The sequence below is a fragment of the Lupinus angustifolius genome, chromosome LG13 (genome assembly GCF_001865875.1).
Source record: "Lupinus angustifolius cultivar Tanjil chromosome LG13, LupAngTanjil_v1.0, whole genome shotgun sequence".
In the NCBI taxonomy this organism is placed as follows: domain Eukaryota; kingdom Viridiplantae; phylum Streptophyta; class Magnoliopsida; order Fabales; family Fabaceae; genus Lupinus; species Lupinus angustifolius.
Genome location: NC_032021.1, coordinates 14,414,599 through 14,486,687, shown reverse-complemented (window position 1 = coordinate 14,486,687; position 72,089 = coordinate 14,414,599). Strand labels below are relative to the sequence as shown.

Here is a 72,089-nt window from a genome sequence, read left to right as displayed (position 1 = left end):
TTTAACACATAATGCTTCAAACATGAATTTTATACTTTTGTTCATAAAAAATGTGCAACAATTTACCTAAGCAAATATCTTTCAATCAAAATGTGTTTTTGCACACAAGTTCAAAATTGGAACTTCAAAGGGGTAAGTGTTTTACTCAATTTTTTCAACCATTTGATTGTAATAATTTGAACTTGTTCTTTGTCTTACCTATTCTCTTAAATTGCATAATTAATTAAGGATCAGTAAGGTCTTGTTTTCGGTTGTAATGAGGCTTGGTTTGGACAATCATGATTTTTCTAGACACTGTGGTTAAGTTAAAGTCAAAAGAGAGCATTTTGTTTTTGAAATTTTTTCACAATGAAATATTTTTACTCTACTTTTTTCCATAATTCTCTTTTTCCGACGTCTTAGCTTTTGAACCTTGGGTTCTTTTTTGCTTTTCTTTGCATTTCTCAATCTCTTTTTGTTTTTCACTTTCTTTCACAACTTTTTTGTTGTTTTTATAAAGAGATTCAAAATTTCTTTTCTTTTTCTTTTCAGGAAGCCAAGTCCACCAATTTTACCCCCAACTTAATTCTTTCAAACATCCTTTAAAATTTTAATGCTCTCTTTAGAACATTTGTTTTCAAATTTGGTTTCATGGGATATTTTGAATTTTTTTTTTACTTTGTTTGCCTCAAAGGGTTTTTATCAAAGGATAATCCTAATTTTTTGTTAGACTTTTGGCCATTTGGTTCAACTAAAGAAATGACATGCCTTGATCACTTCTTATCAATCTTATGCAATTAAGAGAATTAAAGACTCAAACAAGTTTAATTAGACAAATCAAATGGTGATTTAACTTTAATCTTCACGTGTTTAAAGTTAAAATTTAACCATACCACTTCTTTCGAAGGGTTGGTATAAAGAATAAAGAATAAATCAATAAATAAATGTTAGTTGCGGAAATGCAAATGACAGAAAATAAATGTTAGTTGCGGAAAGTAAATGACAGAAAATAAATGTTAGTAGTTAGATCACTCATTATAACTGTGTATTTTTCATTTTCACAAAGATACAATTTATGAATTAAATTTCACTTTGATTCGAGGTTTCTTTCTTTGTCAACAAATAAAATTTATAAGTTAACACTTTACTATTTTACATTTGCATCTCTTTCAAGATTCAATTGTAGTATAGTATAAGGTTATGTCGAACCACAAGGAATTGCCTAATAGAACATTATTATAAACATGTTATATTACTAAAAACATCTTTGTGATTTGGTTTTGTTTATGAAATATTAAAAAGTAAGGGAGTGAGCCAAACACGTGAGGATCAAAGTTAAATCACCATTTTATTTGTCTAATTAAACTTGTTTGAGTCTTTAAATCTCTTAATTGTATAACATTGATAGGAAGTGATCAAGACATGTTATTTCTTTAGTTGAACCAAATGGCCAAAAAAGTCTAACCAAAAATTAGGATTAACCTTTTATAAGCCACTTTGAGCCAAACAAAGTAAATAAAATTTTCAAATTATCCCATGAAACAGAAATTGAAAACAATATTCAAAGAGAGCATTAAATTTTGAAAAGGGTGTTTGAAAGAATCAAGTTGGTGGATAAATTGGTGGACTTGACTTCTAAGCTTCTTAAAAAGAGAAAAGAATTTTTTTCTCAATCTCTTTACAAAAACAACAAAAAGTTCTAAAAGAAAGTGAAAAACAAAAAGAGATTGAGAAATGCAAAGAAAAGTAAAAAATAAGCCAAGGTTCAAAAAGCTAAGAAGTTGGGGAAAAAATTATGGGAAAAAGTAGAATGAAATGCTTTATTGAGAAAATTTTACAAAATGCTCTCTTTTTACTTAAACTTAAACTCATTATCTAGAAAAACCATGATTATCCAAACCAAACCTCATTACAACCGAAAAAAGACCTTAGTGATCCTTGATTGATTATGCAATTTAAGAGAATAGGTGAGACAAAGAACAAGTTCAAATTCTACAATCAAATGGTTGAAAAATTGAGTGAAACACTTACCCCTTGAAGTTCCAATTTTGAACTTGTGTGCAAAAACACTTTTTGTTTGAAAAATATTTGCTTAGGTAAATTGTTATACACTTTTGATGAACAAAAGCATACATTTTATGTTTGAATCATTATGTTTAAAATAATTCACAAATCATGAAAATCTCATTAAAAACATTTTTTGATCATGCTTAAGCAAAATTAAAATCATGTCAATCATATCTTAAAAAAATTAGCCAAGCTTTGAATTCGGTTGTGCTTTACCATTTGTTTGAGGACAAACAAAGTCTTAAGTTGGGGGGATTTGATAAGTGCAAAAAATGCCTAAAATTCATATACTTTTTATGGCACTTATCCTTGGAAAATTGAGAAAACCAACTTAATTCCACACTTTTTGGTTAAAATATCACAATCTTGTATATATACTTTGTGTATTTCTTTTGTATTATATTTTGTAGGATTTAGGTGGAACAGAGAAGAATTAATCAAATACAAACAAAGTGCTTAAAATAGGCCAAGATGACCCACCAATGATATGCTTAAGCTTGACGTGGCAAGCAATGACTCAACAAGACTTAGCCTATGTGAAAAAATATGGAGTCAACTTGAAGCTGCTCACTAAGCAACTTAGCTTGGACCAAGCCCACGCCTAGTTGACGTGGACCCAACCTAGAACGGTCAGAAAACAAGTCTGGCACAAGCCAACCAGCTCAAGAAGAAAGCTTAGCGGAACACCTGGACCGCCCAACGTGGAACCACACACTTGACCAGATCAGCAAGCACCAGGCCACATCACCTTCAGTATGGTCAAAGATACTCAAGCAGGCAGCTTAGCGGTGCCACATAAGTGCCTAACGGTTTGCACCTAGGAACTTGGTCAAGTTGACTTAGCCACCAAGCAACCGTGACATCATGCATGACCTAACTCCAAGTAGCCTCCATATGCTTTTCAGAGGTAGCTCACAATAGCTGGGTCAGTAGTTCACAACTAGCTTGGGTGAGTAAGCCCCAAGTAGTGACTAAGCTGCTTGGCCATGACCAAGCCCATGTTGAAAGGTTTGGTCAGCAGCGTGGCGGTCAAGAAGAGGATCTTAGCGGTTGGCAGAAACTCCTATAAATAAGAGGCACCTCAAAGGCAACATTCATACAATTCACATTCTCGCATACACTTCCATTCCTCATAAACCGAATTATTCTCTTCTTCTTGTAATTTTCTTGGAGAATTTCTACTCCAAAGTAGTTTAGGTAAGCTTATTTTGTAGTTTTTTTTTCTTAATTCAAGAAGAGAAAGGAGATGGCAAATGAGATACAAAAACATAATTTTGTAATCTCATTTCGGTCCAAAAAGCATCTCATCCTTGGATAGATGGCTCATGCTCCTACAAATTGACTTGGATTATGGTGTAATTTCTTCTCTTTGATTTATCATCTTTTGAATTCAATTCATTTCAAGTTATTACTTTTGGTTAAGTTTTGATTCTTTATGAAGTTCTTAATGCGGTTTTATCTTGATCACCTAAAACTTGATTTAATGATCCAAAATGCTTCTTCTTGAAGTGTTGACAAGTGAACTAAAAAGTATAACCTACACCTTAGTTCACTTGCCATATTAAGCATATGTTTTAAGCAACTTATGTTCAAGGCTAAATAAAGTTAATGCAGCTTGAAGTAGGGTGTGACAACCTACTCCGACGAGTGGTACTTAACTATTATTTAGTGTATTACATAAGGTTTGAGGATCATCTTATCATTCTAGAACACTAGATGAAGGATTTAGAAATGATGTGTGGAATTAACCAAAAGTATAACACATAACTTGTAATGTTTTCAAAAATCAATTAAGTATAGAAATAATTCTGTACTTCCAACCAATTTCCTCCTCAAGAATTTGTGCATATTAGTTGTTTGTTTATTTATTTACTTGTTAATATTTCATAAACAAAATCAAACAAAAAGATGCTTAAACATTATTAGTAATATAACATGTTTATAATAATATTTTGTTAGGCAATTCCTTGTGATTTGACATAACCCTATACTATACTACAATTGAATCTTGAAAGAGATGCAAATGTAAAATAGTAAAGTGTTAACTTATAAATTTTATTTGTTGACAAAGAATGAAACCTTCAATCAAAGTGCAATTTAATTCATAAATTGTATCTTTGTGAAAAGTAAAAATACACAGTTATAATGAGTGATCTAACTACTAACATTTATTTTCTGTCATTTACTTTCCACAACTAACATTTATTTTATGTCATTTACATTTCCACAACTAACATTTATTTATTGTTTTATTCTTTATTCTTTATACCAACTCATCAAAAGAAGTGGTACAATTAAATTATAACTTTATTGATTTATTTATTTGTTCTTTACCAACCTTCCATAAGGAAGTAGTTTGTTTAATAATGGAAAACGAAAATAAGTATCACTCATTGCCATTTGTTTTAAATTGCTAAATTCATACCATTATGTCGGCGTTGGAATTTATTCCAACAAAGCCGAAATGGTATGAAATTATTAACAATTCAATAAAGCTAAGTTTTTTATTAAGGGAACATTCTTGAAACCATTATACCGGCGTTGAAATTTATTCCAACAAAGACGAGATGGCAAGCAAAAAATCGACCTGACATTAAATAAATTAATCAGAAACTTGTTGCCTCAATAAATAGCAAGAATAACTCTATAAATAATGGGTTCAATTCCTAAAACACCATATTCTCCAACCTCTCACCATTTAAGCATGTTGCAACAAATCTTTCATGAAAATAATGCTACAAATTTCTTAATCCATAGTAACAAGAGAAGTTTCAATGGGTTTGTGGCAATGCTCACTAATCAACAAAAGGATAAAATTTCTCAAATGGAAGGTGTAGTCTCAGTTTTCCCAAGCAGAAATCTCCAATTACACACAACTCGATCATGGGACTTCCTTGGACTTTCTAAATCAGTTAAACGACATTGTGTGTTATAGAGAGTGATGTTATTGTTGGAGTTCTTGACACTGGTGTATGGCCAAAATCTGATAGTTTCAAAGATGAAGGTTTTCGCCCTATTCCAAAAAATTGGAAGGGTGCTTGTGTAGGTGGTAACAACTTTACTTGCAATAACAAAATCATTGGTGCAAGATATTATATAGAAGACTCTGCTAGAGACGCTGATGGGCATGGATCACATACAACATCAACAGTTGCTGGAAACTATGTTCATAAGGCAAGTGTTTTTGGACTTGCCCAAGGCACTGCAAGAGAGGGGTCCCTTTTGCAAGAATTGCTGCATATAAAGTATTTACTGCATTAGGATGTGATAGTTCTGCTAGCTTGTCTGCTTTTGATGATGCCATAGCTAATGGTGTAAGCATCATTTCAATTTCACTAGGACTTTACTCGCAACTAAACTTCGAAGAAGATCCTATCGCGATTGGTTCATTTCATGCAATGGCAGGAGGGATACTCACAGTGAATTCTGTAGGCAATGGTGGTCCTCTTCCAACATCTATTTCGAGTGTATCAATGTGGATGCTTAGTGTAGTTGCGAGTACCTTAGACCGAAAATTCATTGACAAGGTAGTTCTAGGGAATGGAAAAATACTAATAGATAAATCAATAAATTCTTTCAATTTAAACGGAAAAAAGTTTCTCATTGCTAAAAAAATAGTGGACTAGATTCAGAAAAATGTTCAGAAGATAATGCTAATATATGTCAATGTTTAGATAGCAGTGTGGTAGATCGAAAGATAGTTTTATGTGATGGAATTAGCTATGTTGATTATGATGGTGGGCACCCAATAGGGTCAATCATACGAGATTCTAATGAAGGTTTCCCGCCCTTTGTGATTCCATTACCTTCATTGTTGTTGTCTACAATTGACAAGAATCTTCTAAAAATCATACACCAAGTCATTAAAAATTCCAAAAGCTGAAATACTGAAGAGTAAGACAATTAAAGACCTCAATGCTCCTATGGTAGCTGATTTCTCTACACGTGGGCCAAATACAATTGTTCCAGAAATTATGAAACCAGGTATAAGTGCCTCGGGAGTAGATATCTTGGCTTCATTTTCACAAGTTGTTTCTCCATCAAATAATGAATGCGATAAAAGATCTTTGAAATATAACATAATATCAGGAACATCCATATCATGCCCTCATGTTGTTGGAATAGCTGCATATATGAAAACATTTCATTTGGGTTGGTCACCATCAGCCATCAAATCTGCTATTATGACTTCAGCAAAACCTATGAAGGTGTCTAATGATGAAGTTGGTGAATATGCTTATGGATCTGGCCATGTCAATCATGTTCATGTTGTTCATCCTGGACTTATCTATGACATTTCCTTGGATGATTATATACAAATGCTTTGCAACTTGGGTTATGATAACAAAAAGATCAAATTAATCTCTGGTAAGAACAACTCTAGCTCCAATGCTACTGATAGATCATTGGTGAGAGATCTCAATTATCCTGCTTTTGCTATTGATGTTAAGTCGAGGATACCTTTTACCATCAAATTTGAAAGAACAGTCACTAATGTTGGCCAACCAAAATCAAATTATAAGGCGTCAATTTTACCAAATCCAAAAATCAAAATTACAGTTGTATCTGAGACTCTTGCGTTCGAATCACTTTATGAGAAGTAGTCTTTTGCCGTTACTGTCACTAGTATTGATTTACCTACACACACTATAATTTCATCATTGGTATAGTCAAATGGCATCCAAAATGTGAGTAGCCCAATTATTGTAAATGTTTCTGATTAGATATTATAAAAATATATATAATAAATTTATAGGATTTACTATTAATTGTTTTTACATTGCATTATAAATTTTTCAAGAAAATAAAATATTAAAAAATTGAAAAATGAAAATTTTAGAATTTTTTATATATTTATCTTTTATTCAAAAAAAAAAAGTAAATTATCTATTGTTTCTGAGTTGTGTTTAGGTATGATGTAATTACATCAACTTAGTTAGTTAAGATGTTAACCCCATCAAGGAAATGTTTTATCATCGAACAGTACCTTTGACATGCCTTATCCAACCAACATGCCTTCACCCTCCATAGTCATAATCTGGAGTCTGGGCTAAGAGCCATCTACCAATTGGCTCTGTACCAATTGTTGGTATAGTGGAAGAAGATCCTATCGCGATTGGTTCATTTCATGCTATAGCAGGAGGGATACTCAAAGTGAATTATGCAGGCAATGGTGGTCCTCTTCCAGCATCTGTTTTGAGTGTATCGTCGTGGATGCTTAGTGTAGTTGCGAGTACCTTAGACCGAAAATTCATTGACAAGGTAGTTCTAGGGAATGGAAAAATACTAACAGGTAAATCAATAAATTCTTTCAATTTAAATGGAAAAAAGTTTCTCATTACTAAGAAAAATAATGGACCAGATTTAGAAAAATGTTCAAAAGATAATGCTAATATATGTCAATGTTTAGATAACAGTGTGGTAGAAGGAAAGATAGTTTTATATGATGGAATTAGCTATGTTGATTATGAAGGTGAGCACCCAATAGATTCCAACATACATACGAGATTCTAATAAAGGTTTCCCACCCTTTGTCACTCCATTACCTTCATTGTTTATTATGGGAAAAGGATTAAAAACTTGTTGTTATTCAAAGATAAAACCTTTGAACATATTAATTGCTACATTTGGATTTCCCTTTGTCAGCCAAAGTGGCAAGAATTTCTGAAAGGGGATATGGATTTATCATTGTGAATGATTGTTCCAAGATCTTGGGTATCTTTCTTAACAAATTAGGATGAGCCTTTGAGACATAAGAAACAATTTTGCTTCTCTAATCTGAAAAGTGTTCATGAGAGAAATTTAAAGATTAAGTTATTTAATTTCTTCCATATAGATAATGGAATGAGTCACATTCTTTTTGTACCAAGAGCTCATATATATGTTTTCAGATACAGTACAGAAGAATTTATTAATAATGAAGTGGAAGAAATTTTTTAGGATGACTAGTTAAGTTCCTCTGTTATTTGCATATATGAGAGATACTTTAATTTATTATATTTTTGACTTATTCATTATCATATTGGTAGCGGCCATAATAATTAGAATATTTTGATTAACTGAGGTATTTATTTGTATGAAAATTTTATGAAATACCAAAAGTCGGTGACGTTCTTATATAACAAAGAAATTTTTTTATTAAAGGTTTCTCTTGATGGAAAAAATAAAAAAAGGGGATCGTCGCAATATATAGCTGGTATTTTTTCAAGAAAATATAGATAAAAAATTATTAATTCCTTACAACTTATAATGGCTTGTGAGCATTGTTTTGTAAATATCATCTTAGATGTGATGTGTTTAACATTTGCTAACCATACTACACATATTTTGTAGGCATCAATGATCTTTGGTCGTCATTAATTGCATTGAAGAACAAAAATACTATTTGGATCTATTGATTCATGATTATGTAAACAAGTACTCCGAACATGAATGCAATATTATTCACTAGGTAAGGTAAGTGACCAGATTCAGATTATAATGTATTATAAACCTATTATATTATTGTGCCAAAGAAAATATAACTACATACTTTCTATTTTTTATGGGTCTGTAAATTTGTAGAACAAAAATTCAATCAAAGCTATTTTAAACATCACCAAATGTATTCATGTAATGGTAGTTGACAAAATTTAAATACTTGTAGCATATAATTAAAATTTTCAAAAATTCATGTTATTTTGTTTTTAATTGTAATGCTCCCACCTAAACAACTCAAATGATTATAATTATTATGTAATCTACTTTATGAAGGAGATTATTTAACAATGACAAAGAACACAATACTTAAGACTTTAAGTGAACTCATTGCGTGACATACGTTGATGATAAGATTGAGCTAACTTTGTCCTAAATATTGTAGACATAAATAGACTAATTAGTTTTGCCAGTATAGATAATTGTTGAAAATTTGGCATGCAAGTATATATTGTTGGAATGTATAAATAAATAGATAATGTATTTAATATTGTTGTAGTGATATATAATTAATATATTGATTTTGGATATATATGTGTCGTTGAATATGCTTAATACATATGTGTTGTAGAATTTGTTTGATATATGTGTGTTGTTATTGGGAATAAAGTCTCATATCGTCTACCTCGTTCTTTTAGACATGCTTAAATACGTGTTGGATTACTCCGGTCATTGTTTATAAGTTTTGAGAATGAACATTCACATGGTATCAAAACTAGAGTTCAACTTCTTTTCAGTTGTCACATGTCAAATATGTCATTTAATCATGGATCTAAATTAACTCTTCACCTTGACCAACAGGATTTTGTGGAGGTGATATATTAGGAATTACATTCCTCATCGTCTACCTCATTCTCCTATGCATGGTTTAATTGAATTTTGAGCTACTCCTCTCTTTTCTTATTGGTTTTGAGATAGAACCTTAATAGTTATTGAATGTGTTTGATATATTTGCATGTATTGTTTGATATAACAATTGACGCATTAATTGTATATTTATGAAAAATAGTGTTGGCTTTATCAAATAATGTATAAAGTGGAGATTTGACACAAAAAACAATGTTTGCTTCAAAGCGATGTTGATTCACTATTTTATACAACACCTACTAGTGAAAGCTTTGTTGAGTCTCCACTTTCTATGGTGTCTGCTAGAGCAGACGTTCCTGATTTGCAATATTCTATAACTCTTTCGAAGCATTGTTGAATCTAATCATACATTCTATTGTACTTACACAGACAAGGTCTTGAGAGTGTTGTTAAATGTCTTGAGAGTGTTGTTAAATTCACTTTTATGTGCTATTGTTTTGTAATTCTGACTATTGAGTGATCCTTTGAAGATTATATTTTAAATTAATCTATTTTTTATAAATTATATTGCACACTAATTAGACACATGTTAGCAACTAATATTAAGGTTAATTAAATCCTTAATCTCTAGTTTTGAACATTTCTTCGACTCAATTCACATTTAGCCATTTTATGGTCTCATTCATGTCTGCCTTTTGATGATGACATGTATTAGTAAGTTTTAATAACCTTTGAAAATAATGACTATGTTAATTAAAGTGTTTAAAGTAGGTTGATATTTTCATTTTTGCAACTGAGTGTAATAATATTCTAAATCAATTGATGGTTGATATTGATAGAGTGTTACAAGCAAACTAAGAAGAACACTATAGTATCTAGGGGTGTTCGAATTTAGACCAGTCCAAAAATAAAACAAAAAGCTGATTCAAATAGACTGAAATTGCAAAAAGTTGAATATATTTAGATTGTGTTGGATTAATTTTTTTAAAGACCATTTTTGTCTGGTTTTTGGGAAATTTGGAGAAGGGCAATAAATTAGTAATATTTGATTTTTTTTATGGGGGAAATACATAGAACATTCACAAATTTTATACTTTTTATAAGCAGACATTCTGATCTATTTTTCTTCCTACTAATTTATTAAACTGCATTTGTTGTCGAATTAGTCTAAGTATAAAGATAATGCTAAATTACTAATACATAAACAAAAAAATCAAATGACTACTATCAGACTCACAAGAGTAACAATAAACTTATCAGTTATCACTACAATGCATGTTAGTCAAAGGTGGATGTGCAAAAAAGACTGTCATTAAATTGTAAATTGATTTGAGAAAAAAGGATAGATTTAAATTTCAAAGTTAGAGGGGACAGAGTAATTTTGATATATTAAATAATAATGATGCCAGCCGAAATTAAAAAGAATGCATGGTTATTTTTTTCGTTATTTTTCTTCATTGTTAATAATATACTATTATCTATCATACATTCTATTGTACTTACACAGACAAGGTCTTGAGAGTGTTGTTAAATGTCTTGAGAGTGTTGTTAAATTCACTTTTATGTGCTATTGTTTTGTAATTCTGACTATTGAGTGATCCTTTGAAGATTATATTTTAAATTAATCTATTTTTTATAAATTATATTGCACACTAATTAGACACATGTTAGCAACTAATATTAAGGTTAATTAAATCCTTAATCTCTAGTTTTGAACATTTCTTCGACTCAATTCACATTTAGCCATTTTATGGTCTCATTCATGTCTGCCTTTTGATGATGACATGTATTAGTAAGTTTTAATAACCTTTGAAAATAATGACTATGTTAATTAAAGTGTTTAAAGTAGGTTGATATTTTCATTTTTGCAACTGAGTGTAATAATATTCTAAATCAATTGATGGTTGATATTGATAGAGTGTTACAAGCAAACTAAGAAGAACACTATAGTATCTAGGGGTGTTCGAATTTAGACCAGTCCAAAAATAAAACAAAAAGCTGATTCAAATAGACTGAAATTGCAAAAAGTTGAATATATTTAGATTGTGTTGGATTAATTTTTTTAAAGACCATTTTTGTCTGGTTTTTGGGAAATTTGGAGAAGGGCAATAAATTAGTAATATTTGATTTTTTTTATGGGGGAAATACATAGAACATTCACAAATTTTATACTTTTTATAAGCAGACATTCTGATCTATTTTTCTTCCTACTAATTTATTAAACTGCATTTGTTGTCGAATTAGTCTAAGTATAAAGATAATGCTAAATTACTAATACATAAACAAAAAAATCAAATGACTACTATCAGACTCACAAGAGTAACAATAAACTTATCAGTTATCACTACAATGCATGTTAGTCAAAGGTGGATGTGCAAAAAAGACTGTCATTAAATTGTAAATTGATTTGAGAAAAAAGGATAGATTTAAATTTCAAAGTTAGAGGGGACAGAGTAATTTTGATATATTAAATAATAATGATGCCAGCCGAAATTAAAAAGAATGCATGGTTATTTTTTTTCGTTATTTTTTTTCATTGTTAATAATATACTATTATCTATATATATAAACAATTTCAATAATAATTAAAGTTTAAATGATAATCAATAAGAAAAACCTTGGAAATGGCATAAAGTGTAAGGGGTTCTGTTGACTTTCCCCTTCTTTTTTGTTAGATGGTTTATGCATAATTTATAATCAGTCCAAAACAACTTATATGTAGTAACCTTAGAAAAGATATAAATATAATGAATGATTACACTGGCATCCATGACAACAATGACTTCAAGACTGGATTAAGATTTCAATGTAGTCTTATTTATAAAATTATCAACACCCTGATTCATTACTTTATAGCCAGTAACCTTTATATATTTCAGTTGATGCACATATTGATTTTCTTCAAACTTTATGCATATGCATGATTCAGAGTATAAGACTTCAATTAGAGCCAAACACCTCATTCCAGCGCTCAAGCTCTTCCCACTTGCTTTTATTTAAGCTTGGTCTGATGACAGCCATTGCCTTCTTGAAATCCTCGAACCTCAATCCTCGTAACTGATAAAACCGAAAATTGTTAACGATGAAGGAAGGTTTTTCATTTAAAAGAATGAATACTAATTCATAATGAAAGCTATAGCAACTTCTAACAAGCATGCCTGATTTGCTTGAACAGTAAGAATGCCAGCACCCAGTTCTCTAATTGGCATCATTGCAGCTTCTTCACACAAGGCTTGCAGATCACTTCCGGAGTATCCTACAAAAGAATTAAAAATAATGGTTTCATTTTAAAAAAAGGTAATTACTAAGATATCCAACATCCCAATTTCTATCTCATTACGACAAGTCAACAAGGAAGGAAGAGGGTAAGCCTCGACGCAACGATAAGGCTATTGCTCAGTGACCATGAGTTCACGGGTTCAAATCCTGGAAACAATCTCTACGTTTGCAAGGGTAAAGCTGTGTACATCTATCCTCTCCAGACCCCACTAGGTGAGACTTTGGGAGCCTAGTGGACCGAGCCACCCATTTTATTTTGACTAACAATGATCATTGGCTGCCACATACACACAAAGGCAATCTACACCAGGTGACTATTTTGCTTTGGGATGTGGGTGGGTGGAGGAATGTCATACCTTCTGTCTCTTTTACAAGCCTTTCTAGATCTCTGCCTGTTACATTAAAACACAGTTTAGTTCAAAGAGAGCAGCACAAGTGATAGCAAAATACAAACTTGACTACTTCAGCTTTACTTTATGATGGATGTATGAAGCGAAAGGCATACAAAAGCTAAAACAAACTCTCAAAGTTCAGAATTTCTCTCAAGTTTTTTTTGCATTTTTGGTTCTTGAGATTTCAAGTATTAGGCTGGGTTGAAAATTTTGAGCAAACTTGGCAATTAGATTTAAGACAGCACCAGAATAAATAAAGTTCCCAGCAATCATAGAAAAAAACTACCATAGGCGTAGAAGAAAAAATAACCATAAAACACATACATACTGAGCAGCAACATAAGATACACAAATTAAAGGGGAGAAATATTGGGAGAAACAGAATTAGATCGCATTGCTTACTAGGCAAGGAGAATGCTTGACCCTTGAGTTTGTGTTTCAGTAGAAGTTTCCGAACATTTTCACCTGGTAAAGGTATGTAAATTCTCTTTACCTAGTAAGCATTTCACAATAAAGCCAAGAACAGAGTTAGTAAAGAAGCAGCATGGTCGAAGCTCATAATAACTACTATCAATTGAATACATTTACACATATACTTCACTGGAGAACAAATGAAAAGTCTCTTTACAAAATGTACTTCAAATTGTTTTCTTATTTTTCAAGTCTTATTTAAGAGTTACAGGTTCTTTACATAACATTTTAGGAAGGGTTTAGAAGGAATGGAAAAGAGAACATAAGCCAGGAGGAGCAGGTACATGAATGCCACATCATAATTCAATTAGAAACTCTGAATAATGAAATTACTAGGAGCCTATGCAATTTGTTAAGGTATATAGAAGAGACTATTGATTACCAGAAGAGTGGTTTATGGTTTACATAGAACATGTTATAATCAATAAAGCTCTATATGGAACATAGAAGATTATGCATTGCGAAAGAATGGACACTGCTTAATATAACATTACCAAGCTTGCATGTGTCCATTTCTAAATCACTATCCAAAGCAGTATGAGAGAATCTCATTATTTATAAACTACTTAAGGTAAAACAAGCAAACTCTGAGTATTCTCCTATGACAAGGATATAATTAATAAAATAATAATAAAAAATCCATACTTCACACCAAGTAGCAAAGCTGATAAAACATTCACTACTCTCCACTAAAAATCACACCAGACATATGGAATTCTAGAATTATATTATAATATTCTCTACGCTTCTAGTGTAGCACACTGAAGATATTCTCACCAGCCTCCTGAGTACTGCATCATCCAATTCTTGCGGCTTATTAGTCGCACCTATATTCAGAAGAAAAAGGAAATTTAAATTTGTAAAATTGTCTAATAGATACACAAATAATTCATTTATGTATGCTCTACACCTCGAACGATATTGGATAGATGAAGTTATGTCTATGAAACATTCGAAATAATATATGATAAAGTTAGCAGTTCCAGATCTATAAAAGCAAAGATTCAGGCATACATCCCTCAATTACAAATGCTACGTTCTTAGGATGCCAGATTACATTGGCAACCAGGCAACAAAGGAATTAATATTGTTTTCAATCTCAACATACTACAAGCCATGAGAGATACAGTCACACAGCTGAATTTAAAAATGAGAGAGGGGAGAATGACTATTATGTAATGGTCCTATGATGTCTCAAAACATGCGAACAAAAAGGCATTTCTGGAACAGTTGCAAAGCCATCTATCAACTACTGTTATTGCAATATACAAGTTCAAAAACAAAATTACATTACATTTGCAAAGCAGCTCTCATAAAAGTCGAATTATAATGTTCACAATTAATTTTTAAGTTCCAACATTTCCTAGAATTATATTTTAGCCATTAACTGCTGTTTGCCAAAAAGTAATAAGGCCACAGCTGAAACTATTAGAAAAAGAAAACAAGAGCCTTCCTAATGGTAACAGGTTATTCTACCATTTCCAGCAGATTGGATCTGAAATCTAAATCATGCTAACTTTTAGAAAGAGAATGATCAAGTGTTATCAGATATAGCACTTACCAATTAAAATCACAATATCATCAGGATTGGAGGTCACCCCATCAAACTGAATAAGAAATTCAGATTTTAATCGTCTACTGGCATCATTCTCACTTGCCAACCTTGTTGACATTATACTATCAATCTGTCATCATTTAACAAAAAAACAATTATAGTTCAAAGTGCAGAAAAGTTTTAAGCAAGATGCACACAACTTTTTCAGTGCTATATGTGTTGACCAATTTAAATAGTTAGGAAGAAAAATAAAACTGTAAAACAGAGCAAAAATGCATAGCTTCACAGGTCTCTTTATGCTCTTAAACCATCTCCACGAGCTTGGTTTGACAAATTCAGCATTCTAGTAAAACAGTTTGGTATGGTTCAAAGTAACAATGACCACTCGGTTTTCTATAGCCATTCAGCTCCAGGATGTATTCACTTGATTATGTATGTGTAAAATATTATAATAACTGGTAGTGATCAATAGGGCATAATAGTTAAAGCAACATCTCTCACATCACTTTCAGACTAGAGACCTTGCTAAACTTTGCTCCTGCCCACTCAGGTGGAGCCCCTTTCAGATTCAGGGAGATACATGAGATTGGTTGGGAAATTAAACTACCTCATAGTCATCCACCAAGATATTTCGCTTGCAGTCAGTGTGTGGTTAGCCAATTGTTAAATTCTCCTAGCCAAGATCACTGGAATGCAGTATTATGAATCTTGAAGTATAAAGGGTGCTCCAAGAAAAGGTCTTTTTATGAAGATAAGGGGCATACTAAGATAGTTGGCTACTAAGATGCTGAATGGGCAGGGTCACCCATTGATAGGCGATCAACTACTGGGAATTGAGTAATGGTTGGAGGAAACTTGATATACTGGAAGATAAGAAACAACTTATAGTTGCAAGATCTAGTGTGGAAACTGAATACAGGCGCCATTGGGGTTACTGGCTCAAGTACTTATTTGGTTGAAATGTTTTCTCGAAGAACTTCGGATTGAAGAGACTAAGAAAGTGACTCTACTATGTGACAGACAAGCAACATTGCATAAAACTTAAATGCTGTTTTCCACAAGAGGACTAAACATATTGAGGTAGATTGTCATTTTGTCAGGAAGAACATCAAATCGAGAGATATCACCACTAGTTTTCTTAATTAAAATAATCAATTGGCAGATGTCTTCTCTAAATCTCAAAGAGATCCTCGAGTCAGTTATATATGTAACAAGCTTGGTGCATATGATTCATATGCCCAGCTTGAGGACGAGTGTTGATATAGTTAGTATTAGTTAGGCCTGATGCTATAAGGCCCATAGTCCATTGTATTCCCGTACTTGCATATTATGCATATAAAGGATTTATTTTTATTCTCTCTCTCTTCTTTCAACAAGTAGGAAGAATAGAGTTGAGGAGAGCAGTCTACTCTATAAAAGAGAGATACCTCATCAATGAAAATTACAGATGGCTGTCTGGATATAGCTACCATGAATAGTGTCCGGACAAGCTTTTCACCTTCACCCACCTATTGAGTACAAGTTAAACATATGTTGGGAACAGTAAGTACGTACAACAGACAAGGCACATAGATAGAGACACCCATTTTTTTCAACTTCTATTTTAACAAGCACATAACATACTAACATAAGAAATAAATTGAGTTAACACAAAAACTTCAGGGTAGATTTATAGAGACATACCCATTTTGATGTCAAGGAAGCTGCAGAGACATTAAAAAATGTTGCTTCTGATTCGGAAGCTACTGCTTTGGCAAGCATGGTCTTTCCATTACCAGGTGGACCAAAGAGAAGCAAACCTGGAGTAAAAAGGTTTAGCAGTTCTCAACTTTAGCATTTTTCATTCTACAATTTTCACCATTACCCATGATATGATCAAATGTAATTCGATTCCAAGGCATTACCTCTAGCTGCCCTTCGAAGACCAGTGAACAAGTCTCTTCTCTTAGTTGGCAAAATAACCATCTCCATTAAAGCTTGCTTTGCCTTCTCAAGCCCAGCTGCATATCCACTCTAAAATCAAATAACTAATATGAAATAAAAGAGAGAGAAATGCAAATGTAAATAGATTCTTACCAACATCTTCCCATCTAACAGAAGGACTTCTATCTACTATGGCAGTGTTAATCATTTCAACCAGTTTTGAGTCATAACTTGCACCAGACACTTGACTAGATTTTGGACTTCCTACTTTATTCACCTGACCTGTTCTTTGAGGATTTTTTGGTAGCACATTTTTTCTAGCATTGGATGATTTAATTGGAATTGAAGCAGCTCGTGCAGAGTTTGAGGTGCTCTGCAAATTTTTTTGGGCATCAGAAAAAATATTTAAGGTTAATTAAAAGTATAAAATCAGTACCCTACTCCGAGTATGCAGTGAGAATATTCCACGATAATAATTTAACAGGCTGGCTGAAATATCAAAACACGTGAACAATAACCAATAAAGGGAGGCACAATGCACAAGGCTCCCACCTAGTGAGGTTTGGGGAGGGTAGAGGTACGCAATCTTACCCTCGCAAGTGAAGAAGCTATTTCCAGGGTGAACAGTGATGAATATACAAGTACAACAACAACAAGCAAGCCTTAATCCCAGTAGGTGCGGTCGACTACATGATGCTCTATTATAAATCTGTTCATTGACAGCAATATATATACTTTCTAAAGTGACATGTCAAGTTAACTAGGTGGAAGTCTGGCAGGGAACCCCACATTTCTCATACAAAATACAATTCCAACAGCATATGTATTTTCTATAAGATATTGTGCAAGACCTATTTGTCAACCAAAAGTTGTTTTGATTTTAAAATCGGAAAGTAAAAAATTAAGTGCAATCCTTAAAACAGAATTTGTTTCAAAAAGCACCACCTATGATGAGACAAAAAGGACCCAGATAGAAAACTCCATAATCACACAGTTTAGCTAGACCATATCATACCTGATTTGCAGATGAGCTACCTGAAACAAAAAAGAAGCATGTGGAGGATAATGAAAAACAGTAAGCACTCTTGGAAAAACTTATAACTGGGAGGAGAAAATAGAGTTGCTCAGACAAATACAAACCTGTTCGTCTACTTAGAGCCTGTAATCTCTCAGAAACTTGACCCTGCCATTTTGATATCTTTTGACGATGTGATTGCACCTTCTGTTGTTCACTGTCACAGAACCATAGCGTTAAGTAGGTGAACAAAAACATCTGACTACAAGAACCCTCCTTGGTCATTAAATTTTTAAAAAGTATACAGCAAATGAAGTGATAAACTACATCTTAACCGCTATAATGCTACACATTCTCATTTGTGATTAAATCACTGAATTTCGGTACAATTACGAAGCTGGAAAAAATAATTCAAAATTTAAAAAGGGAATGCAACAGACAATAAAATCCCAAAACTCCCTACTCTCACTGTAGCTGCAATTGACAAGTTTTAAGCCATAGAAACTGGCACTAAGCAGAACAAACTAACTTTGACATTAAGTTATTAAACATTGGTGCATTTTTATGCAATTACAAAATCCCACAATGCCCTCATCCTCAATTTCTGTGTAAAGAAGCAAATTGCTTATATCGTAAAAAGATGGCTCGTGATACTTTTTCGTGAGACTTATCAGAGGAAAATAGATAAAGACTGATTTTCCATTTTGGTCTTTTGTCATTTTCATATTTGATTTTATTTGACATTTCATTCTCAGCCATATCCCAGTGTCTCATGTTTATGACATTGTCCAGGTTCGAGTGTCCACATCGGTCTTGTGTCCAACGTCCAAGTTCGTGCTTCATAGCCTGGGAATGCCAAGGCCAACTTAACTCACAGGAGGATCTCCTCCCACACAAACATCTCAAGCAACCATTACCACTTAATGGAACTACCATATATATACCATCACACTAGTCAGGTGTGGACCTATGCCTGACCAGTGACCACATCTTAACCATTACTATAAACCATAGTTACATAATGCTCTCATCTACCTATGTACCGAGTTCACTGTATAATGGTACCACATGTTCATCATATCTCATAAAATTAACTTAAAAAGTAACGAATCGCACACCCAAGTAAACCACCTTCCCGAACACATACCGCATATCAGGTAACTATGCCATAAACACATTATAGAAAATCACTAAAATAAATGAGCCAAAAATTCAGAGTGTCACTACCTTCAATCATTTTCCCATGAATCCAATTAAAATCCCAATACTATTTAGTATTTATCAATCACTAAGAGTTTGTTTACGAGTTGAATTTTTGAGGGTGGAGGGAAATGGGAGGCTTGAGAGCCATGAAATACAACTACAAAGTCTTCAATTTTCCTCCAAAACTCAACTCGCAAATAGACCCAAAGCTGAGGCCCAATTTACAAGACTCCCATGTAATGGGGTCCGAGAAAGGCAGATGTAAGCAGTTTTACTCTCGCAAACCAATAAAGCAAACACAAAATATATAAAATAGAAAATCACTAAACAATGATAAAAAAATAATTGAAAATTTAGAGAACCTTGAAGTGATAAAGGAAGGAACAGGAGTTGAATTAGCTTCAACGAGAATCCTTTGAGCGTTCTTGTAATGAAGAATTGCTTCATCGATCAAGCCCCACTCTTCAGCCCTAACGGCTTTATCGATTTGTTGAGTGGCCAAATCGAGGTATCCTTTGAGCTTGAAAGCGACGCGTTCGTTGGAAATTGAATGAGGAAGTGAAGGAGAAGGTGATTCCATTGATGAAGGAGTGTGATTATTAGGTTGAGATCGAGAAGAAGAAGAAGAAGAAGAAGGAGGAGGATTATCGGGAGAGAAGACGGAGCTGAATGAATCGATTATTCCTTGTAAGAAGCTCATAATACCTAAGAAAAGCGATTTTCATGATAAGCGATTATGAGAATAATTAAAACCTTGCAGAAGATGAAAAAGCCAATTGTGTTTGGCAGAAACTCAGTTTCGCTGCGTTTAACTAATTTTTTTTATTAAAAGTGCGCACGAACATAAAAAATGAAACATTTTAAAAAGATACAAAGATGTATGTAGTGACATTATTATAGATGATTTGGTGTATATAATTTTTTACATCGACAAAGTATACATATTGTACTCTTTTAAAAAACTTGAATACTTTTGAATATGTTCATTGAGTATAATTATAGTCACATATTATTCATCAATCATTTCTAATATTTTTTAAGAATCACAAATATAAATGGTACATTCACAATTTATAAAACTTAGAGCGAACTTATTACATCTAAATAAACCCCCTTATTTTTATATGTTTATTACACTCAACATCTCTGCATGAAAAATAAATATAATCTTTTAAACAAAAAATGTGATAAATGCAATTTAGTTAAACAAAACATGTTTATTATGGAGACAGGTCCAAATAATATATGAGTCAATACATTTTTATTATTTTTGGTTCTTTACGTTATAGTATAAGAGTGATTTAAACAATATCTCTTTAGAATTGTTAATACATTTTGTAACTAAAAATAATAAAGATGCATTGATTTGTATATTATTTAGATTTGTCTCCACAATATATCATGTTTTGCTTAACTTAATTGCATTTATCATATTTTTTGTTTAAAAGATTATACTTATTTCTCATGCAGTGGTAGTCAGTATAATGAAAGTATAAAAATTAGGTGATTAATGTATGTGAAAAAAAGTGAGAGATAGTTTGTATAATTTCGCTAAAACTCAAGAGATGTCAGTGTAATTTACTCTAAAAGAGTACATTCTTTCTCTATTTTTTTAAGATACTATGTATTTTTTCTCTTCTTTTTAAAATTATATAACTTGAAATGGAAAATCAGAATTTAAGTTAGAGGTGTCATGAGTTAATTTTTGAATTTGAGTCCATCTACATGTTACCAGCATGTTTATTCTGAATCCATTTCTTTGAGTAATTGTCTTTTGATTTGAGTAATATGTCATCCATCTTGATTTAAAATTTTCACTTTTAGAATTATCAAGATTTCACTTAGAATTAAATCTATATCTATACTATTATACAAATACAAAATATGTTTGAAGGTTTTTAGGTAATTTAATAGGCGCAATTCCTATATTCTAATTTTGCCCTCATTACTAAAAAACTACATGTCTAATGTTCATATACCATGCACCATGTATTCAAGGTTAGATCTGGACTTATGAAATTATTAGGAATATCATTTTTTTTTGTTAATAATGACTTTCTTGGAGTTATTAGTTGCATTTTTCTTCTCATTCATAGTTTTGATGTCTATTGTTGGTCATTTTAAATATGTCCACGTTTTCTATAAGGAATAATATCATTACTATTTAATATTTCTATGACTGTCACTTTTGTCATATTCAACGGTATGATTTGAGTCTTTCATATAAATTATCTTTGAATATGTAATCGATTACAATACAAGAATTTTATATATATTCATGTTTTATATTGATTCAAATACATGTTTCAACAATTTAATATACTAAAAGTTTATATCAGGTATGTTATAACTACCACCATACAATTGATTGTTAACAGTAACTGATATTCTAAATTGTTACACTATGAAGCAACTTTCACGTTCTCCTGTGACCTAAATTTTAAATATTCTAAATTGATACTACAATATTGATAATTTCACATCATTTTCTCATTTCATTTTTTTAGATACATTTTTCTTCTCACCATCATCATTGTAAGGGTGTAATTTTATCCTCTCTCATAAACTCACATGTTAGACTTCAAATATAAGGTATGCACATCTCCTTTACTTTTCATTTCCATATTCATTCTTATTCTTAGGTATTCTTGGATTCATTTATGTTTCACTTGAAAAGTCACACCATCATTGTGGTAGAATTTATTATTTTTTATTGTTCATATATTTCTTCATCTTTCCTTTCATTATGTGCGATTAATGGTGTGATAAACGAAAAAATAAACTCTTATTTTTTGAGTTTTTATGTTCCTTGATCTCTTATGACTGTAGGTGTAACAGATATGATTATTATTCCAAGATGCATCATTGCAATTATTGGTATATTTCTTACATTATCTTTGATCTTTCAACAATTTAATGTGCTACAATTGTAAACACAGGAAGATCTTCAATGATATTCTAATTGTACAATACGAAACATTATATCAAAGCGAAATTTTTAATTCCATTTTTGACATAGTTTCAATGTTATAGTAGACGTTTTTGTTAAACATTGATCATTTCTTTTATCCTCCCAAATTTTGGTTGCAATATATAGGTTTGAAACAAACTTCATGTGAAAAGGGATGCATTTTAGTAACATTTGGTATGACTTTTGGTTATGGACTAACATGATCCTTACCTTATCTCCGATGAGGATACACTACTATAATCCTTACCTTATTTCCGATGAAGATACACTCTGGGTGTTTTTGAAACATACAAAACAAAAAATTAAAATAGTGATTCTTTGAATAAAAAAATATATAAGTAAATTAAGAGATGTAGAAATAGAAAATTAACATGCATAGATGCTTCAAGGGAGATCCAAACTACAAATAAAGAGAGAAATAATAACAATAAGATAAGATGAAGAGATAAATATATTAATAACAAAAATAAATATACAAATAAATGTAATTTTATAAGTAAATGTATATATAAATGGAGATAAGGTACATATCATACGTCTTGAAGGTTTGATCTTCCTTGAGGAAGATACTCATGTTTATCAAACGCTAAGGAAGAGAACAGTTGGAAAAACAAATCTACAAAATAATAAAATCAGTGAGAACATATTTACAAAAAAAGGAAATCAATGAAAAAATAAACAACAAAATCAATGATAAAATAAGAACATACGTACAAAATAAACAAAAAATTAATGAAAATGTACTTTAAATATCATATCTACAAAATAAGAATAAATCTACAAATAAATAAATAAAATACACTTTAAAGAGGATGATCTGAAGAGAAAGAAAAATATGATAATGATGAGACATAATGAAATAAAAGAATGAAATGAAACCATAGAAAAGGAAGATTGTTGGAAGAGAAAGATTGTTGGAAGAGAAAGAGAAAGTCACGGATCTCAATAACAATTGAATGCAATTTAAGGTGTAGCCATTAGAAATGCAATAATTATTTATTAAATTATTACTATAATCAAGAAATTACAAATATAGTGTGAGAAGATACATATAATTATCATGTAACCATTTAGGAGGGAAAATGAAGGAGAATGTGACATGTGACAAGTGATGAGGTGACCGGAGTTTATTTTATTATATAGTGAATAGATAGAATAGATGACTACACCAAAAGTCAACATTGAGCCTCCACTTGTTAAATTGGTCTTGGATATGCTTACTCCAAGAAATGATTATCATGTAACCATTTAGGAGAGGAAAAATGAAGGAGAATGTGACATGTGGCAAGTGATGATGCGGTAAGAGTTTATTTTGTCACGATGTATGCTTTTTAGGTTATCTTAGGTTAATCATACAAAATGATAAGGAAATTGATGGGATGTAAACTATATGATTCATGCAGGTTTGATGAAATGACAAATGTTGTATGTGTCAATTGTGATAAATGAGTATTATTCAAGCTTAAGCGGAAGTTTGACCATATAATAAATAATAAGACTTACAATGTTATATGAGACTAAATATTAAAAGATAAAATCTCAACATATTAGTTGACAATACCTTTTCCTAACATAATTTTCGATTTTATACCTAGCAATTTAGAAGAGACAATCTTGATGCCATAAGTAGTATGCATTTTGAAAACGTTAAGTACCAATTGATGAACAACAATAGCTGAGCTACAAAGATGATAAAAATGCAACAGTAATAATAGGGCACAAGGTGGGGCAATGGAAATATATTTGATAAATAAGAAAGTTTCACTTTTACAACACTAGTGGACTAGACTTCCACATTAGATAAACTATACTTCTAAAAGATGTTGTCACATTTTAAAGAATGACGGTGCAGTATACGAGATTCTCATGTAATGAAGTCTGAAAATGTTAGATATACACAAACTTACATTTATAAGCGAAAAATATATTTCTAAAATTTGAACCTACAACCTCTAGGCTAGAAGGTGTTTTTTAAAGTAAAAGATATAAAATATGTATAAATGAGTAAAAAACCATTCTCTTTCCATACAAATTGTTGTACAATGACTCACATTCTCTAGATAACAGCAATACAAGCTATGAGCTTAGACTGATGTAAATGGGTTGGGGTAGAGAAATATATATTTATGTTATGTAAACCTAATGTAACAAGGAGAACAATAGCTAAACACAAATCCTAATTCTTTAATACATAATGGTAGTCTCTCAACGCTCACAGGGACGTAGACACAATTGGCCGAACCTCGTTACCAAATTCCTTGTGTTATTCTCTTATCTCTACTCTTACTATTTGACTGCTTGCTTGTTGCATACAATTAATATCAGATGACTCTTAACCCAAGTGCCAAATTAGAGGTGAAGAAGTTCGATGGAACTGATAATTTCAGATTGTGGCAAATGATGGTTAAAGATGTATTCGCTCAACAAGGTCAATCAAAGGCATTATGTGAGAATAAACCAGATGGTAGATCGGGAAGAGTTAAAGGAGAAGGTTGTGGGAACCATTCGACTCTGTCTATCAGATGAGGTGATGTATCATGTTATGGATTTGACGTCACCAACAGATGTATGAGAGACATTAGAGAAGCGGTTCATGTCAAAGTCTCTAACAAATAAGTTGTATTTAAAACAAAGACTTTATGACCTGAAGATATAAGAGGGTGCTGGTTTGCAACAACATCTCATCACTTTTAATCAAGTGATCAATGACTTGTAGAAACTTGATGTGAAGGTTGATGATGAGAACAAAACAATAATATTATTGTGTTCTTGGCCAAATTCATATGAACACTTGGTGACAACATTGACGTACGGGAAAGACTCAATCAAATTGGATGAAATCACACCTGCACTTCTACCCCATACTCAAAGAAGACAAAATATAGGGGAAAGGTCTCAAGGTAGTGGTCTGTATGTGAAAGGGAGCCAAGTACATGAGAGAAGACAAGGCATAGAAGGTCCTGCCAAAGAGAAAAGCCAAATTACAGGGGCAGAACACCAGTAGAGTGTTTTAAGTGCAAACAGACTTGACATTACAAAAAGGATTGTCCCAATTAATGGAGTCTTAGCAAGCCAGTGGGGAAGATGGAGTATCTATATCTGAAAATGTTGCATAGAAAGATAACTTTGGTTACAACAGTGAAGTTGATATACTATCTGTATCATCAAATCATAGTGCAGAAATAAGAACTATGATGGATGATGGTGTAGTGAAGACATTATGTGAGGTTAGGCGCATACCATATTTGAAGAAAAAATGATTTATTTGGGGACATTACATGCCAAAGGATTTAGCTATAAAGCTGATAGAGACTATGATATTCTTTGAGTATGCAAAAGTGTTCTGACTGTGATGAATGATAAGAAGACTACTTGGGAACACTTACAAACTATTAGGGAGAATAGTTACAGGTGGAGTTGTTGGAGACCTTGATGTACAAAATTATGGCACATTTGTTTGGGTCATATTAGTGTGCATGACATGACAAAACTATGCAGAAGATGAATGTTGAGGAGAGTTAGCAAATGTAAGCTTGATTTGTGCAAGTATTGTGTGCTTGAAAAACAGACACGAGTTAGTTTCACGGTTGGCCAACATAGGACTCGGGGCATTCTAGACTATGTCCATACTGATATATGGGACCCACTCAGGAACCATACCTAGGAGGTTCTAGATATTTTGTTACCTTTGTTGATGACTTTTCTCCCAAGGTCTGCGTATATTTTCTAAAAAGTAAGTCAGAAGTCTTTGGTAAGTTCAAGGTTTGGAAGGGAGAGGTAGAGAACCATACAGGTAGAAAAATCAAATACTTGAGGTCATACAATGGTATGGAGTACAAAGACTCAAAGTTTCATAAATCCTGTGAGGAACATGACATTCAAAGGCACGTTTCAGAGAAGAAGACTCCTCAACAGAATGATGTTGTAGATAGAATAAATAGAACTCTTATTTAGATGGTCAAATGTATGAGACTGAATGTTGGACTTTCTAAAGGATTTTGGACAGAGACACTTAGTATGGCATGCTATGTTATCAATAGATCACAACGGGCTTCATTGGATGGTAAAGTTGTAGAAGAAGTATGGACAGGTAACCGAGTCAATTATAATATGTTATGCATATTTGGTTGTCCTGCTTATGTACATGTACCTAATGATGAACAATTTAAACTTGATCCCAAGTCAAAGAGGTGTATCTTCATTGGATATACCAAAGGTGTGAGTGGGTTCAAGTTCTAGGATCCAATTTCCAGAAAAGTGGTGTTGAGTAGAGATGTAGTGTTTGGTAAAGAATTCATGTTGAAACAGTCGGTTTTGACAGAGGTGTCCATGCCAAATGGAGAAACTTTGTGATAAAAATGATTCCAGTGAGGTGAAACGATTCAGATGAATAAAAGCAAGGAATCATGCACTAGTTCAAGTCAAGAACGTGATGATTCTCAGGCGGAAAGTTCAGGTGTGTAGGAGTATTTACTTGCTAGAGACAAGGATAAATGTCCGATCAAACCTCTAGAGAGATATGACTTTGAAAATATGGCTTTAGTTGTTCTCCATATCAGTTTAGAAGATTCATGTAGCTTTCAAGATGCTATAAACAACCAGGAGAAAGAATAATGGATGAGTGTCATAATGGAGGAGATGAAGTCTCTACACAAGAACCAAACTTGGGAGCTTGTCCCATTGCCCCAAAAAAGCATGCAATTGGGTGCAAGTGGGTGTACAAGAGGAAGCCAACAATATCAGAAAAAGATGGGGAAAATTTCAAGGCTCGTCTTGTAGCAAAAGAGTATTCACAGTAGAAGAAGATCAATTACAATGAGATTTTCTCCCCAGTGGTGAGACACATTTCTATCAAGGTAGTGCTTGTCTTGTTAGTTAGTTGAGATATGCACTTAGAATATATGGATGTGAAGAATGCCTTTCTCCATGGTGATTTAGAGGAGAAAATTTACATGACACAACTAGAAGGGTTCAGTGCAGCTGGATAGAGTTACTTGATTTGCAAGTTGAAGAAGTCCTTATATGTGTCGAAGTAGTCTCCTAAAGTACAAGTGGTTTGATACTTATCTGTTGAAGCTTGATTACAAGCGCTGTGAGTATGATTGTTGTGTTTAAATGAGAAGCCTTGATGATGATTCTTTTATTTTTCTGTTACTTCATGTTGATGACATGTTGATTGTTGCTAATTATTTGAGTGATATCAATGAGCTAAAACTCATGCTAGGTAAGGAGTTTCACATGAAAGATTTAGGAGCTGCTAGGATGATTCTTGGGATGGAGATTCAAAAGAATAAGGGAGCTAGAAAACTATGACTTAAAGTGATTTGATATGAGCAATGCTAAAGTAGTGAACACTCTATTGACAAATCACTTCAAGCTTCCCTAGATTAGTGTCCAAAGACAGATGTAGAGAAGAAGTACATGTCAAAGGTTTTGTATGCTAGTGTAGTAGGTTGATTGATGTATGTTATGGTTTGTACTAGACCGCACTTGGCACAAAAGTTAGTCAAGTATACAAGTACATTTCTAAAATAGAGAAGCAACATTGGGAATCAGTCAAATGGATTTTCAGATATTTGAAGGAAACTACAAATCTCAGTAGCATGTTTGACGGTCAACAGAGTAAGCCTCCAATTGTTAGTTATGTTGATTCGGACTATGCATGAGACTTGGATGATAGAAGGTCCACAATGGGGTTTGTCTTCACCCTTGTAGGTGGACCAATTGCTCATCAAACATTGCATCTCTACTCAACACTAATTTTCTGGAAACTGGATCCCAGAACTTGAACCCCTTCACACCTTTGGTATATCCAATGAAGATACATATCTTTGACTTGGGATCAAGTTTAGATCGTTCATCACTAGCTATATGTACATAAGCAGAGCAACCAAATATGTGTAACATATTATAATTGTCTGGGTTATATGTCCATACTTCTTCTGCAACTTTACCATCCAATGAAGCATGTGGTGATGTATTAATGATATAACATGCCATACTATGAGTCTCTGCCCAAAATCCTTTAGAAATTCCAGCATTCAATCTCATACATCTGACCATCTCTATAAGAGTTCTTTTCATTCTCTCTGCACCACTTTATGTTGATGAGTCTTTTTCACTGAAAAGTGTCTTTAGATGCCATGTTCCTCACATGATTTCTGAAACTTTGAGTCTTTGTACTCCATACCATTGTCTGACCTCATGTATTTGATTTTTCAACCAGCCTGGTTCTCTACCTGTGCCTTCCAAACCTTGAACTTGGCAAATGCTTCTCACTTATGCTTCAAAAAATATACTCAGACCTTGCGAGAAAAGTCATCAACAAAGGTAACAAAATACTTAGAACCTCTTAGGGATGGTTCGTGAATGAGTCCACATACATCATTGTGGACATAGTCTAGAATGCCCTGAGTCCTGTGTTGGCCAGCCTTGAAACTAACTCGTATCTGTTTCCCAAGCACACAATACTTGCACAAATCTAGCTTGCATTTGCTGACTCCTAACAACCCTATTTTGCATAGTTCTGTCATGTCATGCACACTGATATGTCCCAAACGCATATGCCATAATGTTGTAGTATCATTGTCTAAATATACTGAAATCTCTTGAGTCACTCTAGCAACTCCACCTACAACTGTTCTCCCTAACAGTTTGTAAGTGTTTCCAGCAATCCTGTTACACTTCATAACAGCCAGAACACATTTGTATACTCGAAGAATATCACTGTCTCCATTAGCTCTATAACTAAATCCTTCGGCCTGCAATGTCCCAAAGAAATCAAATTCTTTGTCAAATCTGGTATGTGCCTAACCTCACATAACGTCTTCACTACACCATCATCCATCACAATTCTAATTTTTCTTATGCCAATAATTCGACATGCTTTATCATTTCCAAGATACACAAAACCAAAATTGTCTGCTCTGTATATGGTGAACCATTATCTGTTTGGCATTATGTGTTGAGAACAACCAGTATCAAGTATCCACTCATATGCACTATGATTTTATGATATAAATAGTAGATCAATTTCACTATTGTAACTAGAGTCATCTTTCTGTACAACATTTGTAGATGTAGATACTCCAGCTTTCCCCATCAGCTTGTTAAGACTCCATTCATTGGGACAATCCTTTTTGTAATGCCTAGTCTGTTTGCACTTAATGCACTCTACTGGTGTTCTGCCCCTGAAATTTGTTCTTTCCTTTTGGTAGGACCTCCTCTGCCTTATCTCCTCCCACGCATACATACCATCACCATGAGACCCTCCCTTTCACATATAGGCCATAAAGTCTCTGTTTCAAATACAACTTATTTGTTAGAGACTTGAACATGAACCACTTCTCTAATATCTCTCATACCTCTTTAGTGATGTCAAATCCATAACATGATACATCGCCTCATCTAATAGACAAAGTTGTATGGTTCTTACAACCTTCTCCTTTAACTATTCTCAATTCAGTTTGTCCATACCATCTGGTTTATTCTCACGCAGGCCATTGATAGACTTTGTTGAGCCAACATATCATTAACCCTCATTTGCCACAATCTAGAATTACCAGTTCTGTCGAACTTCCCCCCCTCGAATTTGGCACTTAAGTTAAGAGCCATCTAATTTCAATTGTTGGGAACAAGTGAACAATTAAATATTAAAAAGTAGAGTGAAGATAATAACAAAAGAAATTTGGTAACAAGATTTGACCAATTATGCCTACGTCCCTAGGAGCGTTAAGAAGCTATCACTATATATATATATATATATATATATATATACCCAACATATTTACATCAACTCAAACCCATAACTTGTATTGATGTTATCTAGAGAATATGAGCCATTGCACAATAGAAATACTCCTATTTTGTAAATTTATTTGCAACTTTGTGTCTAATAATCATGCAAGTGAAACAAATGTGAATATTTCAGCTAAAATTGTTCAGTGTATAAGGATTTTAATGTGTTGAACCAATTTTTTTACTATTAGCCCTCCCAGTGACCAAGATCCACCAGTAGGAAAAAGTTGGGTTGTTAAAATTGTAATTGCAAGGAACTACAACTATTCACAGTTATTCCGCCAACAAAAATTGAATCAAATTCTGAAAAGCAGCAGCATTACAAGGAAATAATATCTATTAGAATTTCTCTCCATAATCAAATAATCGTGGACCAAAATTAACTGCTCAAACCTCAATCAGAACTCAGAAACATTTCCAACATCAACACTTCAGCACAACTTGAAGAGCTATGTTTGGTAAATCTAAGAACCTAACACAGGAGGTAACAGTTGAATGTTACATATGTTACAATAGATCTATGAACCATAGGGATGCAATAAAAAATGCTTACAATCTGGATATCATAATCTCAACCTAGTTTTCGTATTTGATATCACGTATCAAGTATCTGTATTCGTTTATGTATATCCTAAAAGCTATGATTTTATGAGAGGCTGAAGCCCATCACCTTCCCATCCGAGCTTGAGCATTTGATCAACCACTTTCAAGCTTAACTGCAACAAATAAGTAGCAGTGTTAACAGCCATGGAATACAGTAGGCAATATAAGCACATATGTTGGAGGCATGATTGAGTGATTGAAGGTACAATATTTTAGACAATGAAGTTCACGCACAGCAAAAATTCAAAGCTTATTGAGGGCTGTTATCATGTAGACTTTTAGGATCCATTTGCGATTTGAGTTCCGGAGGGGAGGGGAGGGGAAGGAAAGAGAAGATTTCAGGGTCATGAAATACACACATGAGATGGCTCGTATGCCTCCCATTTCCATTCTTTCCTCTCCAAAACTCAACTCGCAAAAGGACCCTTCATGGGTCTCGGGAGTGACCTATTGTTGAGGAATCAAAATCATTATGATATTAGAATTGATTCTAAGAAGAATAATGGAAGTTCCACTCCAATTAAAGTTACACCACTCTCACTAGTGCATTGCACAATACTTTGATTCGTGTGCAGTTCATCCCACAGATACAAGTAAAAATCAAATCCTGCCAAATTGAATAAGTGTAAATTGTGATTCTAAATAACGGGCGAACATGAATACTCTTTTAAGAAAAATAGACAACAGAGTGAGGGATATATATATAAAGTTTGTTCCTAAGCAATATACAAGGGCAGCCTAGTGCATGAGGATCCCATCTAGTATAATCTAGGTGGGCAAATGTACATAGCCTTAATCCGACAAGCGAAGAGACTGTTTCCAGATTTAACAAATTTACAAGAATCTGACAAAAAATAATCATCCACTCTAAGGACCATTGTCATTTGACAAAAGATAATTATTTACAAAGATTTGACTTACAGCTGGATCCGTGAAGATTATTAATTGTTTATCCGAAGTTGAAACCAAAAGATTTGTGTTATCCTTGTTTAGGGCCAGAGCTGTGATATCCTGTCCTTCTCCTAGCCTCAATACATGAAATACCTACAGAAAAATGTTTTGGCACATAGATTAGCATTGAAGATCAGTCCACTGAAGATGCATAGTACAAAGGGCAACAGCTACCATGTGGTCTCATGAGATTCGAGAAAATCACCATGCATGTGTCAGGACACAATGAGAAAATGCCATACCAAGAACATTTAATTATTTTTCATTAGAAGTCAATTACTTAATTTGAAAATTCAAATGTTCAGATATCTTCTATGACAGACTGTTTTTTAAGGTGTATGGAAATGATGAATAAAATGTAACAGTTGACGTGAGATAAAATGTAAAAGTAAGATTTATCTTTGACATCTTAACCATGCACCTCAAGAGTGTGCATATCCAGGAAGCAAATTGCCGGTGAGGGAACATCAACTCTGTTGCTTTCGTAGGTATCTTCTGATTCTGAATCAAAATCAACGACACCTGACTTATTCAACTGCGAATTCCAATTGTTATTACTTGCTCCACCATTTTCCAGAGAATTAATTCCAAGCAATGCACTCCTCCCATCGACAGAAATTTCCATGCAACTGATGCTGCAAAAAAATGATAATTGTGTTTTCACAATCAGAGCACCATTGAGAGTATAGGTACTGAGGATATGCTGTGATTCATTCCAAGTCATCACAACCCCTTCAGAGGAAAGACACACAATATCGGCCTTCACACCATCCAGTCTTCTAATTAAACGCCCCCTTCTTATAGAGTGCAAGAGAACATCTGATGTATGGGAGCATGAAACAACTACTCCGAGATCTGAGCTAACACAACAACTCAGTACTTCGCTGTGGTGTCCACGGAGTGCCTGGATAGGACCCTCAATACGATATCTCCGATCCTTTTCATTTGGGTGTGATGAACTACTACTGGTAGAAGATCGTGTGCCTGTCCCAGTGGAATATTCTGATATAACACTGGACTGAGACACAAGTGCTCTATGTATTTTCCAGAGTAGTACTGTTGTATCTCGGGATCCAGTCACCAGGTACTTACTATCAGGTGAAAGACCAGTGCAAGTTACTGTAGCACAATGTGCATAAGCTGTTTCTAAGGTTTTAGCTCCATCTGAGGATATTAGCCTAATACTATTATCAGCATGCCCACCTAATCAGAAGCCAAAATTTCAAAATAAAATGTCAATTACCCAGTTTATAAAGGCAAATAGTAAAACGCCTTGTAAGAACTTAGAGGACAAATAAAATATACTTCAAAAAAGAAAAATATGAACTGTTAACATGTAAAAAGGTTTTATTAACCCTACACAATACTCATCCCAAGACACATATGACAATTAAAGACAGTTACTACAAAGCAAGGACACAGACAAATACTGGATTATTTGGAACCATAAGAAAAATAAAATTGTCCCGAATGAGAATAGTTATATGTTCGTCTATTGATATAATGTAAATTTTTAAATTAGATTAAAAAATTGAATATCCTATCTTGGACTACCACATTGTTCGGTTTAAATTTTAGAACAAGTTTTAGGAGATTTAGCTTAATGGGCTTCTCATGTCCCTATATGCTTGGAAAGATCCAATTTTTTGTGTTTTCTAAGAAATACAAGAGCAAAACAGGAAATAGCAAGTGTTACACAAGAAAACATTGCAACATCCATAAAAAATCCTTATAATTGATGAAACATGTTATCTAATTCGCTGTATTGTAAGGCATGAGTATTAATAGATCCATCGTAATTGTTATAAGGTCATACTAACTACTTAACTCATCTAAGGGCAATTTTTCATACAACAAGAACCAAACCTTAGTCCCACTAGGTGTGGTCGGCTACATGAATTAAACGATGCCAAAATGCTCAATCATAAATTATGTCCATTAACAAAAGAGAAATTTTTCATAAAAATAATAGATGCAGCATATCTGAACAATCTTAGATCTTGTATATTTACCAGTAATAATTTCTTTGTCGCATGTTATAGATACGATAGCTTGACTTCTAATTCCAGAGACAGAAAATGCTACCGCTTGGGGGAATTGCCACTCTTCACCAGATGCAACTTGTGCTTTGAACATGCGCATAAGTGAACCACCAGAAGAGCCTGATGTAGCTTTTCCATGTTGAAAGAGGAAAGGAGTACCCTGGCCATCAGGTGTGTTGGGTTGCCACTTGTGTTGTGCAACATGCGCTGCTGGTGCATTCGTATCTACAATTACAACCGTATCTGATGCATGAATGGCAGCGGCAGGAAGATTGCACCGTTCAGGAAATGGAACAGCATATGGTTTGACTTCTTTTGGGTTGCGGAATATTGTCTGATATTAAAAGAAATATATGCATTATCATTATAATCACATATTCACATGCACTCATCATCAACAGTTGATTAAACATTAAGCAATTAGAGGGCATCTAAACACCAGTTCATTATAGAGAGGATTTGACACAGCTACTTATGTATTTAATTAAAAAAAACATCATTTATTTACATATATTCTACCATTGTGCAAAGTAACACTTACCATGGGCCAAATAACCATGTATGATTATCTTGAATTGCAGATCAGCCCGAAGTTTCCAAAATATAAAGCTATAGTTATTATTTATTACAGGGCCAAACAAAACAAAACAAAAGGATACAAAACAAAGAAAACAGTGGAAAAGAACACTAAGCATGTTTAGAAGCTCATTCATTATATAACTTATCAATAAAAGCTGTCAAACCCACAGATTAAGTTATTACCTGCAAATGCAGAACTTCTGCTAATGGCATTCTCTTCACGTGAGGAACAGAAAGAAGCTGAGATGGTGTTTGTCCAAAATATGCAATTTGATCCTGTGTAGCACGCTGTTGTACCTTGTCATGTACAAAAAAAAAACAATAAGCTACAGAAAACATAGGTAAATTATGATTTGTTGAGGTCTGATGCAAAAATGAGAAATCACCCATAAATGTTTTGCGAAATTGAATTCAAAGATAAACTTACGATGCATAAAGTTTAATTGTAGACAAAATCTTCCATATTCATTCAGTTACGGTCATTAAAAGCAAAGAAACCCATATAATAGTAAATCCTGAATCAACTGAAACAAGCCATAATAAATAGCTTATCTTTGGTCCTTAAGAAAATTGCAACAAAGCCAGATTCTAGAGGTCAATGGACCATTTTGGAGATAGTCCTTTGAAATATATCTCAAGCACATGCTTTCTCAGGGTTTCGGAGATGGTTCTCGCGACAGGTTCAGGGAGGAAACTTCGGTGGAATTGTCCCAATTATAGAGGCCTTTCCTGGCTTCTAACCTTGCACAAGTCTCCCAGCACTTGTTGATAATCTCACTCTACCCATATGTTTCAGGGTGGTAAGAAGAGCTCATTCGGAGTTTGGCCCCTTGTAATTATACGCAGATTCCAAAAGTGAACAAGTAAAAGGGGATCTCAGTCGCTGATTAAGGACTTTGGAATTTCATGTAACTTTACTACCTCCTAGTAAACGAATCAACTAGTGTTTTAGTTCTACAAGGGTGTCTCCATGGAAGGAAGTGAGCATATTTAGAAAGTCAATAAACTACCACCAAGACAATATCAAAGCCCTTGGATTTTGAAATTGCCGAAACAAATTCTGTTTCGGTATGTGCTATGCGAAAGCACATGATCAAATCAATTAGAGAAGTAAAGAGAAACAAAAAGAGTAGGCACATGAGGCTCCTACCTAGTGGGGTATAGCAAGGGCAGAGGTAAGCAGCCTTACCTTGACTGGGAAAAATGATTCTACGATGAAAAGGAAATTCTGAGCTATACAACAAAATCAATGCTTAAATCTTCCAAAATATGCACTAGAATATTTCTGCCATTGACAGATATCACAATCTTTGACAAATCCCTGAACTCTCTTCATGCCACACCAATAAAAATTCAGCCAACCTTCAATATGTTCTAAAAAACCTTGAATGACCACATGTAGGAGTGCTATGGAACTCTTGGATGAGGGTCGGAATCCAAGTTGAGTTTTGGCTGAATGATCAATTTGTCATAGAAAGCAGGATGACACAATGTAGAGAAAACCCCAAGAATAGAAGAAGGGTCCTCTTGCAAATCTGAAATAACCTGTGAAGAACCAACTTTCCCAAAAGCTTAAGCTATAGGGTGAAGGCAAATGAATGGTTTTATATTATCTAACATGTCCTTTCATGCATCATCCATGATTTATAAAAGGCAAAATGAATTTTTAGATAATATAAATCCGCTCATTTGCCTTTACCCAACAACTCATTCGTCATGAGTGAAAGGTAACTCGCTACCTGGTTAGCCAGACTCCTATGGAGGGACTGTTGGGAAGTAAGTCCTACACCACCTACCTTATTCTGTGGCATAGTTTAAATATATTTTGGGTTTATCCTCTCATTGCCAATTGATTTTGAGATGAACTCTTAACATAACCCTTTGCAAGCCTGGTTCAATTATGATACCACTTGTGGAACCCGTCTGTGATTGAGAAGCCTCCAACCACCGGGGAGTATCATTATTATTGGGCACGTGAGGAGTGAAGAGCTACATGTGAGACAACAAGTCTTGAACCATAACCTTAAGGCAATTGTTCAACGGTCTTTTCCACTTATAAAGTCTTTCACCTATCTCCTCATATCTAATATGGGACTTCATCCATAAAATAGAACAAAGAACGACATCGATGTTCCCACTACATGCCACAAACTCGTTGACGGTTGCACCACTGTGAAAGTGGTGGTGGTTGTTGTTAGAGACCGACAAAGGGTGGGGACCGACGAAGGGTGGGGACCGATGAAGGGTGGGGACCGACGAAGGGTGGTATAACTTGCAACCTGTCAGGAGGCAGTTGGAGTGGAACCTTCCGACAATCCTTGCACCTTTGTCAAGCATCTCCACAATCATGAACTTCCCCATGACGCCCAAAAATAAAAAACCCTCTTTTTCTTTTCTCTTAACATTTTTTGTTTAGAGAAAAGAAAAAGTTAGAGAAAAAATGTCAAATTTTGTGTATAAGATAAATGACTTGAAAATATGAGAATAGATAAATTGATTGAACTATGTGAGAGAAAGACAGGACAGCAGTGTTTGTGTTAACATGTATTTGCCAGCTGCCTTGGACATTTCCTCAACCCTCTTTGCCTCTACGAGCCTTTCTCTTTTTTCTTCACTTTGTTTTTATAATTAATCTTCCTAGTTGGTGCTAAAAAAAGTATTAAGGTTTCAACACAAAACTAATTGATAATGAGAGAAGTAGCTCAACAAGTACACGTATATCATTGTTATTCTTTTGATCTAGGTTGATATATTGTATTCCATTTTCTAAAATCGTTGTCATTCGAACCAGTGAAGAGACCAGTTTATGTTTTAAAGATTCAACAGTGGTTGAACTGAACTGGTTTTCACTTTTTATTTCATCTTTCTGTGAAACTTGAGTTGAAGATAACAAGGTCTAGTCTTTTAATGTTACTGGATTGCCTATGTCATAGACAAACTCACAGCTAAACTATTAGTATTTGGTTACCGCGACCATCAAGGTTAAGAAGTACACAAACAGACATGTAAAAAAATATGATAATAGTATAATTAACATGTATTTTAACCCTGTATGTGAAGAAGGATATTATTGACATATCTCAACTAAGGAATGTCCTTATTTTGATGAGCATTTTGGTGGATTGCATTTTATTCAAACAATTGAGTTGAAAACATGGATAAGCAAAGTAGACATACTGGGTCAGAGATTTTATCAATATCCACTGTTCCTTCATAGGTAATATAGAAGAAAACATTATTTGCTGCAACAGCATCGTTGCCCCGTTGCTTATACCTGCATGGTCCAACTCATCAATGTTATCATATGCAAATTATCAAAGAACTCTAATAATGTGTTTTGAAAGATGCATCGATAGAAAAGAGGAAGCAGTATACCACATGAACAGCATAAATCAGGATGCAAATATAGTGAGAAACCTACCCAAATATGAGGTCAATCCACTCGTGCAAATGTGCAGATACATACTCACTCTCCAGAGCCATCCTATGCTTATGAATAAAATCAATTGGACTATCAGCCCAGGCAGGAAGTCTTACAGTATCTGGCATGGCAGAAGGAGTTATTAACCATGATATGCATTTTTTAGTATAGAACAAAGACTTCACAAAAACAAAAGAAAAAAATTAATAAAGGAAATCTACATGACCATACCAAGCTTTCCACCCAATTGTGTGGTGCCAAAGTCAATTGAATTTTCATTTGTGAGGACCTCAGGGAGGTAAAATAGCTCCGGAACCTACAATGTTGAAATAAAAAACTACTTATGATGACAGTTTCAACAAAACCATGATAAGCATTTTAATATTAATAAAAGCATTAAATCATGTTAAAGAGCTCTATAAAGAAGCCACTGAATGTACACAAGTATATCAACCAATAATATAAGTAAATAAATACCAATTCCTTCACATCACTCATGTCCTCAAGGACTCCATTCCAGGTAGCAGAAATATCAGAAAACATCCGATCTGCATGGTCAAATTTTCCATCTTGTAACTGGATGGCAAGGGTAGTGAATGGTTCAACCCTAACAAGATAATACAAAACCTGTAAAAAAAGTTAATAAATGTTAGTTACCTTAGATTTATAAAATCATTCATGTGGCTTCACCCAACAGCCTAAGCTTTTGGGGAAGTTGGTTCTTAATATTTGACCACTGGTCAAGAGTTCAACCCTTTGCCATGCCTACTCGTCAAAATAAATAATAAGTTTAATTTCAGCACAACGTTTGATGGGTCTGTGCATAGTCCATGCATCTAACCCATAGGACTATTGCATGAAGGGACGTGTTGGATATGTAAAACCATTCATGGGCCTTCACCCAACAGCTTAAGCTTTTGGGAAAGTTGGCTCTTGACAATTACTTCAAAATCAGCAACTAAAAATATCCACGCTAGATAGCAGCATTTACATGCAGGGAAATTAGTTATATTGCTGTTCTAGTGCGAAATAAGATAAAAAGTTAGGAATCAGAAATAAGAAGAGGAGATCAGAGGGAAAATAGCCTTATAGTTGGAGGTAAAAGGAGATTAAGAAACACATTGGTGAAATCATTAAAAAGGACTTGGATCTAAAAGGGAGTTTTGCAGACTTGGTTTATGATATGTTGTTCAATCCATGCAACTAACTCCACCCACTAAAGAAAAGGCTTTAATCTCTATATTTGATTCACTTAAAGGTTGTTCTTGTAACAGCCTGTAAAGTTTCATTTTGAAAATCATCAGCCCCATAGGCAAACATTGAATATTGTATATATTTACTGATGTTAGATTAGACCTTCCAGGATTCTAACATATTGCAGATATAAATTATGCAGTCATGAACGAATTGACAAATTAAAGCAGGCAGTAGATATTAGCAAATTTGGAGACTAAACACAATCAAACTTCATACTACTTGTGAGTAAGTTAACCAATAAAACAAGCTCCATATGGATAAAGCCATTTGCAAAACATTGATTTGATGTGTGAAACTCAGTAAGCAAATAAGCCTAAGACTAAAGATCATTGAAGATTGAAAACAAAAGGGTGTAAGCTAGAATGATAAAAGCAAAAACCGAATATGACAAAAATGACATCAGAAATAAAGAAAAAGGGAGGGACCTACTGTTCCAGCACTTGAATAGTGTGATCCATAATGGAATCTGGGGATTACTGGATCTTCAAAGCTATCATATCGCTCTTGAAATCTCTTCAGACGATCTGGGTTCAGTGCACCAACAGGCTGCATCATATCAAAAGCTTTAATTATGAAAATATATTATTTATACATGTTTTCCCTTTAACTGATTGAAGAGACATCCAGAATGTAACACCTTTGAAAGATCTCGAAATGAAGAAGGGTTAGAAATATCCAAGCTCTTTGAACTGTAATCCGAAAGAATCCATGGGAAAACCGGATACTGCCAAAAACAGGTAATAATGATAAATTAATAACATGAAGACAGGCTTTAACAGTTTACATTAATACATTAAGAATAAAAATCACCTGGGTAATATCATTATAACTACGCCCAGCCAGTGTATTGAGTTGCATTAGATATTCAAAATTGCTGATCTGCACAAGGGAAGAATAAAACACATCCAAAAATGATGAGGATACAATTATAATAGAACTACACTTTTTTTCTTAAAAGAAATATGGCTCTTACCTCCCACCTAGCCCAGCGTTCCATAAGTTGAATTCTTTTCAAAAGTTGTTCAGGCCTCTGCAAAAAGAGGGTATTTTCTTTAGGTTCTCGAACCATAACATAGAACAACAAGCTATACACAAAATAAAATTAAGAGATCACATCAACACAAATGTAAAATATCAAAATAAAAAGTTTAGCAAATAAAATAAAGATAGAAAACTAAAAACAAGGAACAAAAAACATCAGTCGCAAACCTACCCAATTACATCGGGTATTATCATCAGCCAATAAACAGAGAAATAAATAGTCATAGGAAGGATATTACCTGAGTAGCCAAATATATATTGTTTAAATGAGGAGGTCGTGCTTGAACAATTGCTCGATATGCATTTCTTCTCCCCTCACTACTCTGAAAAGGAAAATTTGACAAGAGAAGTGTTATTCTGAAAGAAAGAAAAATAATTCTGAAGATAAAAGGGAAGAATACAAGGAAAGAGGATATCCTGCTAAGAAAACAATGAAAGAAATCTATGTATATTGGACTACTTATTCTATTTATGAATTTTATTTATATAGTTTGGTTTTTAATTTGGAATTATTTTATTATTTAGTGTTGTAAAATAAGTCCCACATTGTCTCCCTCATTGTTCCGAGCATGGTTTCGATACCTATTAGGCTATTACTCTCATTGCCAATTGGTTGAGAAGAAATCTTAAAAAGTATCAGAGCCAGAGTCCAACTTCTTCATTGCCATGGGCCAAAAGATGTCCTTTCATCTTGGGTTATTAGAAATGTAGTATAGGATAGCTCACTTGTTAGTTATCCAGTTCTTTAGAGTTATGACAGTTGTACACTTACAGTACAAATGTAATGTCATCTAATGACAGTTGTAATGGTGCAGTACAGTGTAGTACACGTGCACTATATATACCAATCCCTCATTTTGATGTAATGATTCTCATATAATCCAATAACAGAAAACTGTTTTAGCTTTCTATCCCTCTCTCTTCTTTCATGATATCAGACAGTCATAGCCACTGCCAATGCTGTAACTTCTGGGACCTCCCCCCTGTAACACCACCACCAACCTTTACGAATATGGCACCGCTTCAAGCAGTTCCATCACAGCTTTGTCTTACACTTCCAGCCATGAAATTAACAGAGAAGAATTTCCTGGTCTGGCAACACTTGATGAATGGATTCTTACCTCCAATCGAGCCTCTATTTTTTCATGGAACAGAAATTCGCCCCTGGTTTTTCAATGATGATCGATTGATCAATCATGTGAATCCAATGTAACTACAATGGGAGGAACAAGATCATGCTATATGTTATTGGATCCTCAATTCTCTTTCTAAGATTCTCCAACCACACGTTTTTGGTTGCTATCACTCATGGCAGTTATGGCATAAAATTCATGTCTTGTGCAAATCAGAAACCAAGGCAAGAGTTCTTCAAATTCGATCTCAACTGTGTTCTATCACTCAAGGATCCAGCTCGATTTCCAAATATTTCGTGTGTATCAAATAACTTGTTGATCCTTTGGTTTCAATTGGTTCTTCAATCTCTCAGGCTAAAAATGTTAATTTTGTTCTTGACGGCTTGAATGAGGAGTTTCAGCCAGTGCTAACTTCGGTTGAGAGTAACCTGAACCGCCAACTATTCATTCTCTGGAATCATTCTTACTCACTTATGAGGTTCCTCTTTAGAAAAATCGGCTTAAAACAGTTTCTGATGCACTGCCTGCAAATTTCCTCCTCCCTAAAAGGCCTTTTAACGAGCAAGCTTTAGCATGAAAAATGGGGCACATCACCAAATTCTCAACGAAAGATCTGTTAAGTATTTCTGCAACATAAAAGATCATAATAGGACCTAGTAATTTCAAAAGGAAAGAAAATACCCCTACATCCCTATTCCCTAGTGATACTAACACCCCCAACTTCCATTTTTTTATAATCCTCTTTTAGTCGATCCCATATACTGACAAAGAGCAGCTGACCCCAAACACACTAGAGGTATTGCAAAGTGGGATGGTTTCCTTATCGAAGATACAATTATTAATACTCAATTGCAATTAAAATTAGTGTACAATCTAAAAACCTAGAGGGCTATTTTCTTGAAAAGTAAAAGGAAGTAAAGCAGAACATTTAAAAAAGAAATACCCCAAAGTCAAAGAAGAAATTTGAACGATCCACCATAAATAGCTCCAGGGCACTTCTTCTAAGGAGGTATCTGTAACAGAAACCAATTCTTAGAAACTAGCAAAAACATACATTTTTAAAACATAGACTGCATATGAACAATAACTTTGAACAATAATGAATATATGAAGCAGAGTATTTCTTGTAACTAGGCAAAAAGGGAAGATAGTGCTTCCATAGACAGAACTACTCCATTCAATAATAAGTAACAACTATGGATGAAACTAAAACTAATCACTAATATTATCCCATAGGCACATAGACAGATCAACTTAGTTTACTTTTCTATGATGTAATGGTTTAATGAAGTTGAGTTTGAGTCATATTTTGGTTCCTCAAACTTGAGTTGAACCCTTCCTAGAAGGTAGCAACTTAAGCTGGCTAACTTGTACTGATAATTTTTTCAACTGGTGATGAAGTATTTTACTTTCACCAAAAAATTATATCGACTGCATCAATGCTCACTGACCATATACACTAAAATTGAAAACTTCAACACTGTAATTTAATAAACTATCTTATGTAACTAAAGATCTGAATCCTAATTGCAAATATTCACACCATAAGAAACAGAATCAGAATATTTACAATAAAATAAAAACCAGTCAACATTAATTTTCAGATTTCAAGATGAAATGACAACACAAAAAAACAATAAAATGGAAAACAAAATGAGCTCACCTCCGGCTGTAGATTTGATGAAGAGATGACATTAACCAGCTGCGATCCTTTTCTTGGTCTCCTACCTCAGAACTTGTATCCAATCCATTCATTTTTGTGCTGGTCTCACTGCTATCAACTAAAAAATTTATCCGCCTACTGGTTATCTACAGTAAGAGAATATGGCATCACTATATCACAGTTATCATATCTAAGCCAAGAATATAATTCAAAACTCATCCGACAGCTTTCCTGCAATAAAAACATTAGTGAGGAACTCTTCATATATATTATTTTTTTCTTGGAAGAAGATGCTAGACAAGTGGAAGAGAAACATCTTAAACCCTATTTATAAGAACAAGGATGAAATTTAGAATTGTGCAAATTATAGGGGGATTAAGCTTATGAGTCAAACTATGAAGCTATGATAGGATAAATATGCGGAAGTTGAGATAAGAGACCGAATATCACTGAAAATCAATTCGCTTTTATGCCAAAGAGGTCAAGCATGGAGACTATATACTTGCTATAGCGATTGAAGGAACCAAAGGAACTTGCATATAGTCTTCATTGATTTGGAGAAGGTGTATGATAAGGCTCCTAGATAGTTTTTGTGGAATGCTATACATATGAAAGGTGTTCACATTGCCTATATTCCAGCAATCAAGGATATGTAGGATGGGGTCAAGATCAACGTGAGAACACAAGACAAATTTTCATAAGATTTTCCTATTACCATAGGATTATACTAACACCCACTGAGTTATAGTGAAACTACACAAATCACCCAGACTTTTTTAAAACCTACACAAACTACCCTTAATTATCTATCTACATTATGCTGACTATCCTTGTGAGAGAGATGAGTGTAATTTTTTAAACAAAAAATAGTAACGAGTATAATTAAGTCAAACAAAATATATTATAGTGCGAAGACAAGTCCAAATAGTATGAGAGTTGATGTAAATTCATTATTTTTTATTCATTACAAACTACATCAATAGTTCTCAGTACATGTTTAAATTACTCTTATACTATATTGTAACTAACCAAAATAATGAATAAACATCGACTTTTATACTATTTGGACTTGTCTTCCCAATATATCATATTTTGTTTGATGTAATTATATTCATCTCCATTGTTTATTTAAGAAATCACACTTATCTTTCTTACATAGGTAATCAGTGTAACGTATATATATAATTAGAGGTAGTTTGTGTAAGTTTTAAAAATGATGGTTTGTATAATTTCACTAAAATTCAAGGGGTGTCAGTGTAATTTACTTTATTTTTAATATTATTTTATTAGAAATAAATTAAAATCTAGACTGTTAATTTTTTTATGTGACATGTGTCATGATGTGAATCCAGTATCGGAGACAGAATCCCGGATACAAATAAATGACTGCTAAAAAAATAAATTAAAAATTTAGGCACATCAAACTTACTTGAAAGGTTCCCCTTATGATCTTAAGTGGCCGGACCATTGATGATGGTAGTTCAAAAACAATTCTTTCATCGAATTCACTAGGAACATAACCGGGTGCAATGGCTGAAGTACTCTGAACAAGCCGTTCATCACTTGCAAGTTGTGTAGCACAGGATTCTAAGGATTCCCGTACAGTTTGCTCAGATGCTTCAGAAAATCTATGCAAGCTGTCTACTTTATCTTCAATATCATCAACCCTAGAATCCAAATCAACAATTTCCACCTGTTCTTCATCTTCCTTGACTGCCTCCAACGAGATTGCTGCCGCTGATAAAATGGGAGTGCCCTGGTCATTTTTCAATCCAGAATAGTCCTCATAATTTGATGCAGAACCTAAATGATCAGACCCTCGGTAGTTCCTCCTCAAACATCTTCTCATTCTGGAAGAACTTTCCATAAAATCTAGCTTCCAAAAAACCTATACATTATATAAAAAAATCAGCATAATGTAATGATTAAATTTTAGTAGAAAAACAGTACAAGTTGCCCAGGTAATATATAAAGGCTCACAAATGGAATAAAAATAAAAGAGAAACAGAAAAGGCAACACATCAGAGTAAAAGAACAGTCAAATTCCTTCACAAAACCAAAAGCCCTGATATAAATGGCAGGAAGATAACTGCCGTACGACTGAAATTTCTGTTAAAAAGTTCCCAACTCTTACACTAAGAATAAACACAAAATAACAGCAAGCAATGCAATGCATATCTCCCCAGATTTACTTTCTCATAATCTTAAAAACAGAACCTATGGCCTAAGAGGAATGAGAAGCTGCAAGGAATAAGTTCAGTAACCGCAATGTGAAAAATTGTATAACAACATACACGAGGTGGACTGTACAAACGATCAGCAAAAGGCCCAAAAAGACTTCTCATCTCTATTAACTGGTGAATAAGTTTGCGCCATGCACGGACTCCATTACTGATTCGATGGCGATCAATTACATCTCCATGAGAACGCCTGTCAATCTGGGAAACAAGAACTATTTCACATACGAGTTTTCATATAATGTGAAAGTCATGGAAACAATTATAACACATACCTCAGATCGTTGCATATTCCTTGCTAGGGCAAAACTAGGAACTAGAACAGCAATAACATCGACTTTTATACTATTTGGACTTGTCTTCCCAATATATCATATTTTGTTTGATGTAATTATATTCATCTCCATTGTTTATTTAAGAAATCACACTTATCTTTCTTACATAGGTAATCAGTGTAACGTATATATATAATTAGAGGTAGTTTGTGTAAGTTTTAAAAATGATGGTTTGTATAATTTCACTAAAATTCAAGGGGTGTCAGTGTAATTTACTTTATTTTTAATATTATTTTATTAGAAATAAATTAAAATCTAGACTGTTAATTTTTTTATGTGACATGTGTCATGATGTGAATCCAGTATCGGAGACAGAATCCCGGATACAAATAAATGACTGCTAAAAAAATAAATTAAAAATTTAGGCACATCAAACTTACTTGAAAGGTTCCCCTTATGATCTTAAGTGGCCGGACCATTGATGATGGTAGTTCAAAAACAATTCTTTCATCGAATTCACTAGGAACATAACCGGGTGCAATGGCTGAAGTACTCTGAACAAGCCGTTCATCACTTGCAAGTTGTGTAGCACAGGATTCTAAGGATTCCCGTACAGTTTGCTCAGATGCTTCAGAAAATCTATGCAAGCTGTCTACTTTATCTTCAATATCATCAACCCTAGAATCCAAATCAACAATTTCCACCTGTTCTTCATCTTCCTTGACTGCCTCCAACGAGATTGCTGCCGCTGATAAAATGGGAGTGCCCTGGTCATTTTTCAATCCAGAATAGTCCTCATAATTTGATGCAGAACCTAAATGATCAGACCCTCGGTAGTTCCTCCTCAAACATCTTCTCATTCTGGAAGAACTTTCCATAAAATCTAGCTTCCAAAAAACCTATACATTATATAAAAAAATCAGCATAATGTAATGATTAAATTTTAGTAGAAAAACAGTACAAGTTGCCCAGGTAATATATAAAGGCTCACAAATGGAATAAAAATAAAAGAGAAACAGAAAAGGCAACACATCAGAGTAAAAGAACAGTCAAATTCCTTCACAAAACCAAAAGCCCTGATATAAATGGCAGGAAGATAACTGCCGTACGACTGAAATTTCTGTTAAAAAGTTCCCAACTCTTACACTAAGAATAAACACAAAATAACAGCAAGCAATGCAATGCATATCTCCCCAGATTTACTTTCTCATAATCTTAAAAACAGAACCTATGGCCTAAGAGGAATGAGAAGCTGCAAGGAATAAGTTCAGTAACCGCAATGTGAAAAATTGTATAACAACATACACGAGGTGGACTGTACAAACGATCAGCAAAAGGCCCAAAAAGACTTCTCATCTCTATTAACTGGTGAATAAGTTTGCGCCATGCACGGACTCCATTACTGATTCGATGGCGATCAATTACATCTCCATGAGAACGCCTGTCAATCTGGGAAACAAGAACTATTTCACATACGAGTTTTCATATAATGTGAAAGTCATGGAAACAATTATAACACATACCTCAGATCGTTGCATATTCCTTGCTAGGGCAAAACTAGGAACTAGAACAGCAATATATTTATATGACAGAGAATTTATATCTTGCCCATATGCCAACTTTGTATCAACTGGCTGCAAACATTCCATCCAAGCAACTCCCATTGCCTCAGAAATATTCCACCTCTTGACCCGCTCCATATCCCCAGCACTCCTTCGCTGCACAGCTGTAGCCATCGCAACGGCACTAAGACCTCGTCCGGAACCAATCTTTGCAAAACGTTCAAAATCACGAGCAGCGGCCAAAGCAGCAGCTTTTGCTGCAGCTTTATCTTTCGGAAGGGGTAGTGTTTTATGATAGACTTCCGAAGGTTTCTGAAAGCTTGAAAATGTCTGAAGCTTAGTCTTTTTGCGCTCCAGCAATGAGTTATCACGCCTAAGCTGGGAAGTTGTTGCAGAAGCTTGGCTTTCACTACCTGAAGTACCAGCTGCAACCATAGCCAACGCCATTGCAGCAGGTGGAGATGCAAAGGCAGCAGCCCAGGCTGGAGAGATCATAGCAAGAGCAGCCTGAAAGAAACATCAAATGCACATCTAAAATAATGCAGCAAAATCATCTAAATGAATACAGTATTAGTGACATAATTAATCTCATTTTAGAAAATCAGTTGAAGTTCCTTGTTTCGGGAACAAGCAGACATCTATAATCAAATAAAAGTAACAAATAACACAAAATCCATTGCTTATCCACATTTAATAGTTAGCATATGGAATCTGTTGAAAGACTACAAAACCTTTTCTTCAAATCCAAAGTAAACAAATGTATCCAAATATAAAAATTAATTAAAAAAATAAATCATTTATTTACTACAATAAATGCAGATTTTCAACTGAAACTAGTTTTTAAAACTGGAACTGAAACTGTAACTATTTTTTAAACTGAAACTGAAACAGTGACTAAAACTATACGGTCTGTTTGGCACGTAGAATTGGTCATGGAACTAAGGCTTGGATTGGGCCTTGATACTTTAATTCTGATGTTTGCAAGGCCACTTGGAATTGGAATCACAATTCCATGGAATTGGATTATCAATAAAGTTCTATTCTGGGCTTTGATAGTTTAACTAAAGTGGAACATTCTATTCTAAGCTGTATTAACAATACATACTATAACAACATTAACCAGCAATCAGTAAACAAAAACCATTGTTACTCAATGTTGGCAGCATGAGGTACTACAAAAATATCATGGAACAATAATAGAGGAAGGAAAAAACTAAACATATAACAGATAAATCCTATCACGTTTTCAGAGTGGTAGGAATAAGAACACATGGAGATATGTTCCAGAAAACTCTAACAAACTAACCTTGGAACATTCTAACTAAGCTTAAACATCCAATTCTGAGTCGTATTAATATACATAATCCAGCACATATTATAACATACATTAACAAGCAATCAGTTAACAAAAATCATTGCTACTCAAAAGTTGGTAGCATAAAGTTTTAGGAAAACTTGAAGGAAAGACAATAAATATAGAGGAAGGAAAAAACAAAATCTCTAACAGATAAGTTCAATCAAATTTTCAGAATGGCGTGAATAAGAACACATGTCTATATGATTGTGTACATACATGCACAATATATTCCACATAAGTGGACGTTTACAAACATACACATGTACATTAAAGTACCTCAATTGGCAAGGAATCAGCAGCTAAAGCGCGATCATCCGCAATAAGAGGATTCAAACCATCAGCAGTAGCAAGCTCGTGAATGCCAGACAAAAGGGGTCGCCACCTCCTTAATACAGCAACAAATGGTGGTAAAATAGCCTCAAGGTACCGCTTACGAAGAGGCATTTGGTCTCCGCTAACAGTATGGTATACCTGGCCAGATTTTGTGCTACGGTGACTACAGTTGTTGTACATCAAAGACAAATGACAGAGTAGAAAACACAGTAATAAATAATGAGTGGACAAGCTGAAAGTACAAACCTCGGAATAAAGAACACAAGATGCGACCAAGACTCTTTGTCTCTTAGAATCAGAAATTGGCATGTTGAGAACAGGCGAGAGAACACTGTTCAAATTACAAATAAATAAGCAAAGACAAGATTGTCGTAATAAATATTTTTTTTAGATTTGCAAGGTATCAAATAAAGGAAGTTGAATTTAATTTTTTATACAGGAAAAACAATAAGACAGACAACAAAATTACATGGAATTTGGGGGATAATTGATTCTCTATAAAGCAAAAGGGAAACTAAAAATAAAACAAGAAAAATCAATGGAGAAAATTGCAACATGTCTACAAATCTGTTAAGGATCCCAACACCCCCACAAATAAGGCCATACTTATTATGAGACTTTTTAAAATGATCATGTAGCTTAAAGAATGGTAAAGCTGACCATCCATATAAGATCCGAAGATCAAGATTGCTCTTCTGACCTCACACAACAGGAATATATATATATATATATATAAGGAGGCCTGATGCACAAGACTCTCAACCAGTAGGGTAAGGAGAGGGTAGATGTCACAACCTTACCCATGCACGCAAAGAGGTTTTTTCCAGGATTTGAACCCATAATCTCCAAAGTCACAAGTCTTTCTCCTTGACATTGCGTTGAGGCTCACCCTCTAAGAAACTTATGTATATACATATTATAAAATATAGAGTCCTTTTTATCCCCAAAGAGGTGCTGTTGTGTTAATTATGGTCCAACTCTTGTGTTTTGGTAAAATTAAATTTAATCATTTAGGGCAGAAAGAAATACAACAAATTGAGAAATTCAATTTCTAAGACCTATTTACAAAGCATGACAAAATTACAAATGGAGGTGAAGAATGTACATCTTAAGCACCAGTCGACCAAAGGGAAAATGAGGAATGAAAAACTAGCGTCATTGTAGCTGGACATTGTATTGAACTTGTTGAAGTAATAATCCAATTTATTAAAATGGTAATTTATCATTCATGGATTAGAAAATGGAGTACAGCCAATATGCTAGATTGAAGGGGTTGTTTTACCTCCACAAAAGTGCTGAGCGTGGTTTTCTTCCTTCAGACACTGCATCAACAATACTTGCATTTCTCATCAGCATATGGTCTTCCCCATCATCATCTTCTCTCATCGATAGAAGAACCATTCTAAGCATGCACAGGAATGGTTGATCACTGTCTAATAGCTGGTACAATGCAGCCATCCCTCCCATTCCAGTACCAGACCCCCCACCGATGCCAAGACCACCACCAAGCCCAGATTCATCTAACAATAACGCTTGGAGCATTGCCACAGACTTCTTCACCAAAGGAAGCTCAAGCCAGTTGCCATCAGCATCTTTCTCTAAAGAAGATTTCCAAACATCCCATCCACTACCTCCTCCGCCAAATGGAGCTGTATTCGGTGGAAGGCCAACACCATACCACAAACGGCTTCTATATTTCCAGCCATCAGCCAAATCCTTAGCATAGGAGCCATATGACACAAAAGCACAAGAAACAGATTCATAAGGCTCAGCTGCTGCAGCTTCAGCAAGCCTTTCCTTCACTGAATTAGGAATCTGACCACTTCCATCAGCCAATGAAGAAAGGACCTAAATAATCTTGGCAGGATGAGTTTCACCAATATAGAAGAAAACATGTGTATGAATAGAACAAAAGTGAAAATGAGGACTAGACAAATTAAATTAATAAATGCAAATTAAGTTAATAGTAAAGCAAATATAATACAAAACAAAAGGATTATACATGATTCTTAAATCCAAAGAACAAACCCATGAAAAATTAGAAACATTATTGAGAAAAATGAAAAATTCCTAAAAATAGAATAAAAAATTATTTAAAAAAATTCTTTTTAATATATGGAGAATAGGACAGTATGTCAACATCGCATTGATATTGGAGGTGTAAAAGAAACAACATGGAAGATACAACAACAACCAAGTTATTGTCCCAAGAGACATTAAAATAAGAAACTACAATTTCATGTTTATATATGAAATGTGGCATGCATGTCTAGTTTTAGATTACTGTATACATACATCAATAGGGACTCCCCCAGAGTCACTAGATAATGATCTGTTGTTTCCCATAACTTCTAATTCATCAATTGTTGACAATGAATTCGAATGATTATCGACTGAATACACATGTGAAAGAGGAGATGGAGAACCATCTGCAGAAATTGAAGAGAATCGTTTGCTTTGTAACCGTAAATGATCCTCAACAAGCATAAGTATTACAATTGCATTCTCTACTAAAGACACAGACAGCTGGGCAGCACTCTCAGCCTCAGCCTTGGCATCTTTTGGTGACAAACAGTCAGCTGCAACACCAGCAGCAGCCGCAGCAATAATTTGAGTCTGCAGAAAGGAAAAGCGTAATGTAGACATATTGCAGTTTAATTCCAGTCTTCAACAAAATAACGAGAAATATAAATAATTGTTCTCATCCTTGTGTATATGGATTTTTTGTCTATGTGCGCTTAGGCATAGTGAAATAATTTTATTTCCTAGTTGTGCATAAACTTTGAGAGAGAGAAAAGAATGGGGAAAAAGGATATCAGAAAACACAACAATGTCAAGGCATGCAATACACAAAACTCTAAAGAAAATTGATAAGGATGGAAAACAAGATGTACCTGAACCTGCAATTCTCTAGCAGCAAAGTCCAGCAAGTCGCCTAATAGTCTCCTCTTAAATATAGGCAATGCTTCTTCACGCCTTCAAGACAGAAAATAATGATTATTGTAAAAAGAGATGAAGGAGAAAAAACTTCTTATCATTAATGTTAAAGGATGTATAAGTATATAAAAGAATAGAAAGAAAGACTATGGGCCTCAAAGACTTGGGTCTTACTAATATTCACGATTTCAACATTCCCCCTCAAGTTGGGGCATATAAAATTATAAATCATATGCGCCGAGCTTGTTACGTGGAGCTCAAAGAGAATAGTGATTTAGTCAAGACATCCGCTAATTGATTATTAGAGTTGACAAAACTAGCGATGATGTCTCCCGATTCAATATTTTCCCTAACAAAATGACAATCTACTTTAATATGTTTAGCCCTCTCACAGAACATAGTATTAAAAGCTCTGTGCAATGCCGCTTGACTGTCACATAGTAGAGCCATTTTCTTAGCATCTCCAATATGAAATTCTTCAAGTAAATGTTTCAACCAAATGAGTTACTGAGTCAGTAATCCCATGGCTCTTGTAACTAAAAATTGTTTCTTACTCTCTCATAGCTTCATAGTGTGGATCATGAGCTTAATCCACCTATAGCTTACATAATTTTGTATGTTGCCCTTGTTCTTATAAATATGGATCAAAATGTTTCTCCTCCACTTGTCCCCATCTTCTTAGACCTCGTTATCTTATTAAACACTTTGTGAGTCAACTAATCCTTACTCTCCTAGAATCTCCCAGGCCTAAATAGATATACTATCTTATCCAACTGCTTTGTCATTCTCCAACCACTTATTTCCTCTTATTTATGCCATCTTATAGCTAGCTAACAAATTCCCTTCTGTCTTAACACTTGGTCATAGTCTCATAGAAGTTCCAGTACCATGTTAAGGACCCCCTTTATTAAAAGCTTAAGTTGTCAGCTCAAGGCTTATGAATGGTTTTAGATCTAACATGAAATATTTTAGTTCAGAAGTAATGCCAAATGGCATCAAAGTAAAACAAAAAGAAAAAGGAACAGACTATTATTGCCATCAAAAGCCAAATAAAATAATAGAAGCTAAAGCTCAAAGGGCTCATTATGGATGCATAAATCTACCTTATTCGCTGTTCTCCAGTGCTAGATCCACCAACAATAGACAGCCATTCTGCACAATGAATTGTCGCTTCAATATCCTGGAAAAAACAGCAACACTGAGCGGTATGCATGACCCCGATAAAACCAGAAATCATGCAAGCAAAGAAATATGACTAGGCTTCAAATAAATCATCAAAATCAAACCACCTGGCATCTGGACTAAAAATAAAAAATCAACAGCACCAAAACTAAGCTAGCCAAAACCAGATCAATCTAGGATGAACATCTTGCACCTAAGGCTGTGGCACCTCGTCGCCCATCTCTGGCAAGCAGCGATAATCCTGGTTGCCAAAAACACCACCACCAGTGCCCTACATGGAACATCTGGCGTGAACAAAATCACTCCCATACAGCCAAACAAGTCTCACAAATTGTGCTCAGCAATGCACACACACAAATAAAAAAAAATTGACCAACCATCCCTCGCAGGCGAATAGACTATTTTCTGGACAGGTCACAAGGCATGCAAACTTGCATTGGGCCCAGGCTCAACCTCTTGATTCTGAACATTGAAACACAATTCTCTCATTTTGGTAGAGAACCGCGAATTATTTCTCTCGTACCAATTCGTGGTTCTTTTGAGAACTGATTCCCTTTAAGGAACAAACCAAATTTTTACCTACAGTTTAAGTAAAAGAAAAGAATAATAATTGATATTTATACTCACTTACATGAATGAGCTACAAGAAACAAGAAAGAATTTTATCCTTGAGTATTTCTACTATGGTGAAACAAAATATTCAAACCTACAAGAAGCAGCACTAGAAAGGAATGTGCAGAGAGCTATAGAAACCCTACTGTACTGAATATACCTCTAGCGTATGGTATTTGACAAGGTAACGTACCACGTACTACATATCCGCACCCGTACCAAAGAGAACCACATATTAGGTGACTATGATTCTAAATAGGGAAGACTAGTTTTTTTTTAATTACAGAAGCTGGTTTGAGTTTTAGGGTCTCTAACCTAGTGCATAACATGTTAAAGAATTTGGGAATGGAAATGGATAACAACTGTTAGTCTCCCTCTCTCTCTCCCTCTATATATATATATGCAAACACACACCAAGAAATACAGATCAGTGAATACAAGCAAAATAGGTCCATTCCAACAACACAATACCCGAAATAACTACTCTCTACCAACCTGCAAGACCAATTAAACACCAGTGAAAAAATGATTAAAAAACTCATTGCAACTTGCAAGTTCCAACCAGGTCTAATATTTGACATTCAACAGTTTCAACCCAGACAAAGACACAAAGATTTGATACATAAATGACAGTAAACAAGCAAACAAACTATTGCATCTGCAGTCTGTCAACAGCAACATCATGAAACAGTATAGTGAGCAAGAATTGGCAATAATATGAAGAAGGTCCACTTGAAAGAAATTAACAATCAAAACACATATCAACCTTCCATCCATCTTTTTGGCGCATTGAGTGCTCTAGCATGATAATAATAAAGTTATGTATAAGGTCTTCTATGTCTCCAACACTTGTTGAATCAGACAATTTACTGGGACCCTTCTGTAAAACAAAAGCACATAAGTAGCACAGTTGAATGTATTTTCCATAAAAATCATTGTCACAATATATATATATATATATATATATATATATATATATATATATATATATATATATATATATATATATATATATATATATATATATATATATATATATATATATATATATATATATATATATATATATATATATATATATATATATATATATATATATATATATATATATATATATATATATATATACATATTATTAATTATGCTTTGTCAACGAACGTGACTTGTGATAGAGCCTTATGGCATTACTTAATTCATGTAGCCGACCCCAGCTAGTGGAATTAACTCAATTAAGGCTAGGTGTTGTTGTTGTATACATATATCAACCTCTCTTTCTATATTTAAGAGAAGTTTTCTAGCTCCACATTTTTTATAAACAATTATCATATTCCACACAAAAAAAGTTAAGATGAAATGATTGTATTATGTGCCACATGGCATTGGAAGTCAGAAATTTTAAATTAAAAAACAATAGCCATACAATCAATTTAAAAAACATCAATTGCTCTACTGAAATTTGGATACCCATTGCCTAATTCTGCTCTTTTTTTTAATTAATAATCATTACACCTAATTTTGCTCTTTACTATTATTATTATTAATAAAGGGGTAGATCACTATTTCATCAAGAAAACAAAAATAGTTCGTTTTCAATGCAGAAGAACCATTAAGAAGTTTAACTTCTCTGATTCAAATTATAGTGCAATTATTTTGTGTTAATATGATAAAACAAATTTAATACATGCTCTCGTCCTTATTATAAGTCACCACCTAGAAGCTTTTGATGGTCCTCTTTATAAGGGACTGTATAATTTTCTATGGGGCATTTATTTTTTTAATCTTATTTGTCCTCTTGTTCGTTAATGAGAAACAATAAATTTGTGAAATTTCAAAGAGTCAATAGGGTAAAATTGTAATTTTAATAGTATATATTTATTTAAAAAATAAGAAAAGTGACTGCCCTCCTTGGATCGTGTAATTTAGTTAAATATGTCTTATAATAAGTAATAATAATATTGAAATCTCTTATATTTGAAAGTGCTACTAGCTCGTATCTAAGAAATCTCCACATGATCATTAGATGGAATCTTGTCTGTAACTTATCTCCATGTAAATTGCTCTTCTTGATATGTTTAATTGTTATTATGATGAAAGTTTTATTTATAGAAATGTAGAACAGACTAAAAGGTTAGCATTTGAGATTAAAATACAAAAATTCAAAATTATTACAAAATAAATAAATACATGTGTTATTTAGTAAGAAATCCTAAATATGAGAAATTGTGATTTTTTGTAGAATCTCATTAATTATTATCTAATTTTACAAAATAAATTGTGATTGAGATTTGAAGCTTTGTTATTTTGCTCTTTTTCTATAGGATATTATAGATGCCTTCTCTTCATTATTTACTTTGTTCTCAATTTGAATTCTTTGGTGCCATTCTTGCTCTCGGCTTTGGGCTATTTATTCTAATTTCTACAATCAACCTAAACATTATAATTTTGGTAAGAGAATCTTGCATGAGATCAATATCCTTGTATTCTCTCTTCACCCTGCCACTATGCCATTTAGGCTTGACAATCTAATTTGAATATCTGATTAATTTGATTAACTGATATAATTGGTTTAGAACTGTAACTGGTCTAATATTTTATATTAATTTATATAACTATATGATTGATTGTCATTCCTAATATAGCAGAACCACTAATTATCAAATTTATTCTGATAACAAAATTAACTAATTGTTTTCTACTAAAAATATTAACAAATTGTAATAAGATATTATTTATAAAGAATTAGCTTTATTGACATGTGCATCGGCATGGGCTTACATACTAGTATATAATATATGTATATATGTGGATTTATATTATAAACACACATTTCAAATTGTCTTTTCTAGTTATTTTCTTGTAGGTCTGAGCCTGATTTTTGCATTCCAGACTTCCTGTGTTTAGAAACCAACTAGTTTTTCCTTTGTACCCTTCTTGTTCAAGGGAATTGTCATTAGACTATATTAAACTTTCTGCTCACAAGCCAATGATTTAAGTTGATAATGATAAAAGCATAAGTGTGTGTTGTGTATATATCTATGACAAAAGAATAATTAAAGAGAAAAGAAGCAAGGTAAAAATAATGGAGAGAATGCCAACTTTGTTTTTGAATTCTAAATACTATTATTACCTCATAGTTTGAGATCAGGACTTCCAAAATCCATTCAGGCCATTCCTCCATGTTTATCAGACTGCTTCTGTTTTCTTGATGACTGCAGGCCAAAAATAGAATATCCTGAAATCATACACAAACCAGCAGAGCTCAAACTAGGTGCTATGAACAAGATCTTAAGTACAAACAATATCCATAATTGGAAGTATTACATCTCCTGACTAAATTCTATAGGAAAACTTTTTATTTGTATGTGGCATACATGGACATCCCCAAGTTAACTCGGGTAAAAAAGTAAGAACTTGACACTAAAAATAAATAGAGCTGCTCTCACAGGAAACACATGAACTGCTCTCACAGGAAACACATGAACTGCTCTTAATCAAGTGTAAAAACACATGAAACTGCAAACACCTCATAAAAACATAAATAGAATTTATTAACATTAGGTGTGTATTGTTGAAAATTAAACTGTTAAATCAATACCTGAAGTGCTCTGATCTGAAGAGACCTAGGTGCAAATGGAAGGGAACGCAAAAGCACCAACAAAAGTTGTGAATGCTCAAAGCGATGACCAGAATCATAGAAGTTTAGCCCATCCTCTGATGAAGAGGCATTGATCTGAAATAGGAAAAAGCAATAAAAACAAAGGAAAAGGAAAACATCAGCTGAAGACAATGGTATTGCCATTTAGGTAATTTGATGAGTGATCAGCTAATGACACATCTCAAGGGGTTTCCTCAATAGACATTCAAAAGGGATTGAAAACAAAAGTTGTAGTCAGTACAGAATAATAAAACACTTCTTCCCCTGACAAAAGATTGAGTTATGAGAAATTAATACATGAAACTTGCATGGCCACTACATCAAATTTGAGAATCAGCTTTAGAAGGCAGACACAAATGTGAAACAAGACAGTAGCACTTGACCAAAGGCATGTATCGTCAAAACAACATGCTGAAAAAACTTAATCAAATAACTCATAACAGAGACATTGGGTACATCAGCTTCTTGAGAGGTAATGTATAATACCACAAAAATCTGGATGGCCATGTTCAAAAGGCCAAAATCATACTAATATCAGATACTTGAGAATCCATGTTTTGCCATATTCATTATTTATATTTTTAACTATTCTCTATTTTTAGAGGATGAGCCTCGGCACAACGGTAAGGCTGCTTGCCTTAATGACCTGGAAGTCACGGGTTCAAAATTTGGAAACAATGTCACTGCTTGCAGGGGTAAGGCTACATCCTCCCTCCCAAGCTCCACTAGATGAGAGCCTCATGCATTGGAACGCCTTTTAATTTTCAATTGTCATTGAATAGTGGGAATGTTAAACACGATGGTATTTGACAACAAAGTATCCCATACAGAAACATTACTTGCTGCTTAAGAATGACTGTCTAAACACACACCCAAAAAAACTAAAATGCTCCAAGAATCAAAATCAGCTACAAAAAAAGGTGCAACTTGCTCAAATTGCATAGCCTTGTAACTGAGAATAGTCGATACCTATATATTGTAGCGCATAAAACATGCAAAAACAAAAAGGACACATACCACAAAATAGGAAAACATAATATTCCCATTGCATATATTAATTGATAAATGCAAAATAAAATTATCATATGTTGGTTGTAGCATGTTCGTAGATCAATATAAATAATTTCATAAAATCCAGTAAAAATCGAGCACTATAAATTATACTAATATTTACAAATGCAGACACATTTATACTTGTCAATAACTTCGCAGATGAGGAAAATATTAAGATCAACATATAAATCTTATAGTGGCAAAAAATGAAGAATATAGGCTTACACAAAATAAAGCATGACAATGAATTTCAGACAGTGCCGTTTTAAAATTAATAAAAATCTAAACAAAAGGTACTTGTTATTTGCAAACAACAGCATAGAATTAACTGCCACTAATGTGTGTTTTTATTGGTATATGGAGTGGGAATATGATGGAGGAAGTTTGCCATACCGAGGCAGCCAACAGAGCTGTGTAAACATTGTTAGTTATTAGCCTGTTGGGTGCTGCTTGAAAAGCCTTCTGTAAAGCATAAAGCAGAAGAGAAACCTTGTCTTCAAACATTGAACTACCCCCGTCTTGGATTCCAACACTCAAAATGTTGCTTGTTGTACCAGGACCAGCATGGGAACCAAATCTCAGTTGTCCTGAAGCTACTAAAGCGCCTAATAGATTTATGATCCCAACAACAATACCATCGTTTTTATCAGCATTGTATACATTTTTTCGGGCATTTTCAGCACTAATGGATAGACTTATGCCACCCAAATTCTTAATAGAAGGAATTTCAGAGGTAAATGTCATCCTGTCATTGTTAACATCAGGAGAACTGGGATCAGGGAAATTGTCACTATCAACAGATTGAGACATTTGATCGTTTTCAAGTAAGATGGATTCAATTCTCTCCTCTGATTCATCACCATTCTGGTTAATCTCAGTTTTTTTCAATTCCGAATTCTTTGACATGGACTCCAGAACACTACCATCTCCAGCTTTAGATTCCCTCTGGAGCAAAACAAGAAGAGTTTCTACCCCACCACATGCTAGAAATGCTTCTGCAAATGTTTGAGCTCTAGATGTATTTGGCTGGACAAACAACCTGTAGATGAGATGCAACACCCTAGCAACCTGGAATACAATTTTGTTTAGATAATTAATAGAAATTTAAATATCAAAGCATTATAAGTTCATGTAAGATTTTTCAAACTTCAAAAGAACCACATAACATTTAACATGAGATTACTGATAGACAGAACATGTGGATTACATGCATCCAATTAGTAACAAAAGAAGTTTAGTTCCTGTTATCTCATTCAATATTTACAGTCCATCAATCATTCCTAATGTCTCTAGGGCAAGATTGTATGTGTCATCCATTGATGATTGTCCTCAAATTACTTGGATTTTTCTGCTCAGGCATAAATCTGATGTCAATACTGTTCTACCAAAAAAAAAAAATTCTATGATAAGAAATCAGTTTGGAGTCGATATTAAGATATTCGATCTGATAAAGCTCTAGGGAATATTTCAATCAAACCCTTGCCCCAATTTTCAAGAAAGAGAGAATTGTACATGAGTTATCCTGTGTCAATAACTCAGGACAAGGATCTGCTGTCCCAAACCCTGTCCCAAACCAATCCTATTATGCTACGTCAGTTAAAAAAAATTAAATATTCATAAATTTATCAATTTTGCTTCATTGTGATTGGCCAAGGACGTGGTTGGGGACATGGTTGGGGACAGCAGATCCCCATCCAATAACTCAATACCCCTGCCCTGAGCCTTTCTGTTCCTGAGAAATGTGCCAAAATCCTTTTGGGAGAAGTTGTTCTCACAGCCACTCATCTCATAAATTGTTTTCCTACTAAAGTCTGGGTGTTCGGGAGTCCCAGTGGACACAGCTCTCAGCATTCTTCCCTGACCTACATACTACAAACCATATAACCTAGTACCTCAGATCTTTGGGTGTGTGTCATTTGTCTATGTCCAAAGTCAAAAACAGCAGGAAATTTGACCCAAGGCTCTAAAATGTGTCTTTGTAGGCCATTCTCCAATCTGAAAAGAGTGCAAGTTTAATCACCCTGCATCCATAAATACTGTCTCAATGGAAGACACGTGCTATGAGCATGAAGCTTATTTCACTCATCCTCGTCTACAGGAGGAACTCAGCAGGTGAAGATGCGGAAGAATTTCCTTAATCTGTCACTATTTTCTGTGTTTAAACTCTAAACACCCTCCTTGTTTAACTATTTCCAATACCAGCCATGTTCCCAAATTCTACCTCAACATGTCCCTAGACCTGAACTTGTGACTGAAACATAATCCATGCTCAAATAACCAAATGAACAAACCAAATCTGCTCTTGGGAAGGTGAGGTATGGCAAAGGCAAGGTGTTTACAAGGAGGAAGAAGGCTACTTCTGAACCTGTGTGCACCCCAAGAGTCCAACTTGGAGCCTTCATATGAGGTGATAATTCGGAACTCTCCATTGCAATAGGGGAAGAAAATTTAGTAATGCATGTGTATTTAATTGGAATGCTAGCACCACTACCCATGTCTATGTGTTCTGATCCAAAATTCTCAACTAACTCATGCACCAAAGCAGGACCAGAAGTTAGATGATTAAATGAATCCAGGTACCAAACAGTGGACTTATCTTCCTTGTCAACACTCAACAGTGCTAGCTGTCATTGCATACTGGTTGTGTGAAGGAGCATTAGATGGCCAGGCCCAATAGCATGTGAATGTGCTGGAATATGTGAGAGGAAGGAGGGCCCAAACAGGAATGGACCAGAAGTGCAAGGTCTTATGTAGACTGTGTACTTGTAGTGCCAATATGATAAACCAGGCTAATGTGGCTCATAAGACGGATAGTGATAGGAGGGGTGTAGTGGTGAACCCAAAGGTGAGGTGTACTGGGATCCCCTAAAAGCAATTTTGTAACCAAACAGGGTATAGTAACAGATTGCCATGTGCCCATGTCATGACCTAAGCAGTTATACAACACACAGTACAAGTGAAATCGAGAAAAGTAACTGCCATGTCCACCATGGCTAACGCGACCACCTCCTCCACAAGCTAAAAATAGCTGTATGACTACCAAAACCACCATAGCTGCCATAGGAAATTGGAAACTCGGAACGAGGAGGATCCTACGAATATGATTATAACAACGGGGTAAGATGCGACAGAGTCGATGACAAATGGGACTATGGGAGGAGAAGATCGTTGCGACGGCGGCAGCACTGCAACAGGGGAAGAAAGTGCATCTAAAATCGTGGCTTGTTGTCTAAATACAAAATGAAAATCATAGTTCATAATAAATTATTGCTTCTTGCCTACAAATAGAAATATTATCAATCTCATTCCCTCATTGATCAACATTAGGATAGCTCTCAGAGCAAAATAAACATTTCTCAGTCAGTGGAATAAAGGAAAAACATGTATGCAGTTGCATTTCTTCTTCTCTCTTGACTATGCAATAAACTTCAACTTTGTAGATTGGGTTCTCATTATCTCTAAACTTTCTACTTATCTGAATGTGTACCATGTGTTTTCTCTCTCTTAAAATACTTATATACAATAGTCAATAGTTTGGCTTTCTAGAGAGGCAGCATTAACGTATTTTAATTAAAATATCCAAGAGTATCCGGAAATTCTCAAGTTTATAATTTACTTTTTAAAAAAAGAAAAATGATTCTGATGCTCCATGGATATGTACTGATATCAGATATGCACCAGATACAAAAATAAAACTGAAGTATTAGTACATCATAATGCTAGGCAATGTCTTCTTATTACCTTAAAAAAGAAAAGAAATGAAAAAAGAAATCCAATCTCACTATTTTACCTGATTAGGTTGCGGACAGTCAACTATGAACCCAAGCAAACAACGGACATCGTCTGAGGCCAGTGAAGGAGATCCGGACACAATTAGAAGTTCAATTACCACTAAGAGCTCATCAACCAAAGCATTGATTTCACCTACAGGACGTGCTGCCCTTTTTAGAGAAAAAGTATTCAACGAGTCAATTTCAGGAACAGTCCAATAACATCTTCTGCAGCCATCAAGAAGCATCTGAATGGCATTGGCATCTCGCATTACTCTTGACGCTGTGAAAACCATGTCTGCAAGTGATGATATGAGCTTCTTTTGTATGCCATAACTACACAAACTCCAAATTTTTAAATCTAACAGCAGTGTGGTGAAGAGTTGTGCATTAAGTGTATGGTTCATCTTCTGAGATTGACAAAGGGAGACAACAGCAGCAATGAGTTCCTCATCTCTTCCACCATCATGCTTTCTAACATCATGCAAAGATAAGCCTGATAAGGTTTGGAGAAGATAATTCAAAATTTTTGACAGAACCTCAGGCCCTCTACCACGAGACAACTCTTCATTGTTCTTTGGATTTTGAATAGCCATCGATATAATCCGAAATATTGGGGCAGCAAGAGATGTAGTGGCTGAAGCCACAAGCAAATCCCCTTGAATTGGTTCCAAAGTATCCTCGAGTACATTGCTTATTGTTAAGGGAAGCAAAGACAAGGGACCACCATAGGCCAATGCCCATAAAGCATCCACAGGTCGCATTCGTATAGCAACATGGACTTGCCCAAGAACCTCAGCCGGGCGTCGGAGCATTCCTGAACCATGATTAAGGAACCATAAGAATTAATTGTACACCAAATTATTCATAGCTTGATGCATAAAAGAATGTTATGTAATGTGTGACAAAAAAATTATGCAATTATGTACTAAACCGGATTTGTATTTTAAATTCAAAAAAATTCTCTAGATCAACACATCTGTGATCAAACAACTACTTCGTTGTATCATAATTAAACACTAGTAAGAAATGAAGAGGGTCATTGATCAGATGAATAGGTTTACACATTAAGAGTAGGACTATTAAAATCCATAAGTAATGAAACAAGCAAATACACCTACGGTCTGTTTGCAAGTTGAATTCTGGAGGGAAATGAAAGACAATTTTTATTTTTAAATTAAATGAGATATATGATGTTTATAAAAATAAATAAGTAATGACTAGGTAGATTTCATAATAATTATTCACTTCATTCCTTTCACTTTAAAAAGTTAAATAAAACAATAATTATTTGAAATAAAAAATATATTCTCTCTTTCCTTTCCCTCCAAAACCCTCCTCCCAAACATACGCCTAAGACTTGCCAACTTTGCTAACCTATTCTGTATTTGTAATACTAAGGTGGCATTTGGGTAAAGAAGCACTTATCACATGAACGTTTATCATACAAAAAGCCTATGGCATAAGCGCTTAGATTTCAATAAGCTATTCCATCTGAATACATACTTTGAGAAGTGCTTGTATAGTCATGGTGTTTGGATGCAGCAACACTACATAAGCACTTATAAACATGTGCTCAAATTCTTAAACATTGATTAAAACTATAAAAAATATTATAAATTTGAATATATTTTTATTTATAATTTATATCTTATAATTGTATTTAAATCAACTATAATTTTATTTACAACATTGATATTATTTTAAAATAGTTTTCTATTTCTAAATTTAAAAATATTCATAAAATATAAAGAACAAGTATACATTACTATCAAGAAAAAATACGAACTTTGTGCAAATCACATTACACCGGCTAGTAACTCAAAATATATAGGGGAGGAAATAATAAGAAAGTTTCAGAAAATTATACATGTTCACGTGCAAATCGTCATATTAAGGGATGGGGATCACTTGTCCTCATTCATGTCTTACTTGGTGTCTCAATCTAATTAGAAAATCTTATTTAATTGAAAATAAAGATTATAATAAACAAAAATTAATATTTGTACATTATTCTATGAAATTTGATTGGCTTATTATATGAAAACAAGATTTTCTTGGGACGGAGTATCTTTGTCCTATATTAAGATACTTGTGAGCATTGGCTAACTATCACAGGAGCAGGTGGGAGCATCTGCCCCCTGAATTTTTAAAATTTTTAATTTTTTAAAATATTTAAGTTACCTAATTTACTAAAATATTTACTATACCCTCTCAGCACTATTTTGAATCCTAAGGATACCTATAATATACTTAATATTCATAATATATTTATTTTTGAGCAAAATTTTTATCCTATGATTTCAATCAGCAAGAGAAGATTAGCTTGAGTTATCAACTTCAACATTTTATTTTTGATGTCGTTGGTCATTCGATTTGAAGAACCTCTCAATCATCTCTAAATACAGAGTAGCTTTCATAAAAACAGGGAAGGTAAATGCATAATACTTGTTTGATCGGATTATTTGTCTTATCTTAACTATCCAAATTTCTACAACTACTATAAAAAGGTCATTATCAGTCATAAAGACAATCAAAACAAGATTATGTAATAAGATAGAATATAAATTTTTTGTAGACAATAGGGTGATTTATATTGGAAAAAAATGACAGTCCAACGCACGAGGCTCCCAATATTTAAATTCATCTGATCAATGAAAGGTTGTTTCCAATATTTATGGTTGTGTCATGGTCAACCTTAATCAACAACTTTAACAAAAAGAAATTATCTAACCTGCAGCACCAGAAGGTGAAGCATCTGGGCAAAAACGCCCACTGAGCAAACTAGGATGATACAGCAGATGAATGCAACCTCCAATTTCTGCATCCAAAAGAACACTTTCCTCTGCCATGCTCTGTACATGAGAATTTGTAGATCGCCATGGTTGCCCTGCTGCAGTACCAAAAGAAGGAACTATATCCCCTCCTCTAAAAGCCAAGCGTGCCATTCTTTCTGGGCCAATTGGTTCCTTGAAGATATAAACAGGGCCCATCTCGGCAAACAAAGGGCACTGACGACGTCGGCGTTGCAAACCCGCCATAGTAGGAGGAGGGTTAGTTCCTATGCAGCAAAATGCAAGGGGTTTGGAAATTCGAGGGAACTCAAAGGGACGACTCTCATATAACGATCCATCTACATATAACCTAACTTCACTTTCTGATTTCCCAAGAATTCCATGCTTGCTAATATGTTCAAGGGCAATGAAGTACCAACATTGTGGTTTGAAAGGGTAGGTAAAATGCAAAGAAGACTTCTTTCCCTTGCCACTAGAAGTTTCAAGAACCAAAAATTGAGCATGAAAATAAGCCTCTAAACCCTGATTATCACCAGATAAAAAACTGAATAGTCGTGGCATGTGGGCTGTACCTTCACCAGCAAGTGCACTAGCAGCAGCAGCAGCTGACATAGCCGATGATTTACCAGACCTAGCCGCTGCAGCTGCAGCAATTGCAGCAGCAACTGTAGCTGTATTCAATGTGTCTGCGAATGATTCAATGTAGATCCATGTTGCAAAAGCATACCCATTGATAAATGGCCAACGGCTTTCACCTGGACCAAGCAAACCAGAGCTTTCACCATCAAACTCAAAGGTGCAAGCTGGTCCTCTTGACTCCTTTCCACTTATTGCTTGCTCCAATGCTAGCATTAACCGCTGAGACCAAATTGTGGTGAGGGTTTTTGTAATGACTTGAAACCATGTATGAAGATCACTAACACTAAGAGAATGGCCAGCTAAGTATTGTATGCAGTGGCACAAAGGAGTTCCATCCCATCTCATTTGCCCATTTAAGTCAACATCCATTGTAAAAATCTTCTCTGCTGTTCTCAACAATATATCTAACAGACCAGCCGTTGAGCACATTGCTCTATTTCTAGTACAAGCCCGTAATATAGCAAGTAGTCCACGAACCATCCGTGTCCTTGGTGACATGACATTGTCAGTATCACCTATGTAAGGAAGCCAAGGAATAAGTTCACCCGCCACAATAGCAGCTCGGGAGTTCAGCATTACACTAGGAGGATTATCATCTTCATTCTCTTCAAAACTTTCAACACCACCCATTGTTGCAAGAAGGGAATCTACTATTACAAAAGACACACTATCCGTTTCATCATCATTCTGAAAAATTTCTATCCCACTTGCAATATTCTTCAGCTTTTCCATACCTTCAAGTTTTCCCATAATAGCTGAATCAACTAAATGTAGTAATTCTGGAGACACATTTTGCTTAGCATGCTTTTGCCTAGGCTTTGGTGGAGAATCAACCTTAGAGTATCCAGCGGAATCAAAACTAAATGATGAGGCAGACTGCTTCCTTGTGTGACCTAAACTCCCTTCTGACCCAGGGCTATAAGAAAGATGATCATGTTGCATGTCAGAACCTTGTGAAGAATCATGTTCTATCGAGTATGATCCAGGTGAACATTGAGAATCCTCTGCATTTCCACTAAATGAGTGTTGTATATTACCGGAACCTGATGAACGGTTTGAATCTACATACTCATTAATATTATTCTTGTCTTGATCTATCAAGGACACATGCTCAAATTGGTCCTCATGCATAGATGTCGTTGCAGAGTCAATACTGAGTTCTTGCAAATGTACCCTTTCATCGATAGGTTCAACCCCAATATTGCTTCTGGCATTTACATTTTCCTGATGAGGACTCTGAACAAATTGTTTTACACCACTATCTACTACTTCGGGAGTATCTATGTCATTACCAGATATTTTCAGCTCTTTCGATTCTTCCTCATCTTCCATTATGTTATTTCTGAAGAGGCTAACAGATATTCATTCAAATTATGAAAACTCAATCCACACACCAATAATGAATTAATGAATTCTACAAAAAAGAAAAAGAGAATGAGATCAACAGACCAGAATATATATGCTTTGGATATCAGAGTGATCAGAACAAAGTATAATTAAAGCATTCATGTGCTTTACTGGGAAAAAAAGAATTACAAACATTCACCACAAATAAAAATCAGTAGTAATTTTTATGGTGAGCCTTTTGAAGATAACAATATGTCAATTTTTTTCAAATAAGAACTCTACAGTCCATATCGAAAGAATCAGAAGATGAAAAAAAGAATGCCAAAAAAAGAAAATATATGTACAAGGAACCTAAAAAAAGAAATACATAAAAGGGATTACTCCGGTAACCACGTTTATTTTCTATGTATTAGTGATTTGACCAGTTTTTCAGACATTTATAGTGCCAGATCAGTTAAGGGTCTAAGTACCGCAAACAGGAAAAACACAATCCAATGCACAATTTAAGGGTTTATAGTAGCCTCAACTAGTATATTCTATTAATCTGTTTAAAAGGAATTGTCTGCTCTAATCTATCATGTCTAATTTATAATTGTCATGTGGACCACATTTTTAACATTCCACTAAGTTATTTGATCAAATAAATGCACAGCACATGTTATTTGGAATTTATCATTCTTAGTCATCTCTTTTATTAGAGGATGAGCCTCAACGCAACGGTAAGGTTGTGTACGTCTACCCTCACATACCCCACTAGGTAAGAGCCTCATCTACTTTGTTGCCCTTTAGTCGTGTTTTTTATTAATGGTTCTTTTGTTCCCAACACTTGTATTAAAATTTTCAGCACCCAAATTCATCTCCAGACTTCTAAACTTTAAATTTCTGATTATGACCAAAGTAAGGTTACATTTTTGCAAAATAGACAAAAGTTTATTGTTTGTTATTTATAAAAATAACAACAAAAAGTTAAGCATGCATAATATCATGTTATTTTATTTCTTTGAAATATCTCCCATGCATTATGGTGCTATGTTAGTTTATAAGAAGGAACTTGTACTCTCCATTTACTCAAATCCTCTTCAGCGGTCATATCTATCTAATACAAACAGATAGTTAGAGTATCTCTAAGAGTTGCACCTCATTTCTCTTAACTCCATGCAACTCCCGAAAAGTTCATTCAATGCCCCACATTTTTATATTTAATTAAGATTTAAAATCTGTGCAATGACAGTGTAAAGTTTTTTACATTGTCAACACATCATCCACCAATGAGTTACTTTTGTTTGGGAGTCAATAATGGTTAATAAATCAATGGTGAATGATTTGCTGACAGTGTAAAAAACACTTATACTATCTGTATATACATATTAAATCCTTATTTTTATTCCTAACTTCAAATATTAACTCATTCCTATAATTAAATCTGTGAGGTTGCTTAGCTACATAGTAATTGCATACCGTGTTTTAAATTGCACTCCTCAACTGCAATTGTGACCACAGTATTGCGGTTTCAAAGTCTCCAATCTACATTGCAACCACAATTGCGGTCTCATGGCCGCATTTTCATACATTTTTCTGCAATTACGGTAAACACAATATAACTGCAAGAGCAATCTAAAAACTGCAACTCAGCATACATTTTGCCTCTCAAACCACGCAAATCTTGTACAACAATTGCACACACTGCTAAAAATTCACTAACTTACTTGACCTGATTGAACAATAAATGCATCGACTTAGATCCATTTTTTGATATTAAGCCAACAACGGTTATGCACACCCTTTAAAGAAGCCATTTAATTATCTCGAAGTGATAATAAAAACATTACATTCACTAAATTACTCTGGTTGATATTTATTGCACAAAAATTCCACGAAAAAAATCACTTACCGCAATATTCATTATATTTGTTTATATTTGATAACATTATAATATGAGAAAAATATATATATATATATATATATATACAAAGTTAATGTCATGACTAGGCATAAATATTAGAGAAAAAATATATATATCAACAATGTATCATTTTTATATATTTGTGATTGTAATCATTCACTTATCATTATCCACTCTTCTTTAACAAAAAAAAAAAAAAAGTAAAACAAATGAATGATGATAATCTTTGCGCTAAGTGCATAGATATTACAGTCTAAAGTTACATTCATATAATGTTGTTTGTGTAACAAATTCCAACATATAATATTCAAATTTTGCATATATTTCATAAATTAGGGAGTAATGAAGTAAAGTGCACAAGTTCAAGTTTAAAACTACTTGCTCTTAAATTTACTAAGTCAAACTAATTACACCTTAAAGTCTAAAAAGTCAATGTTCAAATGTGTTACTGAGAAAACAAAGAGAACAAAACAGCACGCAAAAACAAAAGTCGTTTTGATGAAAACACAGAAAAGAAGTTCCAGATCTTGCTCAAACAACAAAATCAAGTAACATAAGGAATAATCTTAGTTGAATCGCAACAGATCCAGATATAACAGATCTCTTCTTCATAACATCGCGTGCAGTAACGCGCGATTCAATCGAGTGATGTGAGAGAAATAATGCAGAGATTCGTAATGTTGAAGAAAATGAGAATGGTTCGAGTTTAGTGTACCTTGTAGAAGATTCCAGCTTCGAGAACCGTTCAGATTGAATCGTGGAGTTCGGATCGTTGATTCGTTGGAAATGAGAGAGAAACGAGAGAGAATGAGAGAGAAACGGGAGAGATTGTAGAGAGAGAAACGGGAGAGAGAGTGTAGAGAGAGAAACGGGAGAGAGAGTGTAGAGAGAAAATCGGAGTTAGAGAGAGAATGTAGAGAGAGAAAGCGAAATGGGCGCCAGAGGAAAGAGAAAGTGAGAAAAACCATAGACGTTGGAGTTAGTGCTTGTAGATATAGATGTTATATTGTCTCCTACCAATTCTCACACTTTTAATCTTTGTTTTTTTGTATCATTTAATATGTTTCTTATTTTTTACTTGCGGAAACCGAGTATTAAATATATATTTATTATTAATGGGTATTGATTCAAGTGGTATATGATTGATTTTTTTAAGTAAATTCTTGGATTCAAGTGATATATGATAGATGAAAAATATTCACTGGGAGAATTAGTTTCACATATTTGTGGATATTTCTAGCTCGAACAGAATTGTGTCCAGTACAACGATATATGTGGAAAACAGTAAAAATTATATATCTTACTTTATATTCTCTAAACAATTAAAATAAAAGAATATATAGATAGTATTAGATAGAAGATGTGTTATCTTTTATGCTTCTGATATATCCATGTCAGGATTTAATATATTTTGAATGTATGTCATTCTAACAATTATAGGGAATTAAATCATAATCTTTTTTTTCTTTTCTAAACTTATAAAACTTTACATCCTTGAAGTAATATCATGTTAGTCTTTGGTTTGGGAATATAAAGAGAAAGAATGAAAATAAAGTGGTTGTTTTAATTGTTTCGTTAGTAGGGAATGAAAGAAATGGAAAATGTTGGATAAAATAGGACAAAGTTGTCAATTTTGATCATACCATATGATATATTTCCATTTTTAAAAAAATTGAGTGAATAAAATATATATGATTTTAATATTTTGCACAAAGTGTAAAACTGTTTACCTCACTACTATACTTTATTAGTATAGTACTTACCACTTTTCATGTGTATGTTTTTTATTTGAGAATTAATTATGAATAATAAATAAATATTAGATGATGATTTGATATTATTTTTAAAAGTATACATCTTTAATTTATTGACTATTTTCTTAATAAGGCAAAATGAAAATAAAAACATAAGATGATGATATAGAAATCCATCACTACCAAGTTTTTGGTTCAGATCCAATTGGTAAACATTTTAGGTGTAATTCATTACCTATTTTCCTTCTTACCACCTTTTCATTCATGTAAGAGACACCATAAATAAAAAAGATTAATTATGGACAACACATGGGACAAAAAATTTAAGAATGTCAATGTGAAATTATGGCTTATATATAAATAGGAGGCATGTATTTCTGCAATGTTGAATTACACTTATTGCACTCTATCTACATCATTATTAATATAATGTAAATCTAATAGTATAAAATTACTCATTAAGATTAACCACATTGTCTCCTTTCCTCAATTTTGTTTCTCTCAAACTAACTAATGTATATTTTGTTTCTCATCTCTCAAATCTCAAGGGAAAAAGATTAAGGGATGAGATAGGAATCATATATCCTCGTTCATTATTTACTTGGTGTTCTAAGCCAATGAGAAAACTTCGTTCATTTAAAAAATTATAAAAACATAAATTAATATTTTAATATTATTCGGTGAAGTTTGATTAGTTCAAAACATATATAAACAAAAATATTATGGGACAAAAGATCCTTATCCTAAGGGGTAAGGATAAGAATGAAGGGAAGGTGAAAAAATACAATATTCTCTTTGAGTATGAAATTTAGGTAAAAAGAGTTAAAGTAAAGATAATGTAATAATATTTTTTATTTTTCTTTAAAACGTAATTAATAATGAGAAATTGACAATAATATAATTATATAATTTTACTAATTACATTTAGTTATTTTGATATTTTGTCAGAAGAAAATCTCAAATTGTGAGAATTATGAGAATAGTCACATTGTGTAGAGGACTTTAGAAAACCTTCAAAATATTTCACTCTTTTTTACCCAACTCCCAAATAAGAGATAAGTTTTCCAAAATCATCCATTTCCTTTACAAACAAAGCCTAAAGTAAAACTCATTCCATTGAGTCTCCTCTCTCGTTGATCTCGAACATCAGCAAGATAATTTTGTAGCATTTTTCTGTTCCAACATTTTTTTCTCAATATAAGAAAGTAACTGAAACAAAATACCACTATCATAGAGTGTGCTAATAAGATTGAGATAAATTCAAGGTGGAGAGGTCTCTAATGAAACTCCTCTAACTATAGTTCCTCAATTTTTCCATGAAGACTGAAAAATAAAATTATATTGGTCTGTCTTTAAAAGAATTAAAGTAGTTATTCTATAATTTAATATTGATTATAGCTTCTAATGTTGTATAGGAAAAACAATATAGTGATGAGGCAATTAGGTGTTGATACTTACCTTAAAACCGTTGATAGTCCTCCCATTTTATGAGTTGTATCAGAAGAATTTATTTGATACTATTAAGGGTATCTTTCACCTTATGGATAAGGAATTAATTATTTTTGGAGTTTGTGACTATCACGCCCAATAAGCATCGTTTCCAAGAATTAAATTCTTCATCTCTTAATCATCTTATGGATCAAGTGAGGTCTTAACATTAGATCAACACCTTGTTGATAATTTGTATTGAAAGAGTAGTTATTTATATTAAGAAAATATGTGAATGAAAATTTAATTAAAACTAAAGTTCATATCAAACTATGGGGATAAAATTTATTATTCATTATCTATAAAAGAATGTAATTATGTATATTAATTTACACTAATGTTTCAACAATCTCATCAAATTCGTGACAACATGTGATAAATTATATTTTCTTGCTCATTTATTATTGGTATTCATTGGTAAATTGAGTCTAATATATTTTATTATTTTGATTATTGTCTTAATTATCTTGAATGATTTCATATTTTATCTATATGAGGTTGACTATAATTTTAATTTTACATCAACTATAATAATATAATACAATAATAACTATAATTAATAAA

At 33.8% G+C, this 72,089-nt stretch overlaps 3 protein-coding genes across 7 annotated transcripts; 1 reads left to right on the top strand and 2 right to left on the bottom strand.

Moving 5' to 3' along the window:
- Positions 4,700–6,650, top strand: LOC109363627 (subtilisin-like protease SBT4.3). The gene is made up of 5 exons (XM_019609878.1): positions 4,700–4,877; positions 4,982–5,224; positions 5,308–5,544; positions 5,721–5,825; positions 5,926–6,650. Exons 1-5 carry the CDS (start codon positions 4,700–4,702, stop codon positions 6,648–6,650), a joined length of 1,488 nt encoding a protein of 495 aa, XP_019465423.1.
- LOC109325878 (spastin) lies at positions 11,985–19,986 on the bottom strand. Of its 2 annotated transcripts, XR_002105193.1 has the most exons (14): positions 19,531–19,986; positions 18,091–18,182; positions 17,966–17,985; positions 17,104–17,323; positions 16,932–17,027; positions 16,711–16,826; positions 16,455–16,535; positions 15,034–15,157; positions 14,250–14,299; positions 13,404–13,494; positions 12,966–13,001; positions 12,489–12,586; positions 12,217–12,387; positions 11,985–12,178 (listed from the first exon to the last, which is right to left on the bottom strand). XR_002105193.1 is itself a non-coding variant. In XM_019558475.1 (13 exons), exons 1-13 carry the CDS (start codon positions 19,866–19,868, stop codon positions 12,271–12,273), a joined length of 1,479 nt encoding a protein of 492 aa, XP_019414020.1. In that variant the 5' UTR covers positions 19,869–19,986; the 3' UTR covers positions 12,126–12,270. The 2 variants fall into 2 exon arrangements, 1 of the variants encoding a protein (XP_019414020.1); XM_019558475.1 differs by having other exon boundaries at positions 12,126–12,387.
- On the bottom strand, positions 30,218–69,282 carry LOC109325157 (BEACH domain-containing protein C2-like). Of its 4 annotated transcripts, none has more exons than XM_019557327.1 (33): positions 69,169–69,282; positions 68,999–69,097; positions 64,334–66,384; positions 61,620–62,416; positions 58,223–58,897; positions 56,717–56,851; positions 56,249–56,353; positions 53,888–54,001; positions 52,431–52,507; positions 51,285–51,366; positions 50,686–51,006; positions 49,673–50,238; positions 48,637–48,721; positions 48,334–48,528; positions 46,662–47,207; positions 46,444–46,587; positions 45,579–46,037; positions 42,627–42,772; positions 41,907–41,976; positions 40,070–40,153; positions 39,763–39,819; positions 39,600–39,668; positions 39,427–39,513; positions 39,219–39,335; positions 38,010–38,159; positions 37,764–37,848; positions 37,533–37,653; positions 37,289–37,385; positions 34,295–34,408; positions 33,503–33,866; positions 31,912–32,693; positions 31,461–31,583; positions 30,218–30,652 (listed from the first exon to the last, which is right to left on the bottom strand). In XM_019557327.1, exons 1-33 carry the CDS (start codon positions 69,249–69,251, stop codon positions 30,575–30,577), a joined length of 9,078 nt encoding a protein of 3,025 aa, XP_019412872.1. In that variant the 5' UTR covers positions 69,252–69,282; the 3' UTR covers positions 30,218–30,574. The 4 variants fall into 4 exon arrangements, with proteins under 4 accessions (XP_019412872.1, XP_019412873.1, XP_019412876.1 ...); XM_019557328.1 differs by having other exon boundaries at positions 64,334–66,375; XM_019557331.1 differs by having other exon boundaries at positions 68,999–69,085; positions 69,156–69,219.

Excerpts from the sequence above, each read along its gene's own strand:
- LOC109325878 (XM_019558475.1), bottom strand. The coding sequence starts at position 19,868 with ATGAGCTTCTTACAAGGAATAATCGATTCATTCAGCTCCGTCTTCTCT. Across the intron at positions 13,002-13,403 it reads TCAAGCATTCTCCTTGCCTA|GCAGAGATCTAGAAAGGCTT; the intron begins GTAAGCAATGCG and ends TTAATGTAACAG. Across the intron at positions 12,388-12,488 it reads TTACTGTTCAAGCAAATCAG|TTACGAGGATTGAGGTTCGA; the intron begins GCATGCTTGTTA and ends CGGTTTTATCAG.
- LOC109325157 (XM_019557327.1), bottom strand. The coding sequence starts at position 69,251 with ATGGTTTTTCTCACTTTCTCTTTCCTCTGGCGCCCATTTCGCTTTCTC. Across the intron at positions 56,354-56,716 it reads TTCAGATCAGAGCACTTCAG|GATATTCTATTTTTGGCCTG; the intron begins GTATTGATTTAA and ends GTATGATTTCAG. Across the intron at positions 46,588-46,661 it reads GGAATATGCAACGATCTGAG|ATTGACAGGCGTTCTCATGG; the intron begins GTATGTGTTATA and ends CTTGTTTCCCAG.
- LOC109363627 (XM_019609878.1), top strand. The coding sequence starts at position 4,700 with ATGGGTTCAATTCCTAAAACACCATATTCTCCAACCTCTCACCATTTA. Across the intron at positions 5,225-5,307 it reads AAACTATGTTCATAAGGCAA|GATGTGATAGTTCTGCTAGC; the intron begins GTGTTTTTGGAC and ends TTACTGCATTAG. Across the intron at positions 5,826-5,925 it reads CATACGAGATTCTAATGAAG|CTGAAATACTGAAGAGTAAG; the intron begins GTTTCCCGCCCT and ends AAATTCCAAAAG.